This window comes from Lycium ferocissimum, chromosome 10, assembly GCF_029784015.1.
Source record: "Lycium ferocissimum isolate CSIRO_LF1 chromosome 10, AGI_CSIRO_Lferr_CH_V1, whole genome shotgun sequence".
NCBI classification, from domain to species: Eukaryota; Viridiplantae; Streptophyta; class Magnoliopsida; order Solanales; family Solanaceae; genus Lycium; species Lycium ferocissimum.
Window position 1 is genome coordinate 60,659,835 of NC_081351.1, and position 72,089 is coordinate 60,731,923.

Below are 72,089 nucleotides of genomic sequence, written 5' to 3' on the forward strand. Positions count from 1 at the left end.
AATGGATCGCGTGAGAGATGAGTCTTGATTATGAAAGCATGAAGCTCTTCGGTATTTGAGATGATAAGCTTCAGCTTTGAAAGTTGAGGAAGAAGGGAGTGGAAGGGGATATGGTGGTAGTTGAGAGGAATTTTTGAGCCCCAAGGGAATACATTCTTAATACATAGTAATACAATGGTTACATTATTATACAAAACATATACATCATTTATACATTATATATAGTGTATAAGAATGTATATGTAAAGTTACAAAAGAAGTTGAGCAACTTATATATGGCTATACAAAACAAATACATTATCTGTACATTGATGATACAGTGGGTTACGTCGGTTGCAAACTAGATGCTTGACCTGTATATATGAGTTATTTCCCCAAAATTCTACCTTGATAAACGCTAAGTAATTTTCAATTATAAACCCAAAAAGTGGCCAACCCGTGCTATTTTTACAAGGGCAATTTGCTCGATTGCCCTTATTCGGGGGTGGTCTTTAATTTTTGCCCCTTAAATTGGTGGTCTTTAATTTTTGCCCTTCGCTAAAAACCCCTTGGTTCCGAGTTCGAACCCCCATTCAGTCAAAAAATTTAAAAAAGATTTGCAAGGTTGAGTTTGGATTCGCAAGACAGAATTTTGCTACCTTCAGACAGAGTTTCAAATTCTGCTTTAAGTAGAGTTTGCAGTGAAACTCTCCCTGAAAAGATAGAGTTTGAGTGCAAACTCTACTTAAGGCAGAGTTTTGCCTTCAGGCATAAGGTAAATTTAAGGTAAAGTTTTGCCTTCAAATTTAAGACAGAGTTTTGCCTTCAGGCATAAGGTAAAGCTCTACCTTAAGGTAGAGGTTTACATAAGGTAATTTTTTTTTGTTTACTCAATTGAAATTTTGCAAAACTTTGCCTTAAGGTCTAATTTTGCTACGAAACTCTGCCTTGCGAATTTTTTTTTTTCCAAGTCGAGATTCGAACCTCAAACCTCATGGTATTAGGCTAAGGACAAAAATTAAAAACCAGGAATTTGAGGAACAAAACTTAAAGATCAGTGCCTTTGAGGGACAATCTGCACAAAAATGCAAATACCATGATTGGGCCTTGCTCAAAGCCATATCGGGCGACAGGCTTGAGTGCTTGAGGAGACCCGTCTGGCCCGTATAGATTCACACAACAGTAAAGAAAACGTAAAATAGACTTGTGAAATTTGATTAACCTCACTGAAAAGGTCAAACATTTCCGGCCACCGGAGAACACAACTCTGTGCTTTCAAATGCTACACCTTTGACAGAAATATAAAATAGAGATGATTCGAATAACAAGCTGCTGTTTGTGCATAGCAATACTAGTTGCACTACTGAGTCTGCTGTCCGAATCAGCACCACAAGGAGCGTATCGGAGAGATCCAGGTCATCAACAACAGTGGCATCATGGAGCTTTTCAAGACGTTAAAGACAACGTTCGATCCGAAGTTCGTCAAATGCTTCATTCTCGTGCCGAGGTACATCTTAACATTCCTCAATTCAATTTTAATTACATACTTCTTCTCTCCCAATTTATATGGCGCATTTTGAATTTCGAGAGTCAAACACTTTAATTTTAACCGTGAATTCGGCTATGGAATCTTTTTAAGCTTTTCAAAATAAAATTTTACATATTTGGAAACTACATAATTCAAAATATTTACAAGATAAATGAAAAAATTACAGTCAAAGAAAGACTTGTTCGAATCTCAGAATCTCAGACTTGGGACGGAGGGTGTATTTATTTTCGACTATATCATCATTTTTATTGCAAATTTCATGAAAAAGTTGTGATTTTTATCAGCTTGCTGTCTCACTGCTTAAACTAGATTGGTAATTTGGTCAAATTAGTTCCAAGTTCGTATTAAATTTGACTGGAATCCTCCCAATTTTTATTTTTTTATTTTTTATTTTTTTTATGTGTTTTGAATCTTGTAAATCCACGTTAATAATGACTGTAATTGCTTTTGTTCTATTTGGTCAATCAGTCAACTCAAAAGTCCAATATATTCAGATTTTAAATTTTTTACTAGTGTGATGTAGCTGCTAGCACTGTGACTTGGCCCGTAAATTGATCTATCTGTTCATTGACGAGAGAAATAGATACTCCCTCCGTCCCAAAATAAGTGTCGTTTTAGCTCTTTTCAGTTTTCCCGCCCATTAAGAAAAACAATAAATACAAGGTATAGTTTACTAAGTTACCCCTATTTATTATATGTTTCTTGAGAATTGAGCACTATTAAGAAGAAGTAGTTCTTCAATATAAGGGTATAGTAGGAAAAATGTACTAATCTTTGTCTTGAATTCCTAAATCGACTGTTATTTTGGGACAATTTGTTTTTTGCTAAAACGACATTTATTTTGGGACGGAGGGAGTAATAGGCTATTGGCGAACCTCGGGGCCAGAAAATTGAAAACTTGAGGTCCTAATGCAGGCTATTTACTTTTTCAAATTCTCTTCATATAAAAGCTCTGTTCAGATGCCTAATCGTGTTAGTATTGTACAGGTTCCATTTCAAGTCCCTCTTGAAGTCAACATAGTTCTTGTTGGTTTTAGTGGCGATGGAGGCTATAGGTACACATTAGATTCTCCGAAGTTGGAGGAGTTTCTGAAAGTCAGCTTCCCAACTCATAGGCCCTCGTGTTTGGAGACGGGCCAGCCACTTGATATTGAGCATCACATTGTATATAATACATTCCCGGTGAGCTTCCTTCCTTCTCTGATATATACTTGTACCATATTGCCATGGTGCTTTTAGAATCGTGGTTGTTTGCTTGTTATGGTTGGAGATCTCTTCTAATTCTGCTTAGAGCTACACTATGGTCATGATTACTGTTTTCTCACTGTTGGTTACTTTCCTATGATTCTTTTGAAGAAATGGTAGCAATATTTCTGTTGTTCCTTCAATCTTATGCGGCAAAATGATTAATTAGACAATATCGGCTTGGAGTCCGTTGTTCTTAGGGAACAAGATTCTAATACCAAGGATATTGAGGAGTCTTGTGTGAAAGATAAATTTGAAATTTCACCACTAGATAGAATTCAGATGGGCATAATTTGGTGAGGTTTTTGAACTGGGATTATGGCTTAGTCCTTGCAATAAGGTGAAAACTCTAATTTCTTTTTCGTATTCCAATAGTGATTTGTGGTAGTTTGGGGTTGCAGCATAGTAGTAGTTCACTAGATGGGGATTCGGATGAGAGAAAAGTTGTCCTTTATCAGACAAATGGAGAAGGAGTCCTCAACTGGAAATGTATATAGTCCTTGCTATTAATTATATGTTTGGTGTCCCTTAGCTAAAAAATATAATCAACAAAGAATTAGATGTTTGGAGTAATTATTGAGCCAAAAAAAAAAAAAAAGAGATGTTTGGAGTACTCTGAAAGATGTTTAGAAGATGAAAATGGAATGGTTGGTGCTAATACTTTTTGGTTACTGTTGTGATTCTCGTGTCACTTGCTGCTGCAGGCTGGGCAGCCAGAACTAATAGCCTTGGAGAAAGCACTTAAGGCAGCGATGGTGCCTGCTGGAAATGCAAGAGAGGTGACTGTACCAGAGAATCTCAACTCTGAATTTGTCTTAGATTCTCCTACTTTAAGTTTCTAGTTCATGAAATGAAAATCAAATTTCAACCCTGTTTGTGATTTGTAGACTGATTTTGGAAGGGAAGTTCCCCTTTTTGAAGTTGAGGCAACTGCTGTGGAACCAGAATTTCAGAAGCTTTACTCTTACCTGTTTGATCTTGAGAGTTGGGGACAGTCAGCTGAAGAGATGGATAGACCTTGGCCTACTGTAATCTTTATTGTTAACTTTGATAAGGTCTGTGTAGCAAACTTTACCATCAAATTCTTATTGCTCTGAATTGTTTGATTTTATTACTGAAGGATACTAAGTGTTCAGGTTTACTTTGTGTCATAATATTTGTTAAAAAGAAATTCAGTTTTCTATTTCTTAATTAACTTTGATTGCTGTTCATCCTCATCGAGAAGTCAGTTGTTGCACACTAATCCATTACATCTGACTTCAAACCTTCTTCACTCAGTTTTCTTTTTCTGAGTGTTGAATAGGGACATTGATTAACTGATTGTTGTTATCATGGAAACTTCACTGCAGGTAAGATTGGATCCGAGGAACAAGCACATTGACCTGGACAGTTTAATGTATGGCAGAATTACACAACTTAATGAGGAAGAGATGAAAAAACAAGAAGGAGATTACATATATCGATATCGTTATAATGGAGGGGGTGCTTCTCAAGTCTGGCTTGCCTCCGGCAGGTATTGTTGGTTTTATCTCCTGTGTTACATAGATACAGAAATAGTTATTTTAGTTTCTACTGAGAGCGGATAACAAACTGTGCCCTTTACACGAGATAATTACAGAGCGTCCTCTAGTTGGATAATAGTATAGCACCTTTGGTCTGCCTTCATATGCTAATTGATTTCTGACCCAAGATTGACGCCATAGTGGAATCAAATGTTTATCTTTTACCCTAGCATCCTATTTTCTTTTACATGTTATTTGTGAATTGCATAGACTTCTACAGTTTTAACTTTTAATACCTCTGCTGTGGGTTGATTATGTGGCATAAAAAGCTGATGATTAATTTCTTTCTTTGTCTTAATGTACCTCTGTACCGTCAGTCCTTCCAAGTAGCGGAGGTAAAAGGTGATGGGTTTTCTGTAACTTAGAGTTAAATGTTTAAACTCTGCGAAAAGTCGTAGCCGATCTCACTTTCTTCGTATGACTGTCTAGTGGTCTGGAAAATTTGACTTCCTTTTTGGTCTTCCTTAATTTGTTTTTAGATCTCTTATATTGTTCAAATGCCATATAGTTTATGTGGTTGAATAATATTTTTAAATATCACACCAAAGGGCAGCCCGGTGCATTAAGCTCCCGCTATACGCGGGGTCCGGGGAAGGGCCGGGCCACAAGGGTCTATTGTACGCAGCCTTACCTTGCATTTCTGCAAGAGGCTGTTTCCACGGCTTGAACCCGTGACCTTGGTCACATGGCAACAACTTTACCAGTTACGCCAAGGCTCCCCTTCTTAAATATCACACCGATTAATCAAAAAACATGTCATACAGAAGTTTGAGATTCCTGGCATTATCATTTCAGGTTTGTTGTGGTTGACCTCTCAGCAGGTCCTTGCACTTATGGAAAGATCGAAACTGAAGAAGGAAGCATTAGTTCCAGATCATTGCCTCGTTTGCGAAATGTTGTGTTTCACAAAGGATCGGGTGTAGTAACTGAGCATGCTGCTCATGATATTTTTGTTGGTCAGCTTGCCTCTCTAGTTGCAACCACCATTGAACACGTAATAGCTCCGGATGTTAGGTAAAGTCTTTTCTTTCCTCACATAAGGTAAAACTATTTTGCTTACTTTTGATGATAGTTATCATGATTTTGAAGACACTTGATAAGTGTTTAAGCATGTATTTGATTCTTGAACTCTTATCCCGAGTAGTTTATGTCTCATAGCATTTAAAAGGAAGAAAAATTGGCAATTGCAGATCTACCTGTTGCTTTGCATACTTTTGAAGATACCATCGTTAGGATTAGATCTGTTTATTTTTGTGATATGGGATAATTATGGAGAATGTTCCTGTCCCCTGCTTCCTCTGCGCTTATATTTGTAGCAGCGATAGATGAACTTTGTTCTTTCTTTGAATACAATCTTAGTGTTTTTATCATGTATTTATCAGGTTTGAAACTGTCGATATGACAACAAGGTTGCTTATCCCTATCATTGTCCTTCAAAATCATAATCGCTTCAATATCATGGCAAGGGGCAATAACTATAGTCTTGATGTTGGAGCAATAGAAGGGGAGGTAAAATTCTTACCACATTATCCTTGTATCTTGTGATGCTTTTCTGTGTACCCTGTGACTTGGGTGGTTGATAGGTCTTTTGTTTCATTTACTGAGCTGAAATATTGTTGCTTTTGCACTAAATGTTGAGGAGGCTTCAAATTCTGTTTCTTCTGTAAACTACTTGTAAAGCTTTCAGATTTTGATGAAGTGGATACTTACTTTCTTAATATACTTGGCATCACTGCTTACTGGTAGCATATGTCATTTTAAAGACTGCTACTTCGTTACTTATCAAAAGAGGGGGGGAGAGGAAAAAACCTGGTACTTTGTTCTTGAGGTATTAATCCCGTTCTTAATGATTAAATTAAGCGATATTTTTTTTTTTTTGACAAGAAGTATAAAAGGTTTCTGATAATTTTTCATTAGATTTAGATGGTACCCAACAGAACAAAATCTTAAATTTAGATGGAACCAGGGCTGGACATGAATTATGAACTTTTAGTTTTTGACCTTCAGGTGAAGAAAATGCTTCACAAAGAACAGGAAGTAATGATGATTGGAGGTTCACATGCTTTGCATCGCCATGAGAAATTGGCTATAGCAGTTTCAAAAGCCATGCGTGGTCATTCCCTTCAAGAAACAAAGAAGGATGGACGTTTCCATGTACATACAAAGACATATCTTGATGGTGCGATCCTTAGAGAGGTGGTTCCTGATTTTCCATTTCTCTTTTTCTATGTTGCTTGCCATTTGAGATAATAAATGCAATTGGATGTGAAATGCATTAGGAGTATATGTGAGAAAAGGGTCTTCAGATTGTTTCAGTAAGCAAATGGTGTATCTGTTACTGACATCTCTTTTATAATCAGTCTGTTACTGACATCTCCTTTTCCCCACATCTGCAGGGGTTGTTAGTTTGTGTTGGTTATCTGATGTCTCTATTATTTTTGTGTTCATTTACTTGTTTGTTCTGGTCTTCCGGTGTTTCTGTCAGATTGGTCATTTGGAGTTTATTATAACATAATTCTCTATGCATTGACAAATGCAGGAGATGGAACGATCTGCTGATGTGCTTGCTGCCGGTTTACTTGAGATGTCTGACCCTTCACTCTCAAGTAAATTTTTCCTCCGCCAGGTTGGTTTCTCCATTTCCTTGCATCACAAATATTCTGCAAAATACACCTATGTGGCTTGTATCAATATTTATCCGTTGCTCATACATATACCTTTTATCCCTATGCCTGATTGTTCTAGATCTGTTTTCTTCTTTCTAGCACTGGATGGATGAGAGTGATGGTACAACTGATTCTGTACTAAAACATAAACCTATCTGGGCTACTTATAACCAGAACCGAAAAAAGGAGAAGAAAAGAACAGTAGAAAAGAAGAAACAAGGAGGTCTGCACCGCACATATGGTACCAGAGTCATTCCAGTGTGAGTGCAACAACCTTTTATCTCATGCCTGTAGTGGATTGCTTAAAACTGCTGTATTGATTCCCCCCTCCTCTTCCCCCTCTCTGATGTTTGACATTGCCTTCTGATACTGAATAAGCACATCAGAAATAACCCTATAGAAATCAGTAGTGCTATTTTTTTATAACCGAGAAATTGCCAAGGACCAGTGGCGCAAGGTTAGATACTCGGTGAATAATGGGGCCACTCCTCTACCCTTCTCCACTTAAATACCAAGTTTTTTGTCTGTTCGAGGGTTCGAACCCGTGACATGCACCTAACCACTGCGCTCTTGATCATAGCCTTGGGAGCTAAATTGATAGTGCTGATTAGCAGCTTTCTTTGCTCAGTGACCAATGACTAGTTCTGCTAAAAGACTTGTCTTAGATCTTCAGGAGCTCGTGTAGTTTATGGAATGAACCTTTTTACCTTTTGCACTCAATGTTTAGATACGCTCATCAGATGCTTTTGCATTAAATTGAATTGGTCTGTGATATCGGACTTCATCGATAGCAATAATAGTATATTGTTATGCCTGTAGTATTAAGATTAATGAATGAAAACAAACTTGTACTGCATGCTGTTCCATTTTTACATAGTTGACTTATAGCAATTGGATTGCTGAATTATTGGATGATATATTTCAGAAATGCCAACAACGCATTGTCTTTGATACATCTGTCTGACTGACTCTCTTCTATTTCGCTGATCTGATTATTTCTTTTGAAGTTTGATCTTTTTCTTCTGTTTGTTTGACAATGAATGGATACAAAACCAACTAAGCCTTAATCCCAAGCTAGTTGGGCTCGGCTATATGAATCCTCACCACCCCTTCCGCTCCATCTAGACTTATCTTCATTCAATATTCAATAAATCAGGTTATCTACCCTAGAAGTTCTCTACATTTTTCACTGACATATAAATCCCCCAACAAGATGAAAAAGGACTCCAAGTTTTGCAATGAATTTATAAATATAGATCCAAGCGCAAATTCCAGCAGATTTTATCTCCTATTACTGCCATTTTGAACAAGAGTGCCTTTTTAGGAGTTGGAAGACATCCAATTTCCAATCTAGCTCTCACTCTTCTAAAAATACTTTGTGCAATAAAAGACCATTATTTTGATGCTCTAACACTCTCCTCCTTGTTTACAGGTTTGTTCTATCTTTAGCTGATGTGGATAAACATCTGATGTTGGAAGATGAAAGTCTTGTTTGGACAAGTAAAGATGTAGTTATCGTACTCCAACATCAGAATGATAAGATACCTTTGAGGTAAGTAAAGTTTTTACTCAGTTTTCATTGCCTTATTTATCTTGTTTGTTGTCATGTCCTTCAGTATGACTTTCTACTTTATACTACAATCATGGAACTTTTAATCTATCTGGGGAAGGAGATTGCTATCAGTTTCCTTTGTCGGACTCTTCAATTCCCACCGGGTGCATGTCGGATCCTCCAAAAGTAGTGCATTTTTGGAGAGTCCGAGCAACATAGACTTTAACTGCAGCAGCCTCTTCCTATGGAGGTAGCAGTAGTTCCTTGGTTCTTTCTTCCTGGCCTTAAATAAATTAGAATCTAGTAAACTAAGTTACCAGTTTCAAAAAAAATAAAAAAATAAATTAGAATCTAGTAAACTAAGTTTAGTATTTGCAATTGATGTTGCGACCATTCTTATTAGAGTATTCCAATAGAAGCTGAAAGACCCTGATAACAAATTTACTCAACAGGAGATCAATGACTTTTGATCTCCAACCAGCCCGACATTTATGCTAATTGGATTGAATAGCCTGACATTTCTGCTAATTGGATTGAATACAGAAAGCGAGTATAGAGGAAATGTCATTGATCATGTTCTCCTGTATTCGGCCTTTAGGCATCTAAAAGATTTTGCATGCATTTTCTCTTGACTATTTGTCTGTTCATCAGAGGCATTCTTATGATTGGTGTTTTAAGTCTTATTACATCTATGAGAAACACAAAGTGTGGTAAAAGAAGATAATCTCTCAAATTATTTCATTAGGTGAACTTACAAACCTTCCATTAAATGTTATCTGATGGTTATTCTCCTTGCATGCATCTGGTTCGGGGATCTTTACTTTCTCCCTGTTGGTATTTGACAGCTATGTTTCAGAAATAGAGAGAAGGCATGCTATTCCAATGCTAGCCCAACAACATATATTGGCAGGGCTGGCTTCTGTTGTGGGTGGGTTGAGTGCTCCATATGAAAAGGCTTCTCATGTGCATGAAAGGCCTGTTGTAAATTGGCTCTGGGCAACAGGTTGCCACCCATTTGGACCATTCTCTAACACTTCACAAGTCAGTCAATTGCTCAAGGATGTCGCCCTGGTCTGTCATGCTCTTCGCTATTTGCTTTACAATTTCTACACGATGTAGATTTGATTGTAACTCGTATGAACTAAACTTCCATCATTTACCATCACCTGCAGAGGAACACTATATATGCACGTGTTGATTCAGCCCTTCACCGGATCAGGGAGACATCAGAGGTACTTTTAGTTGTCATTCACTAACTTTTTTGTTCTAACCTGTATTTATCCGTCCATCTTTTTTCCCAGGCTGTACAAGCTTTTGCTGCAGAACATCTTAAGACTCCACTTGGTGAACCAGTAAAGGGTAAAAAGAACAAAACAAGCACTGAATTATGGCTGGAAAAGTTCTATAAAAAGACTACCAACTTACCTGAACCATTCCCCCATGAGTTAGTTGATCGTCTAGAAAAATACTTGGATGTAAGTAATTTCTTTTCCTCTACTTAGTAAATCTAGTTCTAGAATTTTGTAAATGGCATCTCCTGACTTCATCAAATAACAGAGCCTCGAGGAACAACTCGTAGAATTGTCTTCCCTACTATATGATCATCGCTTGCAAGAAGCACACTCGAACAGTTCAGATATCTTGCAAAGTTCCATTTTCACTCAGCAGTAAGTTACACCTGAAATTTTTATCCCTTTTTAATTAGGAATTTTGTTTTAGTTTCTTATGTTGTTGATTGTTCAATATCTATTTTTCAGGTATGTGGAACATATTTTGGCTTCTGAGAGGGAGAAAATGAAATGCTGCAGTATTGAATACAAGCTTCCTGTGCAATCTTCTCAGAATTTAGTTTATGCTGGTATTCTTTTAGCCGGATTTTTTGTGTATTTTGTTGTAATCTTCTTTTCATCCCCTGTGCGTTAATTCCAGGAATAATCCCTATTGTTAGATCACATAAATTTTGAAGGAAATAGTAAGATGAAATTTGATCAAGACTTTTTGTGTGTGAAGTCGTATTTACAGTTGAATTGTCATTCCATGTTGCGTTGTTTGCGATTGAAACTCGAGGGGTCGTTTTTGCAACAGAACATCTGAAAACTTCTCTTAACAATATAGGATCGTTTGGTTTGTGAAACAATGGATAACCATTGTGGGATAAAATATTTGATTCCAAGATTAACAATCCCAAGATTATTTATACTTTAATTGTGGTATTATTTTTATACCACTCAATGAGGGATAACACCCTTGAAATATTAATCCCGGAAAAGACCAAAATCACAGAAGTGCATCTCCAAAGCTCAATTCTTCTAAAATCTTTTTAAAAGGCTAGGTTATAATTAGAAATAAAAGTCTGTCCTACATTTTTTTTTGTTTTGGCAACTAAAGTTTGTCCTACTTTATTTAGTGTAAAATTAAACACATTATGTTATACTTTTATATTTCGTTTTAGCTCAATGAATCAAAATCTACTTATAAAAGAATATTCACTAAATTATCATTGTTTATTATATTATAATTTCGACATTATAATTGTAATATTACTTGTTTATCAACCAAACTACCCTAATAGTTCATAGCAATACTGCTCTCTGCGTTTACTCTCCGTGTGAGTGTTAAAGTAAGTTATTGAAGCATTATAAAAATAAAAAAAAATAAAAAAGGAAAATATTGTTTCCCTTCCAAAAGAGGGGTATAGTATTTAATTTTCTGTATAAGTTTGACACAACTTCATTTCTCTTAAATCTATATCTATATATAATACGGAAAAGACTCAAATATGCCATCGAACTATCGAAAATGACTCATTTATGCCACTCGTCAATAGTTTGGCTATTTATGCCATCGAACTATCGGAAATTGCTCATTTATGCTACTCATCAATAATTTGACTCATTATGCTATCGCCTGTTACCAAAATGACTCATCCATGTCATTTTTCATTAACATCGATTTTATAATACCATATATGACACGTGGCCTCCAATTAGAGGTCTATATCGTTTAATTAAACCAACCCGATTTTAAATCTCAAATTAATAAAAAAATCCGACCCGTACACCCTACCGACCCACAACCATAATCTAGTTGGAGGTCACGTGCCATAGCTGGTATTGTAAAATCGGAGTTTACTGAAAAATGGCATGGATGAGTCATTTTGGTAACAAGCGATGACATAAATGAGCCAAACTATTGATGAGTGGCATAAATGAGCCATTTCCGATAGTTCGATGGTATAAATGAGCCAAACTATTGACGAGTGACATAAATGAGCCATTTTCGATAGTTCGATGGCATATTGAAGCCTTTTCCGTATATAATATAAAGCTAGGCATAGAGAAGGTCATGTGGCACCTCTCTATGACCACCAATGATATTTATCTGTTTTCTCCTTTTTTTTTTAGCCTTTTTCCTAACTTTTGCCATTTATGTGCTATGTGAAAAAACTTAACAATTACTCATTAACACAGTTTACTATAGTAAATGTGCTTAAGTTTTTACTTCCAAAGATGAATGAAATGTTTTGCAACAACTACATGGCATATTGTGCAGTTACTTACCCATTAATTTTTGGGTATTTACTTGCCCATTAATTTTTGAGTATTTGCTTGCCCATAAAGATTCACCTTTGCTCTTATGGGTCATTTGCACGATTGACTTTCAAAGGCACTGGTCTTTAATTTTTTGCCCTCAAACTGGTGGTCTTTAATTTTTTTCTTCTAATACCATGAGGTAAAGGGTTCGAACCTGGCTCAGTCAAAAAAAAAAAAAAAAAAACCGCAAGACAGAGTTTTGTAGCAAAGGTAGGCCTCAGGCAGAGTTGGTAGAGTTTTGCATTCAAAACTCTGCCTTGCGAATTATTTTTTTTTATTTTTTTTTTTTACTGGGCTGGTATTCGAACGCAGAATCTCGGGTATTAGGTGAAGGACAAAATTAAGAACCAGTGCCTTTGAAGGGCAATCCGCACAAAAAAATGTGCTGTTGTTACTCGCATAACCGTTTGATTTTGAATAGGAAAGCCTACGCAGAAATATCAGCACAAACACATTCTTTCAATTAGTATGGAAAATGGGAAGACTCCATTCTTAAGCATGGAGTTTCAAAGGGTTTTTGTCACGACTCAACCGGAGGGCCGCGACGGGCACCCGGTGCTAACCCACCCGGGCACCTCTTAACATACTTTCACATTACATCTAGGTGAGTCACATAGCTAAATCATACTTTTCATTCATCATCATAATAATCCCATTGGGCGACAATTCATTTATATCATCATTAGCAACTATGCCCATATAAATGTACATAAGCCGGTGAGGCTAACAAGATAATATCCCAAAATATAGGCCGACAAGGCCAAACACATCTAACCATATACACATGTCTACGAGCCTCTAAGAAGAATATGTTATATCATATAGGCGGGACAGGACCCCGCCGTGCCTATAATTATGTACACAAAAGAATAAGTACCAATAGCTGTAGCTCCGAATGAAATGGAACTCCGCTATGTAGTCCCTGAGGAATATAGCTATGGATCAAGCCTGTCTCCCTGGCCACCTGTGGGCATGACGCAGCGTCCACAAACAAAAGGACGTCGGTACGAAGAATGTCGAGTATGTAAAGCATGATCAACATCAATATGAAAGCATAATAGACAACATATGAAATAGCATAGGATGGGAGATAACGATATCATCGTCATAACACTTACTTGCTTTTCATAGGGACATTCCATTTCTATTGCGTATCCGTGTACATACATTCATATCCGTATTCGTATCCGTACTCATTTACATTCCATATCCATATTCGTATTCGTAGTCGTATTTCCATTCATACTCATATTTGTATCATATACATATCACATATATTGCGTATACTTAGCATATTCGTACTCATATTGATATCATATACATAGCATTTACATAGCATACCCGACCACGAAGGTTCGGTGTTTCACATACCTGGCCCTACCAAGGCTCAGTGTCATACATACCTGGCCCTACCAAGGCTCAGGGTTGTCCGTACCCAACTGCAGTGGCGCGCGCGCATTTTATATATATATATATACATATATTCTATTTATACATTCTACCCGGCCATATAAGCTCGGGGTTTCATAGTAGCCACACATAGGCACACATACATAAAGCTCATAAGCATCTTTAGCATCATTACTATCGTCATTCATTACATCTAACCCTAGAGGGTTACTCATCATATAAGGAACTTCATACAATCGTAACATATCGAGGATCATGAGCTTAGTAGCTTTTAGAATTAGAATCATTGGAGGATATCATAGGCTCGTAGAAGAATAGATATTTGGCCAAAGAACCATGCCTTATGAAAGAAGGATTAGCCTTACATACCTTTTCGTTCAACTATTCTATCACTTGCACGTGCTTCTTCAATGCTCACGTTTCTACCTTCATTAGAGTTATACTATCATTAGGAAATCGATGACTTAGCATACATGACTAAAGCTAGAGAAAATCGGACAAAGATCTCCTTTATTTATACGACTTCCTCCATATCACATATCAACTCCCAAACATCTATAATAACATTCACAATATTGTAACAATAGCCTTTATTCACCTACATTATCCTTACTTCTCAATTCACTTCCAATTATCCATATTCGTGGTCATATCACACGATTACGTTCGTTCATATACAATGTCTATTCCATGTTCTCAATATCATTTATAACATGATTATAATCATAATGTATCAAGAATCATGACTCAATCCAAACATTTACTCAAAAGTGACATTATTCCCACATTCATGACCCATTTCTATATCCTTTTACAATCCAAGTGTTTCAACTTTCAAATACCTTAAACAACATGGAAATATCATAAAACTTACCTTAAATGGTGTAGGAATGAACCTTGGGTGCAAACACCTCACTTGAGCAAAACCCTAGTTTCACCTTCACTTGGATTCTTGTCTTGGATGAACTTTAATGGGTTTCTTATACTTGATTCACTTGGTTTGATGAAGTTGAACACTAATATCTCTTGAAATCTTGTAGGAGAAATGTAGATAGATATTCTAGAGAGAAGTGGATGAAAGGGAAATGAAATAAAATGAAACTTGGATCCCTTATTAAATAACTCAAATCTGTCCCGACTAACTTCTACGGACCAACATACGGTCCGTATGTTTTATACGGCCAATATGTTTGGCCGTATAATGCCCAGTCATTCCGAACTCGTTCTCGTCGACTCGTTTGATCTCCAATCCTTATGGAACCTTCTTGACATTGGTTTATCATCTCATTAACCATCTAAGGGACGTTATAACTCTTCTCCAAAGCATCGTTAAATCATCATTAACTTGTTACTCGTAAATCTCTTCCGATACATATCATATGCCTTGCCTTCTCTTAACAAACTTTCTCGTCTAATATCGAGTGTCTTTGAAATCTTACTTAGGGTCATCAAAAGTCATTCTTTACCTATTGAAATACCGTATACTTCGTGCTCTTCGTTAGTCTATTCACTGTGCATCAACAGAAAGTTTTCCAAGGTGTAACAGTTTTCTAGCAGTAAATCTTGAACATGCTATATATACAAACTTATCTTTCAGCTTGCTTTGATATGGGTAAGTGGATTTCATCCCTTTTTTGTTTTCAGCCTAAACTCTTATAAAGTGTAAATCTTTTTATTTGTTTCATTCTTTTTTAAAATTGTTTTTATTACATAGGGGGTAGGGGAAGGGGAAATGGGGAGGGGATTACAATGTGGGGATTCGAACCCTCACCAACAAGGTGAAAGTTCAAGTAGCCAACCAACTGAGCTACTAGATCCCTACTTATTTGTTTCATTTGAAGTTTGAACTAATGGTCATTCTATGCTTTGTTATAGGTGCAAGATATGTGTAGAGTCGTACAGGTATCTTTTAAAATTCAGCAGCTCAAGAACTCATGCGCTCCAATTGTATTTCTATCTCAGATTTCAAATGTGTTTTGAATAAGCAATAATCATTGTGGTATTGCACACTCGCTAAATACCTCGGTGTTTACACCAAATCATATAATTTACTATAGTTAGGTGATTTAACAAGCTGAGAATGCATTTTATTAATCATGTTAAACTTCTATATGTAAATACATCATGAATCTATTAACTTGGTATAACCACTGATTACTGATAAATTTTCACATTTGTACATATGGCTATTACTTGGTTCATGGATAAGTTATAAGTGAATTAGGATACTGATTTTACGGTCAAGAGCAAATATTAATGATTGGCATTTCAAAAATTGTTTTTGTCATGTTCTATTTTTTTTTTTTTTTTTTTTTTTTTTTTTTGCAACTTACGCTTACGATAGCCGTGATGAAAGATTGTCGATATTATTTCCTAAACTTAAAGGATAAAGTCAATCGTGTACCCTTTTTTTTTTCTTTAGGAAAAGAAAGGTTGAAAAGAGTAAGAACAAAGAAGCAAAAAAAGAAAGTAAAACACAGAAGAAAAATAGCAAATTTCCTAGAGTAGGAGCCTATTTATGGATGGAGAATTGAGAGGGAGATCAAGGAATACGAAAAGAATGAAAAAAGTAACAAAATATAGAGAAGGAAAAAGAATATGAAAAGAAGTGGTTTTCTTTCGCAAAGCGTATATTTTTTCGTTGCGCGGTCTATTTTACTAGCAATAATCAGCCTAATGTTTTTGTAACAAAATTATTTACAACAAGTCGTATTTATAGAACTATAAACTATTCGTATTTACTTTTCAAAAGCAATTATGCAAATAATACTCCGTCTTAGATTTCACATAAATCACTTGCCAGTTACAGTTAGTGTTAATTGTTAACATTACTGTGAATCTATCCTCCAAATTTTATTGTTCAGAAAAACTTTTGCTCTTAACATACAGGGCCAATAATGGTGGAGCAGAGGTTCTATAAATATTCACTTAACACTTTAATTTTCCTTTTGGGAAAGCAATGTCTAATTTTATAATTTGTTTATAGCATGAGTTGTTTATTTGAGCCATGAAAAGTTCATGTTTGTATTTCAATCCTAAACTTGCAATTCTTTTAAGTGATTATTTAACACTTACTTTTTGGCATATAATCTAATCTTTTGTTATTTGAAATCTTGAGTAGATAGTTTTTAATCACCTCAGAAAAAAAGTCTGAGGGGATTAAAAACTGTCTATTCAAGATTTCAAATAACAAAAGATCTCTACATTAAAGAGAAGCGCAATATTATTATCCTCAATTGAGGAGAGGTAACGGTTAATTATGGGATATCTGAACCAAAGATTTATTTAATATTTCATGTTAGAAAAAGATATTACTGAAAATAATCAATACGAATATAGCGTTTCACAAAATAAAGTTGTGCATCGTGGAAGAGGTGATCAGACGTAGCTTTCTAGGCTGCATTTGTCCATCAAAATATACAGTTTATTATCAAACTGTTCAGAGCCCAGTGCGATCATCATCTCAACAGTTTAAAACAAATTACAAAGAGTTAATTTAAAGAGAAGAAAAAAAAAAGACGATAAGAACTAATCCCTCTGTCCCAAAAAATTGTCCTTCTTTTCCTTTTAGTCTGTTTAAAAAAGATTATCTCTTTTCTATATTTTGAAACAATTTAACTTTATGAAATGATTTACCGCTACACAAATATTTAATACTTATTTTAGACCATACATTTTAAAAGTCTTCTTTTAATTCTTAAACTTTATGTCAAGACAAAAGAGGACAATCTTTTTGGGACGGAAGAAATAATATAAATAAAAGAAATCGTAAATCAATCATCTTTTTTTTTTTTTTTCAAAAAGAAGCACATAAAACTTTAAATGGAAATGGGGGAGTCCTCAGAAAAGATGCTTGTAATTGTCATCAAAATAGATAATTCAGTTCTCAAAGATTTCATGCCATCAGAGGAAGCCCCCATTCTTTTCATTGCTTTTTTCCCAAAAATAAAATAGAAATCTCTAAACAATGGATAACTACATTAAAATCTGGAACACTAAATAGATAGACACGTAACATAAAATTTCCAGAGATATGGACTCTGCCTGTCAGGAAGAAAGTAGAAGCAGAAAGTCAGGGTTTACAAGGTTTAACTCATCCATATATAATGTAGGGAAATTAGGGTTTTGGTGAAAAAGAGAGAAAATTACAAATAGGGCCTTTATGGATTTGGTGTGTGGCCCATATGTACATCAAGCCTGAAATTCAATTTTTTGTGGGCAATTTGCACGATTGTGCTTCGTTTGGGGTGGTCTTTAATTTTTGTTCCTCAAATCGCTGGTCTTTAATTTTTGTCTTTCGCCTAAAATACACCGAGGTTCTAGGTTCTAACCACTACCTTTGCAAAAAGTCTGTCGGAGACAGCTGCCTTATAAGTCAGCTTTTAGTTTTGCCTTAAGGCAAAGTCTGCAGCATAAGTCGGGTTGCTTACCGGGTAGATCGGATGATAATTACGTTTAACGATTTGGCTTATCGGTTATCGGATTAGTAATTATCAGATGAGCGGTGTATCGGTTAATCAACAAGCTAAGGTATATAGGGCTCTACCTGGAGCCTCTTCCCATATTAAGAATTAAAAAATGATCAGACTTCTTACTTCCTTAAATCCCATTGAACTTAAGCATCCAGTTAAACAACTGCTAGCAAACAAATGTATTTGTCAACCTAGCTATAGAGTATGCTTTAGAATAATAAACTGTGGTGCTAATTTAATGAACCTTCATATTCAAAAATGAATCTGCTAATGACATTGAGAAATTGGCGATTGACAGTCCACTATAGAGCTATAGCCCAGTAGAAGAAAGAAAGTAAAGAAGTCCAAGTAAAAAGTGGGAATTACTAGAAAGTCCAAATGTAATATATATACGCTCGGGTATATTTGTGAATGTAAAAATTCTTAACGGGTTAACGGCTAAACCAATAAGGAGAATGACGAAACCGCACCCCGCACCGTTAAGCCATTAGCTATAAAAGTTCAAACAGTTCCCCATCCGTTAATCCGATATCCCTATACCAATAAACCAATAAACCTATTTTGCGGTTGGGTTATAGGTTACGGTTCGGTTTTGAACAGCCCTACGCATAAGACATACTTTTTGCAAAGCCTTTCCTTGCGAATTTTTTTTTTTGACTGAGCGGGGTTTCGAACTCAGAATCTCGAGGTATTTTCGGCCACCTTTTTAAGCGAAAAGCAAAAATTAAAGACCACCCCCAAAAGCGCACAAAAAAATGATTTTATGTTTGGAGGGTCATTCGCACTTTTGTGCTGGTCTTTTAACTTTTGCCTCTGAATGCGAGCAACTTTTTCGTGGGACATAAATTTATATTTTTGCATCATAATATCCGACAAGTTATGTCCCCCATTTAAAGAGTTTATGATAAATGCGATTTTGAAGAGTAGAAATTAAAGACCAGCCCATTTGAAAGGCAAACCGTGCAATTTCGGAAGTGAGAGTATTACGATGGTATCACCTATGGAGCATGAAGTACAAAACTCAAGGGATGAGGAATTTGTGAAGGAATCTCAAGTCATGAGACGTTAAAAATAGGTTGATCACAGGAGAGACAAAAAGGCCTTTGGAGTATTAGGTGAATGGGTTACCACCGGAAGTTTAGATATAATTTTAGTAAAGCTATATTTATTGTATTATAAAAAAAAGTTATATTTATTGTGTTTCATTTTATGTGACACAATTTGAAATATGATGGTCAAAATAACTATGTAAAGGCTATTCCCTTTCTTTTCTTGGCATGATTCCAGTTTCGAAGAAGATCCGAACAAGCTTATCGAAATGAGAATTGAAATCTCTTTTCCAGCATTAGTATATCACTAATAGCTTATCATTGTGTGTCGCTTGTTGGGCGTACATTTCAGTCTATATATTATTGTGATTGGCTATTGAGATAGAGTATATATACAAATTAGAATAGTTGCCTTCGGGGCTATGTTACTCTTGCATTCGGAGCTATGATACAGTTTCCTTCGGGGCTATTATACAGTTGCCTTCTGGGCTATTACATAGTTTGCCTTCGGGGCTTTTACACCATTGCCTGCGGGGCTATTTTACAGTTTAGTTATGTACATGCCGAGACTAGATAAGGCCGGCTACTTTCATAGTGTTACATGTTATAGGAGTCACAAAAAGGTAAGTTATATTCAGATTATCCTTGACTCCTCAACTTATATTCAGTATTACGACTTTCAGTTATATTCAGTTGCCTTACATGCTCGGTACATTATTCGTACTGATGTCCCTTTGCTGGGGGAACTGTGTTTCATGCTTACGCAGTCAAAAGGCGGGGGCGAGTGAGGCCTCCGCGTGATTGTTACAAAGCTCCATGTCTTTCGGAGTTACCAGATCCAGAGTTAACATTGTTTTTAAGCAGTACAGACAGTATGGGTATGCTGGGGCTATGTCCCAACCACAGTACAGTTTTACTCTTTAGAGGCTTGTAGATAAGTCCTTATGTACAGTATGTCAGCATGGTGGCCTTGTCGGCCCTTGTATATATTGTTTTGGGTTTTGTTGTTTGCACAGGTGCATGATAGTCTTATCGGCTTGCGTATTTATACATCTCTTTTGGGATTGAGCCCTTATTAGTTGAGCGCAGACTCATTTACAGTATTTTCAGTGCGTGGCCTCAATAGCCTAAGACATGATTATATATTTCAGTTGGCCTTGATGATCTAAATTATCCAGAGTTATGAGCTATAGTGGTAAGCTCGAGGTCTGAGTATGGCATCGGGTGCCGGCCACGCCTCCCAGGTTTAGGTCATGACAAACTTGGTATCAGAGCAGATCTGTCCTAGGGAGTTTACAAGCCGTGTCTAGTAGAGTCTTGTTTATAAATGTGTTGTGCACCACGTCATATAAACAGGAAGCTACAGGGCATTTAAAAGTTGGTTGCCCTTCTTTCAGATCCGAATCGTGTTGTAAGCTGAGTCGTAGGAGTTTAAGTTTATTCTCACATATTATGTTTGTATACAGAGATGTCAGCGACTAGACAGACCCCAGTTGGTCAGAGGGCCAATATAGAGGCAGGAGAAGGTGCCAGTACAGATGTGGCCCATTTTGAGGCCCAGGGCGAGATACCCTCCCAGCCATCCTCTACTTCTCCACCTCCTGAGGAGCTGTCGAGGGCTACAGTACCTCCAGTTCCCCCTCCGGTCTCGCCTAATTAGGACCTCAAGAGTATAGTACATTTGTTAGCGTAGATAGTGGCTACTCAGGTTCATCAATAGAGAAGGGCACTAGTTAGTGCCGGATCCTCTGAAGGACCCGGTAGTTCGAGGGTTAGAGAGTTTCTTGCTTTGAGCCCTCCAGAGTTTACAGGAATAGATCGAAGAGAGGATCCACAGAATGTTGTCGATCAGCTCCACAGAATTTTCAGGGTGATATATGCTTCTGAGACAGAGGCAGTAGAGTTAGCAGTCAGGTTGCGCGATATAGTTGTCTTTTGGTATGAGGGATGGGAGAGATCCAGGGGTCAGTCCAACAGAGTGGGTAGATTTTTTAGAGGCCTTTTTGGACCATTACCTACCGCTAGAGATTTGAGAGGCTAGAGTTTAGTAGTTCTTAACCCTCAATATGAGTGTTCGAGAGTATTATCTTCGGTTTGATTCCATGGCCGAGTATGCTGCATCTATTGCTGATTCAATGAGGGATAGGAACCACCGATTGGTGGCTGGTCTTGCACCAGACTTGGTTGGGCCTTGTACTATAACCTATTACAGGAGGACATAGATATCTCCCGACTTCAGGCATTCGCTCAGAATTGGGAGGAACGTGAACGATAGAAGGGGGTTGATCAGAGGATAGAGAGGGGGTAGCACAAGAGAACTAGACCCCCTCGGTTATCTAGATGAGTCCTAGGGTGGATCCAGGCCACGGTTTTTCAGGCAGCTACCTAGGCCTTCACCAGCTTAGTCTCAGGGCTACAGAGCCGACCGTTATATTCCGTCAGGCCCTAGTGAGAGTTCCTTGGCATCCGGATCCCAGTAGCAGAGAGGCTCAGGTCAGATTAGATCAGCTTCGCCATGATGTGATATGTATGGTCGAAGACACTTTGGTAGATGCATGATGGTTTCGGTCACTTGTTATATATGTGGTCTGAAGAGTCACATGATGAGAGACTGCCTGATTAGATGTCAGGGTGGTATGGCACAGCCGATAGGTCCGGTAGCAGGGTCGTCATCTTCAGTGCGTATGGTAGGACGCCGGTCTAAGTCTTTTGGGGGCAGAGTTAGAGGCAGAGGGGGAACATCCAGTTCAGGCGGTCATCAGAACCGTATTTATACTCTAACAGGTCGTCAGGACTAAGAGTCCTCCCTAGATGTCGTGACAGGTACTTTGACAGTTTGTTCTCATAGCGTTTATGCTTTATTAGATCTTGGATCTACATTATCATATGTTACCCCATTTGTTGGGGGGGGGGGGGAGTTTGATAAAGTACCTAAGGCATTGAGTAGACCGTTTTTAGTGTCCACACCAGTGGGTGAGTCTATTGTTGCTAGAAGAATTTATCAGGGTTGTGCGGTAGAGATTCATAGCCGTCAGACCTTTATAGATCTTATAGAGTTAGAAATGGTTGGCTTTGACGTCATCATGGGCATGGATTGATTAGCGTCTTGTTATGATAATGTTCCATATTGGATAAAGATTGTCCGGTTTTGTTTCCCAGGCGAGCCAGTCCTAAAGTGGAAAGGAAATATAGCAACGCCAAGAGGTAGGATTATTTCCTATATCAAGGCAAGAAAGATGATAACTAAAGGTTGTATATATCATATAGTGCAAGTCCGAGATGAAGAAGTAGAACCACTAACCCTTCAGTTAGTTCCGGTGGTAAATGAGTACCCATATGTTTTTCCAGATGGGCTCCCAAGTCTTCCACCAGAGCGAGAGATTAACTTCAGCATAGATGTGATGCCAAATACTCAACCAATATCAATTCCTCTCTACAGAATGGCCCCAACAGAGCTAAGGGAGTTGAACGAGAAGCTGAGAGACTTGTTAGAGAAAGGCATTATTAGGCCTAGCACTTCACCATGGGGTGCCCCAATTTTGTTTGTATGGAAGAAGGACGGTTTTGTCACGACCCAAACCCGACCCTGGACGTAACATGCATCCGATGCTATGAACAACACCGAAAGCACCTTATAAATCGATAACTATCAAGTTCGTTTTTGATAATCTTTCATTAACTAATTAAAAACTGTTATAAAACAACTAAACAAACTCATGCTCTTAATTTAATAAATTAAATCAGCGGAAGTTTGTAATAAATAGACTGTCAAAGCGTAGCAATACCCATGAAAGTCGAACAATGACTCCAACCAATACCCAATAAACAACATCTATCTATGGAGCCTCTAAGAAGAATAAGAAGTAATCTACTTCAGGACACAGCCGAAAACTTAAAGCAATAAGTAAAATAGAGGATGTCCCACGAACGCAGGTGTGGGCTCACTAAAAGTCTGGAAGTAGCAAGCTCTCCTAGTCTGCACGCGTATCACGAACTTGCTCCTCAACGTTACCTAACACACTATAAAAACAACAATGGTTTGCCTGAGTACTGGGTACTTAGTGAGTGTCTAAGGGGCCATAGTTAACATGTCAAAATGATATAGTAAAATCAGTAAACCAGTATCACTGAAAACAGTTCAAAAACCCGGAGAGATAGAGTAAACGATTAAACTTAGTAAAATCACCTGTAAACGCCAAAGACAGAAGAATATATCAATTTCGACTTATCATACTGTTTACCATATCAAGTCTTTCACTTACAAACTCAAGATCACCACAACCACTTATTGGCGACCAAAAGATCAACACATGCCAACTCACAGTAACAACCATTCGATTCACCATGGCTATTATCCCACAGAGGCTAATTGTCCTCTAGACTAGCACAACAACAGATGCACAGGGCTACACGCCACGTAGGTCAATCGTCCTCTGGACTGACACAGTAATAGATACACCGGGCTACACGCCATGAAGGTCAATCGTCCTCTAGACTGACACAACAATGCTCAAAGCAATACATTAGGATTCATAACGACTAATCGTCCTCTGGACTAGCACATCTTGCCCATACATGCCCAAACATAAACAAATATAAGTCATGGCATATTGGCTGAATCATCAATCATGGCTTATAGTCGAATTCAATTCTCAAGTCATCTTCTCACAATATAGGTATTTCAAGTCTGTACTCATTTAGAAACCTTATTCAATTTCAAGTTCAAGAATACCCATTCAGAGGAAGAACACATTTAAAGCTTTAATCTTTACAAAATAAGTTCAATCATCCCATAATGGGGCAAAACACGTTCACCATAATATTATAATTCATATAAGGTTCGATGCGGGCTTGGCCCTACGCGCATGACCTTGTTCAAATATCACCTTTAATTCAAAAATAATTTCAACAAAGATCTACCACCAAACTAGGGTTTTAAATTGTACAAAAAAATCAAGTAGGATTCTCAAAGATTTTGAAAATGGCCATACATCCAAATACGTTTTCAAAAGAAAGTAGACATACTTCAAAAGAAGATTTTGAAAAATAAACATAACTCAATTCCTGCTCAAAATCTACCAAACAGGTCTTTTCGAAGTTCAACAATCACTCTACAATTATTAATAATGATAAAGTTCATAACTTTAACCAAATTCTAAGAGTTCCTACCCTCATCGAAAAATTAGGGCTTTTTGTGTCCAAAAACGTGTTCTTGAATCAGCTGTTAATCACCCATGGATTCCCATGTTTCTAATACACCACACTAGTATAAATTCTCTTAATAACATCAGTAAGAATCATAAAACATACCTTTAGGAAGTTTTCCAATGTTACTTTCAACTTATCTTTCTTTGGTTTTCAAGAATCTATGATTTTGAAGGATGAACTAGGATTAATTTGATGTTAGATTGATGTAAAACCAATGGGGTTTGAGGATTAGCTTACCTTAGAGTTTGAGAGAGGTCCTTTGTAAAACGGGCATAACTCTTAACACAAAGCTCCGTTTGAGCTCATAATATATTTTTGGAAAGGCATTTCAAATACCGATAACTTTCATGTTTTAAGGTTTCTCAAGTTATCAACAGATGTTCACGTAATTAGGCTAGAAGTCAGGACTACCCAGACTTGGATGATTTTTTTAATCAAATCTTACGCTTGATTTCAAACGACTATTTTCACCCAAATTGACCTCAATGTGACTTATTACAACTAATATGTCACACTAATACTCATTTTAACACATTCACACCTAATCCTTCTTTACGGAGTGTTACAACTTCACTTAAAATGTGTATTGATTACCGTAAGTTGAATAAGGTTACCATTAAGAACAAATATCCCCTTTAGAGAATTGATGACCTATTCGATCATTTACAGGACGCCAAATTCGTTTCTAAGATTGACTTGAGGTCTGAGTACCATAAAGTTAGAGTTCGGAAAAAAGATATCCCGAAGACAGCTTTCAGGACCAGTTATGGCTATTTTGAGTTCTTGTCATGTCCTTCGGGTTGAAAAATGTGCCAATAGTGTTTATGGATCTTATGAACAGTGTATTCAGGCCTTACCTAGATCTATTCGTGGTAATATTCACTAATGACATTCTGGTCTATTCACGTTCTGTCACGACCCAATCGGAGGGCCATGACGGGCACCCGGAGCTAACCCACTCGGGCACCTCTCGTCGTACATTCACATTCATATCTAGGGGAGCCACATGGCTTATCAACAAACTCTATACCTCAATAATACCATTTCCAACGGCTAAAACACTTTTATATCAGCGTCAACAACTACGCCCATATATATATACACAAGATAACGAGGCTAACAAAATAATATACCAAAAATATGAGCCGACAAGGCAAAATACATCTACTATCCACGACTGTCTACGAGCCTCTACGAAGAGTAGGAAACATCATCATAAGTACGGGACAGGGCCCCGCCATGCCCATACGTATATACGAGAAAAAGAATAGTACCAACGGTACAACGACTCCGGATCAAATGGAGCTCTCTAAGCAATCACCGGATATGCGACCAAGGATCAAGTCTATCTCTCGTCCACTGGGGCATGACGCGGCGTCCGCAAATAAAAGGACGTCAGTACGGATAATGTACTGAGTATGTAAGGCATAATCAATAACATAATAGAAGCATGAATGATAACATAAGAAAGAAGAGTCATGGGATGATAGAGCTATTTATACCTTTAGCGACGTTCATCGTATTTACTTACCCTTTTTCTAATGGGAACCTTCCATTTCATACATTTATACATATAGTAGCATTATACCCGACCATAGAGGTTCGGTGTCTCACATACCCGGCCATGACAAGGCTCGGTGTTATATATACCTGGCCCTACCAAGGCTCAGTATTATCCGTACCCAACTGCAGTGGTGTGTCCGCAATAGATATCATACCCGGCCATATAAGTTCGGTGTCACTTAATAGTCATACATATATATATAAGTGCATAAGTATCGTCAACATCATCATCATCATCCTCACTATCGCTATATCTTTCCTTAGAGGATCAGACATCATGGGATATAACCAATAGTACCATGAGAACATCAAGAACTATGAGCTTTGGTGATTCTAGGAATCGAAGTTGTTATATCCCGTACTTTGTTCATCGGGACAATCCGGGTTAACCACGATAAGTTAGGGACAAGACTATTCCGGGATACGAAGTCGAGACTTTTAACCACGATCTTGTTTTAAGACATAAGTTGCTTATGATTTTGTGGCATGGAATATTAAGGAAGTTTGGGGGTTAAAAGTGAATTAAAGGAAAAATTAATATTTCATGAATCAAGGGGCATGTGGCCGGCCATAAGGGGTGTGGGCCATGGCCACATGGATGTTTAATATAGGAAATAAAAGATGACTAAGTGGTCATAATTTTCATCTTCAACACTTAAGAACTTTGGAGAACCTTGGAGAAAAAAAGAGTTGAAGGCATTCGGCCATAGCTACAAAATTGGAGGTCCAAAAATCTTGAACAAAAAAATTATTTTCTTCTAGCAATTCAACCAAGTAGAAGGTCCTCTTTAACGTGGAGTTGTTGTTGGAGTCAACGAACCATTTGTTTTCATCGTTTGCAACCCTAGTCAAGTTGTGAAGTTAAGAAGAAAAGGTAAGGTTTAATCTTGTTTTTATATGTTATGGATGGTTTGTGTATGTTGTATGCATGATTGAAGTTGAGCCGTGTATATGGCTTGTAAGCCGTGTAGGTGTGTGTGTTGTGTAGGAGTGATGGATTAATTCTATTTAGCATGTTTGGTTGTTGTAGTGTGTTGAAATGGATGAGAATCATGATATATGTGTGTGGTGGTGGTGGCCGAATATGGGTCCTTTTGTATGGCAAGGAATGAACTAACTTTATTTAGTATTTTGGTTGTTGCCATTATGGATTCTATGATGAAAATGAGAGTTTAATGATTCAAGTTGATGTTGTAATTGTTGCGGGCTGATTTGGAAGTTAATGTGCTTTTAATGTAATTTTTATATTTAAGAGAATGACATTGTTAAAGTGTGGATTATTGATGTAATTCATGAATCGGGAGAGAGGAATGTGTTGTTGTGTTGTTCTCGGGTTTGGGGTGGTTTTCGGGTGAATTGGAGTGTTGGTTGGGTTGTTTGAAATATTGTGTGAATTGTTTAAAGAGTTCTTGAATATTGTTTGAATGGTTTGGATTAGTAATTGAACGTGTGAGCATTGGTGTTAGTTTGATTATATGTGGTTGGATTGATGTTGTCAAAGTATGTAGAAAAGAGTTACTAATGCTAGAATGCGTTTGAATCGATTGTTGATGTTATTAGAATGATTGTTGGTATTGTTGTTGATGATTTGGCAGAGTTGAATTCTCGGGGTTATTGAATTTACGGGGAAATCTTTAAAATTTACGTAGAATTTAGTGTTCGCTTGGAATTGAATTCCTAAGTATCTATAGCTAATGTTTGGCTTATTATGATGTTATTGTAGAGCTTGGGGAGTCCGAGACTAAGGTTTGGATTAGCTTTGAGAGCGGACGAGGTATGTAAAGCCTAACCCTTCTTTCTTTTGGCATGTCTTAGTTGTAAATAGGCTATGATACGAGCCTCGGGGTAACTCTATTCATAAGATCCGGGCATATCTACAATTCTTATTCACTCCTTGATGTTCGTAGTCTTAATATAGTCAAATTATGGTCCTTGTATCCTTTGTTTGATTGGAAACTAAATGTTGCATAAAGAATTTCGTTTTTAAAGATTAACTACGAACGACCGTAACTTTCGTAGACAGAACCGAATCGCCCCGATATGCTCGTAGGAGGTTCTGTAGCATATAATGACTCTAACCTTCGTAGGCGGGCTCGGATTGAGTTGGTGCTCGTCCGTGGGGCCCACAACTTCCCTTTGTATAGTTCTGATGACTTTTGAAAGAACTTAGTATGGCTATCACTCTAACCCCCGAGTATGGTTAGTCTACTTATCTGTTGAGTCTGTAATGATGATTTTTATGCATATGGTTACTCGCGACTGCTTGCTCGTGCATTACGTTGTATCTTTCGCGAGTCCGGGCCGGTTATGTCGTCGTGCGCACTATGTTATATTCCGGTGTTATGCTATGTTATGGTTCACCGAGTCCCTCGCTAGAGGGACGGGGACCCTATATATTTTGGTGTTATGCTGTGATTATGGCGTTATGATGTGTTATGGAGATATATCGGGTTACGGAGATATGAAACCTTCGGTGTTATCTTGTGTTATGGCGCCGATGACGGGCGAGCGACCATATTCCCACGAGCCCTATGCATGATTTGTGTTTTAAAAGTAAACGTTTTGGTATTTTGGATATTATACTTATTTTACTGTATACATTTCGATTATGATTTTGTTCTTGTATTTCTTGCTTTGCATACTCGGTACATATTCGTGCGCGACCCCGCTTTCTTCGGGGGTGCGTTTCATGCCCGCAAGTACGAACGCCCATTTCGGTGATCCGCCATCTAGGACACCTATTACCTGTGTTGGAGTGCTCCCTTTGTTCTAGAGCACATATTTTGGTATATATTCTTCCGTTGCATATGTATTTGTTTATTCGGGGGTACGGCGGGGCCACAATCCGTCATATGATTATGTTGTTGTTTAGAGGTACGTAGACATATATGTGGGTTGTGGATATTTCTGTTCGGTTGTGTTCATATGGTATATGTTTTGGGCGGTCCCATTCGCCGTGGCAGCCTTGTCGGCTTGCGTTTGTGTATATATTTTGGGACGTTGTGCCATATGATAGCCTTGCTGGCTTCTGTGATATATATTCGTGTTTGCGACAGTTTGAGACAGCGTCTGATATTTGTATATGAATAAGTTATCTGTATGCGATTCTGGTTAATGAATGTGTGTGGGTGCCCAGCTTGGGCACTAGTCACGGCCTACGGGGTTGGATCGTGACAGAAGTCATCATAGAAGACATTATCGAATTCACGTGAAGGTATGCACAATGGAATCATGCCTTAAGGAAAGAAGGGCTAGCCTTACATACCTCTTTGTCTTCTTATCTACCTAACGTTCACCGCCAAGGCTTGAGAAATCTACATTTAAAAGGATTCATACCATGGTTAAGTCTTAAAGACATTCTTGAATTCAAACTAGAACAACTCATGAGCTAACAAAAATTGGGCAACATTTCCCCTATTTCATCGACTTCCACCATATCGCAAAACAATTTCCAAAAAACCATAATAACATCCACAATACCACAATCAAGTAGTCATATTCCATTAAGTCTCAAAATTCATTCTCATATTCAACTTATATCAACAACTTCACACCAACCCCTTGCACAATTTTATACAACACTTCCTTGTCACCATTAATACCCTTCATAACAAGATTATATCCATAGCATACTAAGAATCATGACTCAAGTTAGTTTACTACTCAAAAACATCATGAAATCTACATTTAGGCCTCATCTTCTACTTTCTCCTTTCACCCAAGTTCTTCAACAACTAAGCATTCTTAATAACATGAAATAAGCATGAAAACTAACCTTTTATCTTATAAGAATGAGCTTTGGAGCAAGTTACCAACTTTTATGAAAACCTTAGCTTCAATACCCAAGAAATTCTTAAAGTCTACTAACCCTAGCAAGTCTTCCAACACATGGATATCTTGATTATTCCCTCTTGATCTTTGATTTATCTTGAGTTTGGTCCAATATATGTATGGGAGGGTTCTAGAGCTCTCAAGGGTTTGGGGGAAGTGGAAAAATGCAAAATAAGAACAAGGGTCTTCTATTTATATAAAAAGAACAAAGCTGCCCGACCGATTTATACGGTCCATATAACTTATACGATCCGTATAAATGGGCTGTATAATCCCACCAAGAAAATACCCTCCTCTGGAAGGGTTATATAGACCATTTATACGGGCCATATAACTTATACGGTCCGTATAAGTGGTCGTACAACCCACAGTTTTCCGAAACTTTCTCTCGTCGATTCGTTCGACTTCCAATCCTTGTGGAACCTTATTAACACTTATATAACACTTCATTAACCATATAAGAGGCCCTATAGTAGCTCCTCAAGACATTACTAAATATGCATCAACTAACTATTGCGAAAACCTTTCCAAACATGACTTACATTTCACTTCCTTTAACGAACTTAGTTTCACATATTCATATGACTTCAAAATCTTATGGTATGCACTTTAAGCTATCTAATACTTTCCTTAATCTCGTAAGGACTTCTTATTCACGTTAAGCTCGCATTAGTCTACTCATAAGGCAACAATCCGAAATTTTCGAGGTGTAACACGTTCAGAAGCCAAGCATGCTGAGCATTTACGAACGGCACTTCAGATGCTTCAGGGTTGTAATATTTATATTAAGTTCTCCAAGTGTGAGTTTTGGCTGAACTCAGAGGTATTCTTAGGCCATATCATTTCAGATGAGGGCATAAGAGTTGATTCACGGATGATAGAAGCTTGAAGACTTGGCCTAGACCTACGACACCGACAGAGATTCGTAATTTCTTGGGGCTAGCGGGTTACTATCGGATATTCATAGAGGGTTTCTCCACTCTCTCAACACCCTTGATCAAGCTAACCCAGATGGCAACTAAGTTTCAGTGGTCAGACGCTTGCGAGCATAGTTTTGAGAAGTTGAAAGAAAGATTGACATTAACTCCAATTCTAGCACTTCCAGATGGCCTAGAGGGCAATGCAGTTTATTGAGACGCTTCAGGCGTTAGGTTGGATGTGTTTTGATGCATCATGGCAAAGTGATTGCGTATGTGTCAAGATAGGTAAAGAAGCATAATAAGAACTATCCAACCCAGGATCTAGAATTAGCTGCGTATAATTCACACGCTTAAGATATGGCACTATTACCTTTATAGGGTTCACACTGATATCTTTACAGATCATAAGAGCCTCCAGTAGATCTTCAAATAAAAAGAGCTGAACTTATGGCAATGGTGATAGCTAGAGTTGCTGAAAGACTATGGTGTTGATATCTTATACCATCCAGGGAAGGAGAATGTTCTAGCCGATGGCCTCAACCTTAGATCCAAGATAAGAAAGATTTGACTCGTAAGTTTCATCAGCTAGCGAGCTTAGGGGTCCGGTTATTGGACTCAGAGGATGGAAGGGTTATTGTTCAGAATACGGTAGTATCATCTGTAGTGACAGAGGTGAAAGAGCTACAGTATGAAGATCCCTTATTAGTGCAGTACAAAGAGCAAGCTCAGGAAAACTAGAAGTCGTATTTCGAGGTAAAAAAAATGGGGTACTGAGATACCAAGGCCGTCTCTATGTCCTAGATGTATTGGGACTTCAAGATTAGATTATGGCGGACGTGCGTCATTCTCGCTATTCTATCCATCCAGGGTCGACGAAGATGTCCCACGATAACAAGGATGTCTATTGGTAGAACGAGCATGAAGAGAAATATTACTGAGTTTCTAGCACAGTGTCCCAACTATCATCAGGTAAAGATAGAGCACCAAAAGCCAGGTGGGCTAGCTGAGAACATTGAGATTCTAACTTGGAAATGGGAAATTAACATAGATTTTGTTACAAGGTTTCCCTGTTCCAACCAGAATTCAGATTCCATATGGGTGATTATTGATAAATTGACAAAATTAGATCATTTTATGTCAGTTAAGACTACCTATTCAGCTGATGATTTCACTAAGTTATATATCAGAGAGATAGTACGGCCCCACGGTGTACCAATGGCTATTATACCAAATAGAGGGGCCCAGTTTACAGCAAACTTCTAGAAATCCTTCCAGAAAGGTTTTGGAACTCAAGTGAACCTTAGTACGGCTATCCATCCCAGACAGATGGCCAGGCCGACCACACTATTCAAACTCTCAAGGATATGGTGAGAGCGTGCGTGCTAGACTTTAAAAGGAGACTTTAAAAGGAGTTAGGATGACCACCTGCCTCTTATAGAGTTTGCTCGCAAAAACTGCTACCATTCCAATACTAAGATGGCAGCTTATGAAGATCTTTACCAGCGCAAGTACAGATCCCCTATTAGGTGGTTCGAGGTAGGTGAAATAGAGATTTTGGGACCAGATTAGGTCCAGCAGGTACGTGGAGAAGGTGAAACTTTTTCAAGAGCGACTGCTAACAGCTCAGAGTTGCAAGAAGTCATATTCAGACATTTGTCGTCATGATTTAGAGTTTCATGTGGATGATTGGGTGTTCTTGAAAGTTTCTCCTATGAAGGGCATGATGCATTTTGGCAAGAAATGCAAGGCCCCAAGATATATAGGGCCATACAGGATCATTCACAGAATAGGCCAAGTAGCCTACGAGCTAGATCTACCCTCAGAGTTAGAGGCAGTCCACCCAGTTTTTCATATATCTATGTTGAGGAAGTGCATTGGAGACCCATCTCGAGTCGTCCCAGTAGAAGATGTTAAAGTCATGGAAAAGCCATCCTACGAGGAGATTCTAATGGCTATTTTAGATCATCCGATCCGAGAATAGATGACTTGGGAGGTAGAGAAAGAGATGAGGGAGAAGTAACCTTATTTACTTCAAGCAACAGATGATGTACAAAGTTGACATATCCCAACTTGTATGCGAGGTGAGCTCTAGTATTCCTGCATTTATATTGATGTTTGATAGCCATTAAGGCTGATATTATGTTATATCTTGTGATATGACCATGTGTGGCATATACTATGTTTCTTTGGCTGCGTGCAGATTTGAGATAGTTAGTAATATAGAGGGGACTCTGTTGAAATTTACATAAAAGTTTAGAAGAGATAGTTCCCTCATGTACACCCCTACATTTGAGTATGAATGTTCCTAAGGTGGGGAGGATGTTACATCATGTATTTTTGTATGTTAAGATGTGTCATAAGTTAGTCGATGTAAGCTCGAAAAGCAAGGTTATTCTTAAGGTTATAAGTGGTTAGAACCATTTCTAGTATGCGTTAAAAGTGGGTAGTATTTAAGTAAATTTATATATATACTACTACTCACTTACATCGATACTATATATATATATATATATATATATATATATATATATATATATATATATATATATATATATATAATGGACTGGTGACAGTTAAAATTATAAATATCCTCTAGCTAGTTTGGGCCAAGGTTAAAGTTTGATGGGCTGGTCACAATTATAAATACTGGTGGGCCAAGATTGAAGTTTGGCCCAAGTAGCCCACATGAAGAGGTTTGTATTAATCCAAAAAGTTTGATGGGCTTACTAATGAGAGTTTGGGAGGGAGAGGTTTGTATTAATCCAAATGTTTACTAATGAGAGTGGGAGGGCCTAGGTGTCTTTCCAACAGCTCATCTTTAGACCATGGCAAAAGCTCGTCTTGAAGCCCCAAAAACGTCCAACAACATATACCTTTAAGTCTCATCTTGTTTATTGAAGTACAAAAATGTCCAGAAACATATCTTAAGGAATAGTTCATCTTAAGGAAGCATCAAAGTGTTCCAGCAAGACTAAAGAGTTCATACATGACCCAAGACCAAACCCTAAGACAAGCAATGTATTAAGTGTCGGAAATCCCGTGGTACTAGGAGAAATCGGTTTCTCTTTATTGTGGTTGATTTGGAGATTTCCTCCAGTTGAAGTTAGCTCTAGTTAGGGGTTGTTCTAAGTGGAATAAGGTAAGATTACACTCCTTCTTCATATATTTGAGCTTGTAGAAGTTGTGGCTAGCTTGTACGGTTAGAAACCTGCAAAATAATGGGCAGAAATTGTAGTTATGTTATTGTTGATTGTTGAACTGTTTGGAAAGTGTTCTTGCAGCATTTTATGGCTAGAAAATTGATGGAATAACCTGAGTATATTGTCGTTGTTATTATTGACATGTTCCTGAAAAAATTAGGGGAAAAGTGTTTGAAAATATAGTTTTATTAGACATGCACCGAGCTTGCCGCTCGACGTATCCTTTGTGCTGGTTGAAAATATAGTTTTATTAGACATGAACCGAACTTGCCGCTCTATGTATCGTTTGTGCTGGTTGTATTCTGTGAAGCTACTAGTTTTTGTTTGGGGTGTTGCTGAATTATTAGATGTGGGAAATGTAACAAAAAACTGGAGAGATTCAACCTGTTTGTTATAAAATAAGCTTATCGTTCGTTGTATGTTAGTTGTATCTTTTGTAGCTTAATGATAGCGTCAATATCGTTGTTGTGCGACGAGTTGAGTTCAACGTGGTTATTGGAAAGATTGTTATAAGGTATGTAAAGGCTATTCCCTTTCTTTTCTTGGCATGATTCTAGTTTCGAAGAGGATCCGAACAAGCTTATTGAAATAAGAATTGAAATCTCTTTTCCATTATTAGTATATCACTAATAGCATATAATTGTGTTTCCCTTGTCGGGAGTACATTTCAGTCTATATACATTTCAGTCTATATATCGTTGTGATTGGCTACTGAGATAGAGAGTATATACAGATTAAAATAGTTGCCTTCGGGGCTATGTTACACTTGCCTTCGGGGTATGATACAGTTGCCTTCAGGGCTATTATATAGTTGCCTTCGGGGCTATTACACAGTTTCCCTTCGGGGCTATTACATAATTGCCTGCGGGGCTATTTTACAGTTTAGTTATGTACATGCTGAGTCTAGATAAGGCCGGCTACTTTCATAGTGTTGTTCATGTTATAGAAGTCATAGAAAGGTAAGTTATATTCAGATTATTCTTGACTCCTCAACTTACATTCAGTATTACAACTTGCAGTTATATTCAATTGTCTTACATACTCGGTACATTATTCATACTGACGTCCCTTTGCCGGAGGCGCTGTGTTTCAGGCCTGCAAGTCCTGAGAGGTAGTCGGGTAGACCTCCGCAGTAGCTGTTACCGAGGATCAGTGTTGTTGGTAAGCTCCATGTCTTCCAGAGTTACCAGATCCAGAGTTAACATTGTTTTTTAGCAGTACGAGCAGTTTGGGTAGGCTGGGGCCCTGTCTCAACCACAGTACAGTTTAACTCTTTAGAGGCTTGTAGATAGGTCCTTATGTACAATATGTCAGCAAGGTGGCCTTGTCGGCCCTTATATATATTGTTTTGGGTTTTGTTGTTTGCATAGGCTCATGATAGTCTTATCGGCTTGCGTATTTATACATCTCTTTTGGGATTGAGCCCTTATCAGTTAAGCGCAGGCTCATTTACAATATTTTCAGTGTGTGGTTTCAATGGCCTAAAACATGATTATATGTTTCAGTTGGCCTTGACGGCCTAAATTATTCATAGTTATGAGCTGTAGTGGTACGCTCGGGGTCTGAGTATGGCACCGGGTGCCGACCATGCTTCCCCAGGTTTGGGGTGTGACATACACTATCAACTAGTGAAATAAATAAATGAATCTTGGGGGAACTACATGTTTCTGATCTATTTTCTAGCATTGGTATCATAGCTACATTTATTTGTTTCTTAGTTTTGATTCTTATTTTCTTTAAAAAAACTACCCGAAGTGTTGTTACAATCCCTTTTCATGCTTGGTGTGGAAATCCAAGTTCTGAACGGTGTAAAAGCCAAAAATAATCTCTTTCAGATTAAAGGGAAAACAACCATATTAGCATACGCTTATCAAGCTTCAATTTTTCATTCCAATTAAAATGTTGTGTCCATCTTACCTAAAAACATAGAAATATGTATAAAGATTGAGAAGAAGAAACAGAGGGAGAAAAAACATGGGAGAAAAAACATCTTTTTTAGTGTATCAGTTTACAAGTTCCTACTTCAGTGTATGAAGAGTAATTTTTTTTACTATTCATGGGCTTGAAACCAAAAGTAAAAGGTAGAACTAAGAATTTCTCTTGATTTTGGGTCCAGAAAGCCCTTGTTGCAGCACCTCTATGGCTTTGGACTGCAAAGACTTGATACTTTTTTTTTCTATCAATGTTGAGGAGTATTGATAGAACAATTACGTTTTGTATTGTGACAATTCTTTGCAAGTTAAAACAATACATGTGAGAAAGATTTAAGTGCTTTTGGTCAGAATGATCTGTGGCATTTTGATATGGCCAAATCCCTAGTAAGGCTTGGATTGAATTTTGTCATTGATTCTCCTTTTATATCGATGCATGGATAAAACAACCCTGACAACCTTTACTTAGAAATATTTAAGGGGAAGTTATCCAGTTGACCACTCGGCCAAAAATATTAACAGACCCTAGCCGATATACAAATATTATAACAGATAACTAATGCCCGTGCTAAGCACGGGCCCAATATTATGCATATAAGGAAGAGTGCTTTTTTTCTTTCTTCCTTTGGATCAAATGCTACTAATATTCAATCTTTAATGGACAAAATTGAGAGGAGTTTTGGTACATGACTCGACATATAATGCAAATATTTTGTACTATTTTGTCTTGCTGGAGTCGAAAGTGTCGATACTACATGTCCTCTGGTTTTTCCGAACTTGTGCTCACAAGCTTCATAATATATGTATTGCATAATATCTCCGATCACAAGAGCTCCTCTTTTCACATCACAAAAGTTGGAGGGGGACTCTGAAAACAACATATTCTACTACCACAGTGGCCTAGAAAACCATAGAATACATGGTTAAAACACCATAAATTTAAAAGTAATTGAAAGAGAGACGTAAAATTCATAATCATGAGGCACCATAAATGACCTTCTAGAAGCTTTAGTGGACTCGAACAAAATAAGTGTCATTAGGTAAGAAATCAAGTATGAGTAAAACAATTCCATTAACCCAAGAACCATAAGGCATGATGAGAGAGATTTTCTCTTTTATATCTCAATCACCTTGAGAAAGTTGTCCAATTAAGTCCGACATATTGTGTAAATAAAGTAGATCGAATCCTTGTTCCTAGATATTCAACTAAATAACAACAAATGCATAGATTGGTTTTCTCATCATATCTAGAGCGAGGACCATTTGACAGAATAATGGAAGTGAAACCAGTCGATAAGTCAAAAGAAAGAAGAAAAGTGTGGGAAATAGAAGCGAAAATAAAATACAAATAGAAGTGCTAAACACGTGTCACCAAGAATTACAGGTGTTGGGGGTGTAGACCAATTTGTAACAAAGAGAAATCACAATCTTGTAGAATACAAGTCCAACAACGTCTTATACAACAACCTATAACTATGTCCGTCCCTCTTTCTCGCTTATATATAATAGAACTACGTATACATATATATACACGCATATACACACACATATATACACGCACACACAGTAGGGCCAAAACCCTAGTATTTGTGTGACATACAAAACCCTAAACCCCAGTGGCCAAAACCTACAGTCAACTACATTTCATGCCTCTGATGGCCGCCATGACCAACGGACATGCTCCACCAGAGGCTTCTCAACCACTACCAACACTCAAGAAACCCTCCATATTACCTATACAAACTGATCAACCTTTGAGTTTAACATCTGCATATGCAGGACTACTAAAATCATGAACAGGTCACCTGTATCTTGTACCTACGAAACATGTAACCTACATCAATAGTGATTCCCATGTAATATGGAAATCATCAAAGGTTAAATAAGTTATCGTGCAATAGAACTTACAATATGAAGTCTTGGACAAATATTCATATGGAGAACCTGACGTAAATGAGCTACGAAAGGTTTTGCCTAGTCAATGCGAGATAAAGGGAGAATGTAGTGTTGGTTTTGATTAGAATAGATTAACACATCTTGAAGATTTTGAAGGTTGGGGAGCAGGTTTTGATGAAGGTTCACCCTTGAAGAGTGTGATGAGGTTTGGAAAGAAGGGCAAGTTGAGCCCAAGGTTTATTGGGTCTTTTGATATTGTTCAGCATATTAGTGAGGTAGCCCATGAGTTGGCTTTGCCTCCTGATCTGTTGGGTGTTCACCCTGTGTTTCATACTTTGATGTTGAAGAAGTACCATTCAGAGGGTTCTCATGTGATTCGGTGTTACTTGACCACAATACGGTATTTGAGGAGGAGCCTGTAGCCATTTTAGATAGGTAGGTTCAGAAGTTGAGATTAAAGGAAATAGCTTCGGTGAAAGTTCAATGGAGGCATATTCCGGTCGAAGATGCTACTTGGGAGAGACCGAGCAGGATATTCGGAGTAGATACCCTCAACTTTTCAACAGTTCAGGTACTTTCCATTCTTTAACGTTCGAGGACGAATGTTTGTTGAAGTGGTACATGATGTAAGGACCTGCTTAGTTGTTTTATACTTTTTGACCTTTTCCCCCCCAAATATCCTTCTCATAACTTCATAATAATATTTATGACTTGCTAGGATGGGTGGAGCGTATCTTGAGGTAGCTCAGATCAAATTTAGCAAAATTGAAGTTCTTAAGTTAAGAAAATGAGAAAGTTTGACTAAAGCCAACATCGGGGGATAAATGAGTCCATATCAGAGTTTTGTCGATTTCATTAGATCCAAAATGTGATTTATGACTTAGTCGAGTAGTTGGTTTGGATTCCGAGTGGCTCGGGTGCGTGTTGGACCTTGAGTAAAAAACTAGATAAGTTTTAAGGTTAGAGTTGACCATGGTCGACATCGGGTCTTGACGAACCTATTTCAATATTTTGAGACCGCGAACTTCTAGAGTGTTTTATAAATGAAATGCATATTAGGTTTGTGTCCGAGAGATTTCGGATGAGTTTTGGGTGTCAAAAGAGGGTTTGGGGCTTAGCTGTTTTTTTTGGTTTGTTGGTGCAGAGATCTTCTTTCAAGAACACAAGAGGAAGATTGCGATCACGGGAGGATGAGGGGCTTGCCTTCGCAATCGCGAGGGGTCCGTCGCGAACGCAAAAAAAAAAAAAAAAATCCGGGTCCGACAATGCGTCCCAGACACGGAGGGGTCCCATGATCTCGATGAAGAAACTGTAGTTGTACAATGATTTTATTCCCAACTTCAAAAACATTTACCCCAAGCCTAAACGAGCCAAATGCCTTTAAAATCACCTCAAATCAAGCATCAATCATCATTGTTCGCATGATCACTGCAGAGATGAAGTATGACGTGGATCACTATCTAAATATAGCTTTGACTGGGAAGCGACTTGATAAAAAACTGGAGCATATCCAGTGTTAAAGATGTCATCATCATCTTCTTGCATGAAGAGGTTCTTAGACTTGCAATGACGTCCAGTGGTAGATTACAATGAGCCAAAAAAAAAAAAAAAATCGACTGCCTCTGTAATATTATTCATTTCCTCTAGAATGCGGGAAGAGGATACTACTCCTTTTGGAGAAGAGAGCCAGAAACATCAGTTGACTTGGATGGTACTTGAAATACTTGCTATCCTAGTGTTTTGATTTTGCTCCTTTTGATATGGTCAACAATCTCCACGATAACATTCAATCGACTTTTAGAGTTAGCAGTCCTAATAGTATCAAATTGGGGTTGATTTTCATTTGAATAATTTTGGTGTTTCATGAACTTTTAAGGGAAGAGATGAGAGGTAGAGATTATCCCGTCGGGCGTGCCAAATTTGTAGAAAATAAATTTCGCGTTGAAAAATAGTAATCAAGACAGAAGAATATCACAACATTCATAGTATTTTTATTTCAAATATGATGATTGTTACAATCTCTATGAATCATTTGATTCTTCTTTTCGAAAATATAGTCAAGGGCTTTTGAGCTTGATCTTGAATTTTATGGATTTGATCTCGACTACCTAAAATCAATGGCCTGAAGCTTAATCTTGAAGCTGGTGGTCTTGATCTCAATTTGTATTTGATTCAAGGGCTTGAAGCTTGATCATAAATTTGGTGGACTTAGTCTTGACTTGTATTTGAACTCAAGAACTTGAAGCTTGATCTTGAATTTGGTGGACTTAATCTTGACTTGTACTTGGAAGGGCTTGAAGCTTGATCTTGAATTGTAATTTTGAACTTGCTTATGGATTTGATTTGTCGTCACGAACGCTTTGATGGCCAGTACGAACAATGATTATCTCAAGAACATGTAATTTTATCTTTAACGCCTTCATATTTAATTTGTCTTTATTCTTGATCTTCGTGTACTTGAAAGGGAAAAGGCATAAAAACACCCTCAAACTTGTCCTAAATTTCCAGTGACACACTTATACTTTGCTAGGGTTCTATTAGCCCCTTAAACTATTTTGAAATGTAATAAACATCACCCTACGTCCTGATTTATCCATAAAAGTGAATGCACATTCTCTAGGCGCATGAATCTAAATTAAAATGCCCAAAATTTATGTCTGTCAGCCACGTGCAGTCTCAAAATTTTTCTCTTTTTTAAATGTACCTAATTAGAAAGTTCTTCTTCCCCACAGAGGCAAGCCCCATCTGTCACGACCCAACCGGAGGGCCATGATGGTGCCGGAGCTAACCTGCCGAGCACCTCTTAGCGTACTTCCCATAATCATATCTAGGTGGACCACAAAAGACAACTTATAATTATCATAATCTGTAGGGGCATGAGTCCAAAAGATAAATACATATCTATATAAACGTCATCAACTATGCCCGTATGTACAAGCCGACAAGGCTGCCAAAAATGATATACAAAATATAAATCGATGAGGCTACAGAACATCTAACTATATACATACATCTCGAGCCTCACGCGGGGTGCAAAATATCATAAGGAAGGACGGGACCCATGCCCATATATATATATATATATATATATACACACAAAGAATAGTACCGACCGAATCGTAGTTTAGAATTAATGGAGCACTCTCGTATAGTCGGCGATGAAGCGGCCCTAGGGATCTCGTCCATCTCCCCTGTCTACCTAACGAGGCATAAATGCAGCGTCCATAAACGAAAGGACGTCAGTACGAATAATGTACTGAATATGTAAGGCATGAATAACAACATAATGAAAATGTGGAAGGAACATGAGATAGGAGAAATAACCTGTACATCTGATTGCCTCTTAAAGCGGATATCATGCATGCTTAGCTTTTAAAAAAAAACTTTTTCATATACATATAATATAAGTGTTAGTGCTGCGGAACGTGCAGCCCGATCCATAAATGTTAGTGCTGCGGAAGGTGCAACCCGATCCATATATCATATCATCTCGCGTCCGGGGCATCCCGTGTCTAGGGTAACATCATAACGTACCCACTGCAGTGGCATGCACATCTACGTGCCGTACCCGGCCGACTATAGCGCGGCTCGGTGTGAGAAAATACATACATATATATAAAGCATGCATGAGAGCCCAAATAAAAGCTATAAATCTATCGGAGTGACGTAAGGTCGGTAAACCTCCGATTTCTATTATGGAATCACCATTATCACTATATCTCACCTTAAAAGAACAACTACCATAAGGTGGGATCAACAGCAATGAATAAAATCAATAATCATGGAACAAACTCAATAATATCATAAAAATATCAAGAACTATAAGCTTTGGTATCTCTAGAAATGAATTCATCATCATCATGGATAAAACATTTATCAGTAATATCATATGAACCTTGAGAATCATGAGCTTCTAGCATTTTTAGGAATAAGGATATTATGGATATCGTGTGTAGGTTCACAACAAAGGAATCATGCCTTAAGAAAGAAAGGGTTATCCTTAACATACCTCGTTGTCTCCTTAACTACTTAACGTTTCTCTCCTAAGCTCACAAATCTACATTCAAGAGGATTCACACTAATGTTAAGTCTTGAAGACACTCATAAGTTCAAACTAGAGTAATTTGTGAGTTATCGAAAATTGGGCAGCATTTCCCCTATTCCATATACTTCCACCAAATTCCAAATCAACTCCCAACCAACAATAACAACATCAACAATTCCATATTTAAGAAATTATATACAATTTACACCTAAAACAACCCAAAACTTCCTCCATTCATAAACAATAACTACAACACAATATCTAATAACTTTTCCTACCACAATTTCCTTCACCTTTATGACTTCCTAATCTCCAAATCTACTCAATATAAGAAGTAAAGAGAGAACATACCTTAATCTTGAAGAACCCTAACTCACCCAACCTTGCTTGCAACCAAAAACTATCACAACTTTAACTAAAAACAAGGACCATCATCATCCATGAGTTAGCTTATTGTTTTTAAAGCTTGATTCTCACTTAATTTGGCTTAGGATGTGTATGGATAGTTAGAGAGAGTAGAGAGAGCTTGAAGCATCTAGAAAATTTTGATTCTTGGTGAAAATAATATTCTAAGTCGTGGCCCTTTTAATTTATAGGAGAGAGAAAATTTCCACGCCTGCAATTCGACGGCAAGGTCGACAGTCCGTCGACTTGCAACCGTCGAATGGAAGCAGCCTCTGATTCATAGAGAGCTATTTGACGGTGCATGTTGACGGTCCGTCGACCATTCGACAGTCCTTCGACTTGCAACCATCGAGTTGCTCAGCCGTCATACTCAGTTTTTCTAGTTCATTCCGCCTCTAATCTTCTCGATACTTGTTGTGCATAACTTAAACCCCCACATACGTGGAATAATCATGCAGAATCTCTTATAACCTTGACAAAAACTTCACTTACTAACTTCACGTCGGCTATCTTACGGTGAAACTCAGTGTATTAAATATGGGGTATAACGTTCTCCCCCCCCCCCCCCCCACCAAGAACATTCGTCCCCAAAAATTAAACTCTTAGAGATTCTACAAAAATTTTGCCAGAGTTTCGCCTGTAACTATACCACTGCCATTCTGTCACAACAACCCAGAATATACAATGCCTCACAGGGCTACAACAACAACAATAATAATGGCCCCACACGACCAAGAAAGCATTACGCACCTGAAGACAATGGTGTCTCTGTCTGAACATCCTCTGGCAGTGGAAACAAGTGTGGATACTTGGACCTCATATCTTCTTTAGCTTCCCAAGTCATTTCTTCCTTATTCCTGTTTCTCCATAAAACTTTAACTGAAGCTACATCTTTAGTCCTTAATCTCCGAACTTGTCTATCTAGGATAGCAATGGGAACCTCTTCATAATATAATTGCTCGGTAACCTGAACATCATCTGCAGGTACAACTCTGGAACGATCTCCAATACACTTGCGAAGCATTGATACATGAAAAACTAGACTCTAAATCTGAAGGTAGATCTAACTCATAGGCCACCTGACCTACTTTGCGTACTATCCTGTAAGGCCCAATATACCGAGGACTAAGCTTACCCTTCTTACCAAATCTCATAACACCTTTCATAGGTGACACCTTCAAGAATACCCAATTATCAACTTGGCACTCTAAGTCTCGTCAGCGATTACACCATAAGACTTCTGATGACTTTGGGCTGTCAATAATCGGTCCTGAATAAACTTGACCTTCTCCAGTGCTTGTTGGATCAAATCTGGCCCTAGTAATTTAGTCTCCCCCACTTCGAACCAGTCGGTGATCTACATTTTCGCCTATATAAAGCTTCATACGGGGCCATCTGAATACTGGAATGATAACTATTGTTGTATGCAAACTCAATAAGCAGCAAGTGATCATCCCAACTACCTCCAAAGTCTAGCACACATGCACGTAGGATATCTTCGAGAGTCTGGATGATGCACTCAGCTTGTCCATCGGTCTGGGGATGAAATGTTGTACTAAGACTCACCTGAGTTCCCAAATTATTTTGGGATGACTTCCAGAAATCAGCTGTAAATTGCGCTCCTCTATCAGAGATAATAGATACTGGAATACCAGGAAGTTGTACTATTTCCTTGATATAGAGCTTTGCATAATCTTCAGCTGAGTACATAGTTCTAACAGGCAGAAAATGAGCTGACTTTGTGAGTCTATCCATAACTACCCATATAGAATCATACTTACGCTGAGAATGAGGTAAGCCTGTGATGAAATCCATATTAATTACTAGCCACTTCCAAGTCGGAATCTCCATAGCTTGTAGTAATCCTCCAGGCTTCTGATGCTCGATCTTTACCTACTGACAGTTAGGACATTGAGCTATAAATCCTGCTATGTCTTTCTTCATTCCATCCCACTAATGAATTGACTTAATATCATGATACATCTTTGTCGCTCCCAGATGAACAGAATAACGGTAACAATGGGCTTCCCCTAAAATGCGCGACGTAACCCTGCAATATCAGGAACACATAATCTTCCTCAATATCTGAGGACTCCATCTACAAAAATCTCAAATGGCGACTTTTTCTTCTAAGGGAATGTATCTCTATAATGAGTCAACATGGGATCCTTATACTGGCGCTCTTTCACCTCAACTACTAAAGACGAGACAACTGAATCCTAGATAGTGACTCATGTATCGCCCGAATCCACTAATCGGACTCCTAGGCTAGCTAGCTACTGGAGCTCACGAGCTAGCTCCCTTTTCTCTGGCTGGACATTCCTTAAACTACCCATGGATTTACGACTAAGAGCATCAGCTACCACGTTCGCCTTTCCATGATGATATAAGATACTAACATCATAATCTTTCAATAGCTCCAACCATCGCCTTTGCCACAAATTCAACTCCTTTTGCTTAAAAATATACTGGAGGCTCTTATGGTCTGTATAGATATCAACATGAACACTATACAAATAATGCCTCCACATCTTCAATGCATGAATCACCGCACCCAACTCTAGATCATGGGTAGGGTAGTTTTTCTCATGTTTCCATAACTGTCTTGAAGCATAAGCAATATCTTTACCATGTTGCATCAATACATAACCTAGTCCAATGCCTGAGGCATCACAATAAACAACATAGCCCTCCAATCCTTCTGGAAATGTCAGAATCGGGGCTGAAGTCAATCTATTCTTCAACTCTCGGAAACTGCGCTAACAAGCGTCCATCCATTGAAACTTAGCTGCTTTCTGAGTCAGCTTCATCAGTGGTGCAGAAATGGAAGACAAACCTTCTACAAATCTTCTGTAATAACCTACCAAACCCAGAAAACTACAAACTTCTTTAGGTGTTGTAGGTCTTGGCCAAGTCTTCATTGCTTCAATCTTCTGGGTGTCCACCCGAATACCATCAGCTGGACTAATGTGTCCTAGAAAAGTCACAGAATTTTACTAGAACTCCCATTTTGAGAACTTTGCATATAACTTCCGATCTTGGAGAACTTTAAGAACAACACGTAAATGGTCTGCATGCTCTACCTCGGATCGAGAATATACCTGGATATCATCGATGAATACAATCACGAACAAATCTAGGAAAGGCCTGAATACACTATTCATCAATTCCATGAATACCGCCGGTGCATTAGTCAAACCCGAACGATATTTCCCGAAACTCAAAATGACCATATCTAGTTCTGAAGGCCGTCTTCCAAATGTCCTTCTCTCTGAATCTTACCTGGTGATACCCGGATCTCAAAAATATCTTTGAGAATCATTTGGCACCCTGCAGCTGATCAAATAAATCATCGATTCTTGGAAGTAGATATTTATTCTTTATTGTCACCTTATTCAGTTGCTTGTAGTCGATACACATCTGTAATGAGCCATCTTTCTTTCTTACAAACAACATAAGTGCTCCCCACAACGAAGAACTAGGTCTGATAAAGCCTTTCTTAAGCAAATCCTTCAACTGCTCCTTTAACTCCCTCAATTCTGCAGGAGCCATTCTATAAGGAGGAATAGATATTGGATTAGTATCCGGCAACACATCAATGGCAAAATCAATCTCCCGTTCTGGTGGAAGGCACAAAGCTCGTCCGAAAACACATCTAGAAACTCGCTCACTACTGGAACAGATTGAAGAGTTGGTGGCTTTGCTTCCGTATCCTGAACCCAGAATAGATGATAAATACACCCCTTAGCAATCATCTTTCTTGCCTTGAGATAGGAAATAAACCTACCCCTCGGAGATGCTGTATTACCCTTCCAATCTAGAGCTGGTTCTCCTGAAAATTGGAAATAAACCATTTTTATCCTACAATCAACATTGGCATAACAGGAAGCTAAACAATCCATACCCATGATGACATCAAAATCTACCATATTCAGCTCAATCAGATCTGCCATGGTATGACGATTACAAACTATAACCATATTATTTTTATATACCCGACTAGCTATAACAGAGTCACTGACGGGCGTAGACATCTCAAAAGGTTTAATCGACTCAGGTTTCACCCAAATCCGACTGGCAATATAAGGAGTAAGATACGACAATGCAGACCCTGGATCAATCAATGTGTATATGTCATGAGAAAATACTGATAATATACTTGTAACTACATCAGGTGAAGACTCGAGATCCTGTCGCCCAGCTAGTGCATAGATACGGTTCTGAGGACCGCTCAAACTAGATGCTCCCCCTCTGCCTCTACCATGGCCTGCCGGTATCTGTGAACTCTGCCCCAGAGGGCGTACCGATGATGAAGAACTAGCTTCTGATCCTGTGGGCTGAACCATACCTCTACCACCTCTCGATGGACAGTCGCACATGATATGGCCTGGCTGACCACAGGCATAACAAGCATCCATACCTAATCGACACTGTCCAGTATGCAACTTACGCTACTAAGTGCATCGTGGTAAAGATGGTCTCATATGACTGGAATCACCCCTATACCGAGAACCCGAAGCTTTGGAACTCTGACCTGGTCCGGAATAAATAGGGCGATCGAATCTCTTGCCGGCAAATTGAGGAGGCGCACTAGCTGCTGAAGGGCCTGAGTGCCTGGAATACTGCTGCCTCTGACCTCGTCTGAACTCACTAACAACACCTGAGGATCTCACTCCTCCGCTGCTGTTGTCGCTTCTCAAGATTCTGGGCATGGGCCTGAATGTGAGAACTATCCATACCTTCCTGAAGCGAGATCGTCAAACAATCATCGATCAAATATGGCCCTAAATCATTCACAAATCGGTGGACGCGATCTCCCATATCAGCTATCATGGCTGGAGCATACCTGGCCAAGGAATTAAAATGAAGGCTATACTCCCGGGAACTCATGTTCCCCTATCTGAGGTTTAGGAATCTATCAGCTCTAGCCCGTCGAACCTCTGGCGGAAAAGTGTGTCAAAGAATGGCGTCTACACACTCTTTCCATACCGGTGGAGGTGCATTTACCCCTCTAGAAGACACCCAGGTTCTATACCAATGAACAACTACATCTCACAATCTATAAGAGGCCAACTCTGCCGACTCCACATCTGAAGCATGCATTACCCGCAATGTTCTCAACATTTCATCGATGAAGTTCTGCGGGTCCTCGTCTAGTTTTGACCCAAAGAATTCTGGAGCGTCCAAATTAATGAAATCGCTGATTCTGGCACTGACATGTCACGCCCCAATTTCTGAGGGACGTGATGGGCACCCGACCTCATACCCGGAGCCGAGCGAACCCACAGACTCCTATCGCACACATAAATTTTTTTCGTAAATCTATAAATCGAATAATCATGAAATACATATTAAAGCTTCCAAACTTTACAAAATCTGTGATTACACAAAATTAACTACATAACACAAATCGACATATCGATGGAGCGACGATCGACATACCATACCCACAACGCCGTTCGCAAAGTCTCTAACACGGATCCGTAAAATCAAATCGGACGACTCGACTCGGCGTGCTCGGGAAGATGGAGCTTGCCACCTCTCACGGAACGTCTTGTATAATCACATCGGCTGTGCGGGAGTACTGCGCGCGCGAAAAACGCGACCCCGAAGACGGGGGTCGACACGGAAAATGTGCGAGTACGTAAGACATGCGTACGGAGAAACGGACCTATATTGAAACGAACAAAACTATCAAGTACATACATGCTCGAGAATAGCGATGCATACATGCGACACAATCCACACACATACATTTCTTATGTCAAAAGTATACGAAGAAAATAAATGGGTCAAACGAGTATCAAAATGCTCATTTTGTGTTCACAGACCGCATGTCCAAAGAGGTGTAAATCGTACAGAATGTTCAGACCAGATCATGTATCGAGCGGAATACAGAACGTACAAAATGCTCAGACGATATCGTATATCAGACGCAGATGTACAGAGGTATATCGAGCAGATCCGTGTTCAGAGTCAGACGTGCAGAGATATGTCGGACAGATTCGTATTCAGAGTCAGACGTACAGAGATGTGTCAGAGTAACATGTCCCGGCCCTCCCCGCGGGGACTCGGTGGATAGACTCATAGATGTATGTCAAAGTCATGGATCACGGATGCATATAACGTGTCCGGCCCTGCGAGGAGGGACTCGGTAAATAGGATCATATATCGGATTCATAAGTCATATATGCAAATAACGTGTCCCGGCCCTTTGTTAAGGGACTCGGTGAAGTAGAATCATGCATATCAGAATCATGTGCCAAGTATACATAACGTGTCCCGGCCTCTACTGCGGGTCTCGGTGAATAATCATAATTTGCCATCCGGCCACCATCCCCGTACCATCAAATCATAAATACATACGGATAACGTGTCCGGCCCGCGCGTACGAGGGACTCGGTGAATAATGCGGAAAGTGCACGATAACATGTCCTGGCCCGGGACTCAGTGAATCAGAATCGTATCGTAACGTACACACGAGATCATAACATGCCCTGGCCCGGGACTCAGTGAAAGATACATTGAGTCGCGCACGAGCAGAATAGTGCAGAAACATATGCATATGAAATCAGACTCGGGTTTTTCCGGGTTAGCATCGGAGAGTTATAGCATTTAACATACCGAAACCTCTTCGGACTTTCAAGCGATCCGAGATCGTGCATAACGGACATTGAGGCTTACAGAGGATTCTCATATCAGATTGCTCAGATCAGATGACTCATATCAAAACACTTGTACCAGCTATTCATACCAGAATGCTTACGCTGAAATTCTCATATCGTAATAATTTATATCAGAATGCTTATATCGGAGTGTTCATATCAGATCATTCGTATCGGAGTGTCGATATCAGAATAATCAAATCAGAATACTCATATACGTTACCGGATTCTATAGCAAACACGAACATTAGTGAGTTTCCATTAATTATCGCACGAGTTAAAGCAAATAGTACCATACATTTAAGTCTCGGGGATTGTGGGCCCACATCGAATCAAGCCGGGTAACTAACATAAAAACATGGTCATTATGTTTCATTGGTTCATCCTCAAAGGTTTCAAGACATTCCGGTTCCATTTTTAAGAGTTACAAACATTTAAACATTTACTTACAAAAAGCGCACTCATTTAGTTCAATTTCTTTTGAATAAATAGTAACTAAATTCAAACTCGGATTTCTAGAGTTAGAGTAGCCCCGAGGCACACATTCAAGCCTATCACATCTATGACATGCCAAAGAAGGAAGGGGTAAGCCTTACGTACCTTTTACGCTTACGCTATTCCAAATCCTTGTCCAAAGTTCGCCAAAACACGTGATTTGGTCATGCTTGCCAGTTACTATTCATGAAGCTTTAGAATTCCAATCTTGAGTTTGTTCTCGTCTGCCGGAATTTCGGCAGCACCTCCCCTGTAAACACACCATCCCGAGAATATGGCTCGGCCCAAATCAACATCAATAGCAATCCGGGAATTCAACCCGGCCAAACTTTCAATCATAATGGCAATATTCAACCCAAAATACATTCTAACATTCTCAATCTTTTTCTTACAATTCCATGACATACTATTTACATTCAATCTAATTCCAATGCTCATATATTCATTACTAATCCGCAACCATTTACACATGATTTAAAACATTCCGAGCAATCCACAAAATATTCAAAACAACTCCAACAATATACTACTTCACCCGAAACCTTTCCAAACTTAGCAAGAGCAACACAATGCATTCTTTTTCCTTCAAATTCATACACTATCCCCAACAATTTCATATTATTCACAAAACATACAAACTTTCCACCGAAACCATAATTTATCCAATCCTTCTAATTTTTCAACATACATATGCATAACATGTTTCCATCTTCCAAGTTCATCAAAATCACCATAATTCACACCTTAACAACTTGATTATCATAAGGTCATAAAATCATACTTAAGACGACATAAGCTTCTACATCCCATTTCAATGCTAACTTTCATCGTTTTTGCCTCCATATGCGTTACAAGGATCACAACAACACAACCAACATATTAAACAAAATTAATTCATTTCCATTCCAACCTCGACATACCACACGGCTATACCCTACTTTTCCAAATTCCATCAAATTCACTCAACTTCCATTTCCAACATAAATTCCATAATATTTATAACTAAAATACAACAAAGATTCAACATAACTATACTACTACTATTCGGCCACATGCATGCCTCCACACTTACCATGCAAACTTCCATATTTTCATATTTTCTACTCATTCACATATACTACAACACAAAAACCAACCTTCACAACATAATTAAAAGAATGAATTCTTACCTTTTCTTCCATCTCCTTTACTCCTTCACGTTGCTCAAACAACAAGACTAACGGATTATCTTCCGAAATAATTGCACCACGTTGTAGAGGACCTTGAATTGGTAGGAACATAACAAGAAAATAATTTTTGGAACAAAAATTCCCATAGCCACATTCCTATGGGGTTGGCCGAATGGCCTCCCCCTTGCTTTCTCTTTTCTTTTGTTCTTTCTTTCTTCTTTTCTCCCATTAAAAGATGACTCATATATATATATATAAGCCTCCCACCATTTTTCCATATTTATGCTTAGCCCCTCAATTTAAGAAAATTTTAATACATGGCCCCTCTCTCTATTTCTCTAGAATATTCATCTTCTTTTTTCTTGAAATTTCTCTTAAATACAAAAGATGACTTAGTTTGTCATCTTATTCCCTTATTTAATTTCCTTCTTTCTCTTTTTGTCACATGGCCAATATGGCCTCTTTGGAACTTTCATGAAACTTGGGTGAAATTACCATTTTGCCCTCGACTTTTCTCAATATTACCATTTTGTCCCTAATCTTCCACATTATTTTCATTGGCCATTTTGCAAATTCCTCTTTTTACCCTTGGCCTTTCTTAATATTTCCCATGCAATAATAGTCATAGATTGTATTTATAACAACTCGTACACCAAAATGATTTTTGAAAATGGTCTCGTCCTTAGCTTCCCACGACGACTTTGAAATATCCAAACGTACAAAATGCGGGCTATAACATCCTTCCCCCCTTTAGAACATTCGTCCTCGAATGTTCAACTGACCTTATGGGGTCTTGTAGCACTTCGGGAGGGGGGTTCCTTTTGCACCAACGGTTCTTCTTTCCAATTCCGCGTACAACATAGCACGACTTATCTTATCATAAGTCTTCTTTTTACTTTCCGTCGATACCCTTACATATAAGATATCATACATGTTCATATACATATACACATATAATTAGTATAAACTAACCCACAAAACACTTCCAGACACTATTCAAGCCTATCCAAATTTCAGAACCGTAACGTACTTTCTGTCTCTTCTCTAATCTGACCTGTCGCGTGCTTCGCGGCCTTCTTATGGTCTCCAAATATCTTGTACTTTCAATTTCTCATTTGCCTCTTGGATACCGCATTTATGAAATTTTTAGTAACTTCCCAGGGGGTCACCCATTCAGGATTGCTCCCACCTGAGCACGCTTAACTCCAAAACTTTGGTGGATTTCGGGGTCTTAATGCCGATATATTCACGTCCACTTGCTCGTATAACCTTTATTACATGTCCGGGGCTAGTCAAGGCCTTACGATTCCGGGATACCCCGTAACACATCTTTTCTTGTACAATTACTATTTTACCCTTTTCGGCCTCCATATCACCTTTACAAACTCTTATTGTTCGAAATCTGTACGTTGCAAATGCCAACAATACCTTTACAATACATACGGCCATATATCACATCCGAACCACCCAGAACTTTTTGTCTCCAACACCAAAACAAATATTTCCAAACTTACCCTTTTAACCTTCCCGTATCGTTACTTACCTCCTTCCGTCGTACGTAAGGCTTACGTGTGGAATTTCGTTTTCCTATGACTTGGCTCTATCGCACGATCTTATAACGAAAGAAGGTCAACGGTCCTAGATGCCCCGTAGTCTCTTGTTTATAAATGTGGCCGGCTTCACACTATAAACGGGACCCTACCGGACACGACTCCGCGAGCGGCCCTTAGACCGACCTCGCTCTGATACCACTCTGTCACGCCCCAATTTCCGAGGGACGTGATGGGCACCCGACCCCATACCCGGAGCCGAGCGAACCCACAGACTCCTATCGCACACATAAATTTTTTTTCGTAAATCTATAAATCGAATAATCATGAAATACATATTAAAGCTTCCAAACTTTACAAAATGCGACGATTACACAAAATTAACTACATAACACAAATCGACATATCGGTGATGGAGCGGCCGACGGGCCCGACATACCATACCCACCGCGGCCAGCGTCGCAAAGTCTCTAACACGGATCCGAAAAAATCAAATCGGACGAGACTCGACTCGGCGGTACTCGGGAAGATGGAGCTTGCCACCTCTGTGGAACGTCTTCTATAATCACATCGGTCGTACGGGAGTACTGCGCGGCATGAAACGCGACCCCGAAGACGGGGGTCGATGCGGAAAAATGTGCGAAAACGTAAGACATGCAATACGGAGAAACGACCTATCTTTGAAACAGACAAAACTATCAAGTACATACATGCTCGAAATAGCGAGATGCATACACATCGGACACAATCCACACATACATTTTCTTATGTCGAAAGTATACAGAAAATAAATGGGTCAAACAGAGTATCAAATGCTCATTTTGTGTTCACAGACCGCATGTCCAAAGAGGTGTAAATCGTACAGAATGTTCAGACCAGATCATGTATCGAGCGGAATACAGAACGTACAAAATGCTCAGACGATATCGTATATCAGACGCAGATGTACAGAGGTATATCGAGCGGTCCGTGTTCGCAGTCGGACGTGCGAGAGATATGTCGGACGGATTCGTATTCGGTCGGACGTACGAGAGATGTGTCGAGTAACATGTCCCGCCCTCGCCGCGGGGACTCGGTGGATAGACTCATAGATGTATGTCAAAGTCATGGATCACAGATGCATATAACGTGTCCCGGCCCTCTGAGGAGGGACTCGGTAAATAGGATCATATATCAGATTCATAAGTCATATATGCAAATAACGTGTCCCCCTTTTGTTAAGGGACTCGGTGAAGTAGAATCATGCGTATCGAATCATGTGCCAAGTATACATAACGTGTCCCGGCCCTCACTCTCACGGGTCTCGGTGAATAATCATAATTTGCCATCCGGCCACCATCCCCGTACCATCAAATCATAAATACATACGGATAACGTGTCCGGCCCGCAGTACGAGGGACTCGGTGAATAATGCGAAAGTGCACGATAACATGTCACGGCCGGGACTCGGTGAATCGAAATCGTATCGTAACGTACACACGAGATCATAACATGCCCTGGCCGGGACTCGATGAAAGATACATTGAGTCGCGCGCGAGCGAATAGTGCGAAACATATGCATATGAAATCGGACTCGGGTTTTTCGGGTTAGCATCGGAGAGTTATAGCATTTAACATACCGAAACCTCTTCGGACTTTCAAAGCGATCCGAGATCGTGCATAACGGACATTGAGGCTTACGAGAGGATTCTCATATCGTTGCTCGGATCGGATGACTCGTATCAAAACACTTGTACCCAGCCTATTCATACCGAATGCTTCTGTTGAAATTCTCGTATCGTAATAATTTATATCGGAATGCTTATATCGGAGTGTTCATATCGGATCATTCGTATCGGAGTGTCGATATCGGAATAATCAAATCGAATACTCATATCTGCATTACGGATTCTATAGCAAACACAGAACATTAGCCAACAGTTTCCATTAATTATCGCACAGAGTTAAAGCAAATAGTACCATACATTTAAGTCTCGGGGATTGTGGGCCCACATCAGATCAAGCCGGGTAACTAACATAAAAACATGGTCATTATGTTTCATTGGTTCATCCTCAAAGGTTTCAAGACATTCCGGTTCCATTTTTAAGAGTTACAAACATTTAAACATTTACTTACAAAAAGCGCACTCATTTAGTTCAATTTCTTGAATAAATAGTAACTAAATTCAAACTCGGATTTCTAGAGTTAGAGTAGCCCCCGAGGCACACATTCAAGCCTATCACATCTATGACATGCCAAAGAAGGAAGGGGTAAGCCTTACGTACCTTTTACCCGCTTACGCTATTCCAAATCCTTGTCCAAAGTTCGCAAAACACTTTGTGATTTGGTCATGCTTGCCGATTACTATTCATGAAGCTTTAGAATTCCAATCTTGAGTTTGTTCTCGTCTGGGAATTTCGGCGAAGCCTCCCCTGTAAACACACACCATCCAGAGAATATGGCTCGGCCCAAATCAACATCAATAGCAATCAGGAATTCAACCCGGCCAAACTTTCAATCATAATGGCAATATTCAACCCAAAATACATTCTAACATTCTCAATCTTTTTCTTACAATTCCATGACATACTATTTACATTCAATCTAATTCCAATGCTCATATATTCATTACTAATCCGCAACCATTTACACATGATTTAAAACATTCCGAGCAATCCACAAAATATTCAAAACAACTCCAACAATATACTACTTCACCCGAAACCTTTCCAAACTTAGCAAGAGCAACACAATGCATTCTTTTTCCTTCAAATTCATACACTATCCCCAACAATTTCATATTATTCACAAAACATACAAACTTTCCACCGAAACCATAATTTATCCAATCCTTCTAATTTTTCAACATACATATGCATAACATGTTTTCCATCTTCCAAGTTCATCAAAATCACCATAATTCACACCTTAACAACTTGATTATCATAAGGTCATAAAATCATACTTAAGACGACATAAGCTTCTACATCCCATTTCAATGCTAACTTTCATCGTTTTGCCTCCATATGCGTTACAAGGATCACAACAACACAACCAACATATTAAACAAAATTAATTCATTTCCATTCCAACCTCAACATACCACACGGCTATACCCTACTTTTCCAAATTCCATCAAATTCACTCAACTTCCATTTCCAACATAAATTCCATAATATTTATAACTAAAATACAACAAAGATTCAACATAACTATACTACTACTATTCGGCCACATGCGTACCTCCACTTACCATGCAAACTTCCATATTTTCATATTTTCTACTCATTCACATATACTACAACACAAACCAACCTTCACAACATAATTAAAAGAATGAATTCTTACCTTTTTCTTCCATCTCCTTTACTCCTTCACGTTGCTCAAACAACAAGACTAACGGATTATCTTCCGAAATAATTGCACCACGTTGTAGAGGGACCTTGAATTGGTAGGAACATAACAAGAAAATAATTTTTTTGGAACAAAAATTCCCATAGCCACATTCCTATGGGGTTGGCCGAATAATATCCCCTTACTTTCTCTTTTCTTTTGTTCTTTCTTTCTTCTTTTCTCCCGTTAAAAGATGACTCATATATATATATATAAGCCTCCCACCATTTTTCCATATTTATGCTTAGCCCCTCAATTTAAGAAAATTTTAATACATGGCCCCTCTCTATTTCTCTAGAATATTCATCTTCTTTTCTTGAAATTTCTCTTAAATACAAAAGATGACTTAGTTTGTCATCTTATTCCCTTATTTAATTTCCTTCTTTCTCTTTTTGTCACATAGGCCAATATGGCCTCTTTGGAACTTTCATGAAACTTGGGTGAAATTACCATTTTGCCCCTCGACTTTTCTCAATATTACCATTTTGTCCTAATCTTCCACATTATTTTCATTGGCCATTTTGCAAATTCCTCTTTTTACCCTTGGCCTTTCTTAATATTTTCCATGCAATAATAGTCATAGATTGTATTTATAACAACTCGTACACCAAAATGATTTTTGAAAATGGTCTCGTCCTTAGCTTCCCACGACGACTTTGAAATATCCAAACGTACAAAATGCGGGCTATAACATGACAGCTCTATCACCATGACCCGTACCTTGCCGCTAAGCCTGAGCGGCTACTAATTGGGTTAGCTGTTACGGTTCGCTTTTACGCGGGTTAGGGCATAAAAGTAATCCGAGGTTGTTGGTGCTCTAAATTGGATTTTATATTTTTAGCGTCGCCACCTAATTTATTCAAAAGGGTAATTAGGAAATCCGGATTTAAAGAGTTTTTCAGACCGAGAAAAAGTCTTTTGGACCAGAGTTCAAAGTAAGGGTTCTGGTGATCCCCCAGGGAAGGTTTTAAGCACCCTGGTATTAAGGATCTGTATAATACGGTTAACCTACGAGCTTCACTGTAAGGTTTATTTATTTTCTTATGTGTTAAAGTGTTTCCGCAAAAGTATAGCATTTTTATGTTTACATCATCATCTCCCTTTTTTAAAAAAAAAATCGGCAAAAAGTCCCCTTATAAATAAGGGGTTTTGGTTTTGAAAAAATCCGCGTAAATGTTCAACCCACTTCGTTTCCGGACAAGGACACACCCGGGATCGCTCCTGAGTAGAGTCGCTACTATTCTAGTCATAACGAAATGTGTTTAGTACCTATGGGTTTTATACTTATACGAATATATGGGATATATTCCTGTTTTAATATATATATATATGTCCATTCTATTAGGCCCATTTTTAGTGAAGCCCAATATGTCCAAATCATATTCCACATAACCAGATCCGCCCAGCCTCAAACCAGGCCCAAAGTCAAATTCAGTCCAAGCCATTTAGTCCATAAATGTTGCAACATTTAGACCAAGGGGGCGACCTCAAAAATGTCATTTTTTATCCGTGCAAAGTCCAATTTCCAGTTTCAGCCCAAAGGTAAAATCCAGTTGTTAACCCAAGTTCATTAAGTCTAAAGGTTCAAAGATGTGACCAATTTTTCCCAAAGAAAACGTTGCCCAGAAAAAGTGTCCCTTCAAATAAAAATAAAAAAGGATCGATTTTGGTCTAGATTTTTGGTGGACTTCCAGGCCCAATACTTAATTATGCAACTACTCTTTTATCTCAAAGATTTTTTTACAAACATGTCATTGTTTTTTTCTAAAAAAAGAACTTGGATCCATTTTAGTTCTCAGGTGATTTTATTCATACAAAATTTATACACGACTCCAACATTTTATAAGCAGTTCCACTTTAGAAAAAATCAGCTCGTTGTCCTCGCTTCAAACTCGTGATATTTAGTAAAAAGTATTCATTTTAGACATCAATTATTTAAAACCAAGGTTTGCAGCGATTTGAATTTATTTTATCTCGATTACCTAACTCAAACTAAGCGATAATCCTAGTTCTATATCCACCAGGATTTCCACTAATAATAAGGTTCACATTTTTTACAAATCATACAAATGAATCAGATAAAGGGGAGGAGAAGGATTATTTTTACTAATGGGTTACCCGCCCCATTTTCACCCATAGCTGGGTCTTCAAATAATATTTTCTTCCCTTTCCAAACACGAACTGGACTCGATCAGAAAGTTGGGTTGGGCCGAGTATTGGCGATGCAATGGACCAGAAATGTAAGAGAGTTTCCCACATAGAGAAGATAAAAATTAATGCCATGTATACATATTAGGCAGGCAAGGAACAATGAATTGGTCAATCAAAACCATTCTTAAAATAAAAATTAGTCCAACAGATTGAGCTATTTACTTATATATTAAATGAAGACTCAAGCATACATATGTATACTTTTTTGATATACCTGAGTATATGCACCTTTGAGGATTCCCAAATGGCTAAAGAAGGAAAGCTTTTACCTCTTTGTGCCCAGTACCGCACAAGATCCAAAGGGTTTCATGAACCTAGGCATGACAGACATTGGGAGAGGCTCAAGCTTGATCCCTTTTGACCAATTGGACCTCTCCACTAGTGTATTAACTAATAGGTATATCAGCAGACATATACATATATATGCTATACTATGTTTAGGCATAAACAACATTAAGACAAGCCAACTCAATCAAATGATCAAAGATCCAAAGCACAAGGTAGACAGAGAAGAGAATTAAGGAAGCAAATAGGGAGCAAGCATACACTTTGGGCAAGTTTAGACTACCTCTGCCCATACATATGATCCTCCTAAGTATGCTTGCTCGTACTAAGTCCTTTGCATGAAAATGTCCACAGGCAGGATGATATATAAATGAATCCAGACAATCAAATGGGCCAAAAAGGCCAGTTTGAACATAATGCTATTAGATAGGCTATTAAGACCATATATCATTCCCTCCACAACACTCAAACTTCATGTCATTTTTAGTGTAGGTTTTACATCCTAGGGATAGATTAGTATACATGTTTCATCTTAGTCAAGGAGGATCAAATTCAAATCACCTAATAACACTCAACACACTAAGTGAAGCATTAATCACATAATATACTAGTTAGGACAAAGAAGAGTATCACAATCACTTCCCTCCTTTTTTAGCAGATAAGGCATTAGATAATAGGGATTTCGATTAAATAGTAGGATTAAGATTAAAACCAACCGTATGCCTGATTCCTTCAAACACTGAGCATGGAATGAGACAAATAGACATGTTGCACACAAATCAGGTTAATATAATGAATGACATACACCTATTGATCTCCAACCAACATACCAAGTTTCTGTCAAAACTCTTGACCTCATTGGATTTTTTAAGCAGTTCAAAAAATAGTTTTTAGTGCTACACCATCAGCATTTAAGCTCACACTGATTTATTAGCCATGTTTGATAGACTTAACTCAGGGTGAAGGATCATATTAGTCACTTTAAAAGCATTTACATGTTCAGATAGACATAGTTAATTTATAAGCATTACAAGAACTCAGAGCAAACTGTCTAGACTTAGCATTAAGTTCAAACAGGCTAACAGGTCAAATAAATAGAATAAACTTACTACAGGTTTGTCAAACTTAGGGATATAGACAGACAAGGCAGCTGTATACAGCCTATACACCATTTTAGATCAACTTCAAGTAGGATTGTACCTTATTCAAGAATATCAAAACAATGTGCCTATACTAGTATAGATTAACCAAACTGAACATTAACAACCTGCTTAAAAAGGGTCAATAATTATCATGTTGGATTCCACACATAATGACTTATGTAACTAAATTGACACCTCTTTAACTAATAGACTAGGTTTCGTGTTCAAGACTTAAATCATCCAACCATAACACACTAATCACCTAAGATGACCAGGAAATAACAATACCATCTAACTGCACATAAATGATTAAGTTATATTCTATGAGCAGCCAACAAACAAACTATAAGATCAACTCAAAACAATTTAATGAAGTAAGACAGAACACTATCTACTTAAGCACATTCAAACAAACATATTACATTATATCACAACTAATTGAACCTACAAAATATAAAAAATTGCAAAGACCAACGAAAAAACAGGGAAATTACCTCCTAAGAGTGCAGCCTTTGATGGAGAATTAGACTTGGAATCTCAAATTGATCCCCCAAAAGCTCAAACTCACCCGACCACACCAAGAAAACAAGTAAACAAAAATTCTTTTTTAAAATTTAAACTTCACCGAAAATTAAAGGTTATAAGCAATGAAGCTAGAATCCCTACATATTCAGTGTTAAGATGTTCAACCTCTGCTATTTCTGAGAATTAGGAGTTCTATTTATAACCCCCAAATTGATGTAAAAACCCAAATTTCAACCGATGTGGGACTTTCCAAAATTTTTGAAAATTTTCTTCTCAAACCCCATCTAACGGCTAATCAAACACCGAATAATGTAAATGGAAGGTCGGATCTGACCTTAAAAAGGTTGATCCATGTGACTGGGTATGAACCAATGAAAAACCAAAGTTCAAATGGGATGCAAACAAAAATCATTAAGAGATTTTAGAGTTCTTACCGTTAAATATGTAAAAATAAAGAAATAATAACGTGTTTGGGCTGCATTAGGTGAAAACGAGTGAGAGCATATAATGCTTTGCTCGTTTTGGCCATGCCAGACCTGGGCAAGTCTTCCTTTTCCTACCATTTTACTATAAACAGCCATGGTAACGAGGAGAGAGAAGATCGCTCGGAGACGGCTAGGGTTTTTGGAGAGAAAGGGGAAAGGGTAAGGGGAGGCTGCGTTTGGTTGACCGAAAATGGCAAATGGGGACTTGGCCCCTTTCCTTATTTCACGAATTAGGCCGGGTCTGGCCCTTGTTGGGTTGGACTCGGTCCCTTTGAAAATGGGCAGCCCAAATTACTATATATATATATATATATATATATATATATATATACACACACACACGCACACTAATGCAACTAAACAAAAAAGAAAGAATTAATGGGTACATAAAAAAAAAAATTAAGAGATTGATTTGCTATTAAATCTAAACTAAACAACCAATTAATTTAAAAACAAGACTAATTTTCACAAAAATATTAAATTTACAGGGATGGCCTTAATTGAATTAAAGCATGAATTTGCTATTTTCAATTGTAGCCCCATTTGGCTAACTAATTGATTATTTCAATTGTAGCCGTAATTAAACAAATAATAGGCAATTTACAAATATAATCATAATTAATTTATCTAAATCAATTATAATTAGTTTGAGAATTGTCCAAATAAATTGATTATGCAGAGAATTAATATTTTGGGGTAAAAATAATTATTTATTTTAATTACTAAATTTCCTTGAATTAAAATAGGGGGTAGATATTTGTTGATTTAAATAATGATATTTGCATAATTAAATAAATAGCTACTTCACACTATTTTATGGTTGAAGTTAGTAAAATGCCTTATTAATTACTGTGAAATAATTTTCAAATGATTTATTATAGAAATTATTTTACCAAGCAATAAAGGTAAAATATTTTCTGCATAGTCTATAAAATCATCCTGGTTTTCTAAAGGAAAACATATGTTACCCCATTTAATATTCAAGTATTTTGAGCAATCAAAATAATTTATGGGAGGTCAAAAATTAGGTGTCAACATCAGCAACTGGATGGCCTCTCTCATCTCCTGGCCTGAGGCATCCGGTAGAGGAACTGGGGGTGCTGGAGCTGGAGCCGAGGCTCCTCTATGCTCCTCTAGAGTAGGCGGAGTGTGAGAGGACCGAGATGGAACCCCATTCTGGGACTCGCCCTCCTCTATATCTGTAGGCGGTACCCGCTCAGTCCTCCTACCTACCGTTGACTTGCCCTTTTGGGCTGCTGTACCTTTTCTCTTCACAGGCATCGCTGAAATCATAACACACGGTTAGGAAAAAGGGAATCCAGATAACATAGCTCTATCACACAATCTAAGATGAGAAAGAAAGGTCAATTATTACTAAATGCCCCGCAGCCTCCTGTTTATAAGTGTGGCACACTTCACACCGATAAACAAGACTCTACTGGACACGGCTCGTAAACACACCCTAGGACGAAATGGTCTGATACCACTTTTGTCACGACCCAACCGGAGGGTCATGACGGGTAACCGGAGCTAACCTGCCGAGCACCTCTTAGCATCCTTCCCATAATCCTATCTAAGTGGATCACAAAAGATTACTCATAATTGTCATAATTTGTAGAGGCATGAGTCCAAAAGATAAATGCATATCTATATAAACGTCATCAACTATGCCCATATGTACAATCCGATAAGGCTGCCAAAAATGATATAGAAAATGTAAACCGATGAGGCTACAGAACATCTAACTATATACATCTGTCTACGAGCCTCTACAAGGAGTGCAAAACATCATAAGGACGGGACAGGACCCCGCCATGCCCATATATATATATATACACACACAAAAAAAAGAATAGTACCACCTGAACTGTAGCTCCAGAACAAATGGAGCACTCCTATATAGTCACTGATGAACCGGCGTAGGGGTCTGGTCCATCTCCCTGTCTACCTGCAGGCATGAATGCAGCGTACACAAACAAAAGGACGTCAGTACGAATAATGTACTGAATATGTAAGGCATGAATAACAACATAATGAAAATGTGGAAGAAACATGAGATAAGAGAAATAACCTGTACATCTGATTGCCTCTTAAGGCGGATATCATGTATGCTTAGCTTTTTAAAAAAACATTTTCATACACATATAATATAAGTGTTAGTAAATTCAAAAAAAAAATCGTTAACTAGCTTTGTTCTCTCTCTAAGAGTTCTCTCTCAGCGCACGTTAACGACTAACTTGCGCCTAGGATGGCTCGTGGCAAAGGGAGAGGGAGGAAGGCAGTAACTAAACTGGATCTGGGTGAAGCTATTGCGGCGGTGATAGCCAAAACTCAGGCGAGTGCACAACGTGAAGCTACCACCCCGGATAATCGGGTGGTAGTGAAAGTTCAAAGCAGGGGAATTCGCAGTCGAATGGACAGGTGGTATCTCCGGTGGATCTGGGGGTAAACAACCCAGGTATCACTAACCCTAGTCCCACAGCTGTGACTAAGACCCCAGTGGTGGCGGGTGAGAAGGGGGCTTCGAGTTCAGGGGTGACAACACCGCAGGGAAATCTAATAGCGGTGGGGCCTCCTAAAGCTCCGATCACGATTCCACTTGCCGGCGAAGCCCGGTGGAGTCGAGGGCGGAAAAAAAGCGAGGGCAAGTCAAGGGTGTTCAACTCAAACAAATTAGCAGCTAAGGGCATGAACCTATGCTATGTACCCCCAGTAATAATGGGGGAAAAGTAGCCCAACTGGTGAAGGAGGAGGTGGAATTTGAAACTGCAAAATGGAGTAACTCAGTAATATTGTATGTGGTTGAAGAGTCTCCAACTATTGGTATGATCCAGAGGTTTATTGTGATGCAATGGACTGGTGTGGCTAAGCCAGAGATATATTACCACAATGACGGATACTTCTTAGTGCGATTTGCTACCAGCGAAGACCGAGACATGGTGCTATACTCTGGTCCGTATATGTTAAACAACTGCCCGGTGATTGTGAAAGGGTGGAGTCCTGGTTTGAACTTCAATGATGAAGTGCTGCGCACCATTCCTCTATGGGTTCGTTTTCCCAATTTTCCTCTAAGTTGTTGGGGAAAAGACTCACTGAGTCGAATTGGCAGTACGATAGGAAGACCAATCTTTGCAGATGAGTGTACAACGGCTGCAAATCGTATCTCATATGCCAGGCTGCTTGTGGAGGTGGATGTAACCCATAAGCTACCTAAGCAGATTAAGGTTGAGGACCCCAGATGGCACAATCTTTTATCAAGCGATGGAGTTTGACCGGCAACCCCATTACTCGCACCAAATGCTTACTAATTGGGCATATTTGTCCTGAGGAACCAGCCCCAAAAAGGGTGGCACCAAGGAAACCAATTAAACCAGTTAAACAAGCATGGAAACAACCTGAAGGGACTAAAGATACTCAAATCGTGGAGAAGGGAGTCAAAGGCGATGGGAGGGCAGCCAGAACTTCAGATGTTGTAGCAACGACACAGACACAAGTTGGTAATGCAAAAACTCAGTCCCATGTCTAGCAGCCAGGAGAACCTTGGCAAAAAGCAAAAGGGGGGATCACTTATCAAGCTAAATGATCAGAACCACAATGTATCCACTACTAATGTGTTCAACCCACTGGTAGCGGACCCTGGCCAAGGTGAAATTGCTTCAGTCCAACAAAATATGAGGGGTAATAGTAGTACAACAGGCGCTGGTTGCCTAAGTAAAACCATTCATAATCAATGAGAGTGGTTGCTTGGAATGTTAGCGGTCTCAACCAGGCCTATAAGCAGAATGAACTGCAGGTTTTTGTACAGAAAAATAAAGTGGGGCTGTTAGGTATTGTGGAGAATAGAGTACAACAAAAGAATGCTACTAGGATAATAAACAGGGTGGTTCCCAGATAGCAAGGGATACATAACTATCAGGCAGGTGGCAAAGGCAGAATCTGGGTGTTATGGGATGCAAGACAGTGTGATTTTGTTGTCATTCAAACGAATCCACAGTTTATTCATGGTTACTTGAGGGTACACGTAAGCAATATGGCCTTCCATCTCACTGTCGTATATGGACTACATAATATACAAGATAGGAAACTACTATGGAAGGACTTACTGGATGTAGCAGGACAGATGACAACACCTTGGTTAGTAATGGGAGACTTTAATGCTATAATGCATGTCGATGATAGAACACACGGTGCCCCTGTTCAAGATCCAGAGATCAAAGACTTCTGCAACTTCATGACTGACTCTGGGATGGAAGAAATGAGAAATGTTGGCAGGTGCTTTACGTGGACTAACCATCATGCTTATAGTAGAATTGATAGAACTCTGGTGAATGCATCGTGGATTCAAAACTGGCCTCACCTAGAAACACATGTGTTGGATCCAAGCTTCTCAGACCACTCTTCATTGAGTGTGCAGATAGAAGGTGGTACTCATAAAGGAGGAAAACCATTCAGGGTTTTTGATTGTATGATGGAACACCCCCAATTTATGGAGTTGGTGAAGGGAGCATGGACTATCAATGCTACAGGGGACTCAATGCAACGACTATGCAAGAAAATAAAAAATGTGCAGACTATTCTTAAGGATTTAAACAAGAAGGAATATCGTAACTATGAACAGAAAATCCGGATACTAGAGAGGCCTTGGGCGATTTGCGAGTCGAGATGAGACAATAGGCTAGTTCCCCATCTTTATTTGATGAGGAGCTAAGATTGAAGAAAGAACTGGAGAAATGGCATTCGGTGGAGGAGAGTATTCTGCGACAAAAATCCAGAGTGCATTGGCTCAAAGATGGGGATGGCAACTCAGCATATTTCTTCGCTTGTATGAAGAACAGAACAGCTCAGAATAAGATTAGGAGCTTGACTACAAAGAACATGCAATATTGTGGAATTAGAAGGTGAGGTAGAGGAAGAAATATTGAAGTTCTACAAAACACTTCTTGGTACTTCAGCAGAATCCTTACCTTGTATCGATGAGGAAGTAATGAGAACAGGGTACACACTATCCAAGCAGCAGCAATGACAACTCGTTGCTCCCATAACTAGAGAGGAAGTTATTGATGCACTGAAGTCAATAGATGACCTGAAGGCCCCAGGTATAGATGGATTCAATGCCAAATTTTTCAAACACACTTGGCAAGTTGTAGGAGAGGACATTATAGTAGCAGTGCTGGACTTCTTCAACCATGCCACTCTACACCCACCTATCAACTATACCACTGTCACCCTGATCCCTAAAGTCAAGCACCCCTCTACAATTAAGGAATTCAGACCTATTTCTTGCTGCACAGTGGTTTACAAAATAATTTCAAAGATTATCACAACCAGAATGCATCCCGTAATGAATGCATTGATAGACCACTCTCAAGCTACATTTGTTCCAGGATGGCTTATTTCCGACAACATAGTGCTCAGCCATGAGCTTGTGAAGGGATATGGGAGGAAAAGAATTTCTCCAAAATGTATGTTGAAGGTAGATATGATGAAGGCATATGATTCCATTGAGTGGAACTATATAGAACAGATCCTAGTGTACTTGGACTTCCTACTAATATTCATTAACTGGATAATGCAGTGCCTTAAATCTGTAGCTTACTCAATCACCATTAATGGGAAACCACTGTCCCATTCCCGGCAAAGAAAGGACTTAGGCAAGGTGACCCCATGTCACCTTACCTATTTGTCCTAGCTATGGAGTATTTGTGCAGGCTATTGAAATAGCTGAAACAAGACAAAGCTTTCAAGTTCCACCCGAAATGTGATAAACTTCAAATCATCTAGCTTGGATTTGTTGATGACTTGCTACTGTTGTCGGTAGAGGATGCATCTTCGATGATCTTGAAATTGTATGCTCATTTCCATAGATTTTCCTGTGCCTCAGGGCTGCAAACAAACCTGCAGAAATCTTCCATTTATTTTGGAGGTGTAAAGGATGAAGTCCAACAAAGAAATCTTAGAGGCCACGGAATGACAAAAGGGTCGCTACCTTTCGTGTACCTAGGTGTTCCATTAAGTACCAAGAGGCTATCCTTGGTACAATGCCAACCTCTCGTTAGACAAAATGCTAGGAAGAGTTACCTCCTGGACTGCAAACCTCTTACTTATGCAGGTCGAGTGCAGCTACTGCAAAGTGTATTATTTTCCATTCAAACTTATTGGTCCCAAATTTTCCTATTGCCCAAGAAAATAGTTGAGGAAATAATTAGGATATGTAGGACATTTCTCTAGACTGGTAATGTAGAAGTATCAAAAAAAGCATTGATAGCTTGGGATAAATTGTGTTTGCCCAAAAGTGCAGGTGGACTAAACTTACTAAATATTGGAACTTGGAACAAAGCTGCATTGTGTAAACTGCTGTGGAATTTGAGTAATAAGAAAGATAAATTATGGGTGAGGTGGGTCCATTTATATTACATCAAAGGGGGAACAATAGGTGAAGCAAATACCACTCAGGCCTCCTGGATTATAAAGAAAGTATTTAAAGCTGCAGAATACATGAACGGTGCTGGATTTAACAGTGCAGAGGAGCTTAAGGTTGAAGCCCTATCCACCAGGCAGATGTATCTAAAGCTTATGGGACCACTGCCAAGAGTAAGATGGAGAAAACTAATGCGTAACCCCTGTCCTCCAAGATGGCTGTTTATGGGGTACTTAGTGGTGAATGGCAGAGTTTATAGCAAAGACAAGCTGATCAAATGGGGTCTGGATGTTGATCCAAAATGTCAGTTCTGTAATGGAGCTGATGAATCTATCGAGCACCTGTTTTTCATATACCCAGTAGTTGTAGGAGTATGGGGTAAATTGCTAAGATGGCAAGGCATATCAAGATCATGTAAGGACTGGCCAGAGGAATGCACATGGATGGAGAATCACCACAGTACTAATACGCCAAGATCTGTCATATATAGAATGACCATCACTGGATGCATTTACTAGATATGGCATGAAAGGAACTAAGTGGTCTTCCAAGGGAAGAGAAGAAGTATAGAGACTATTGTGAGAATTGTGGTGCAAGAAGTTTATTTTAGAGAAAGATTGAAGGCTAAACTAGCAAAGGTGTTAGACTCTCTTAATTATTATCCTAGCTAGGTTCATGATATAGTCTCATGTTTAAGATGCCGTAAGCGAGACTGCGGGACCGTGTCCGGAGTTCTTCTATTTTTTTCTTTTTTCTAAGTTTTGTAATACTTTCACTTGGTAATAAAATCACATAATGACCAAAAAAAATATAAGTGTTAGTGTTGCGAAACGTGCAGCCCGATCCATAAATGTTAGTGCTGTGGAAGGTGCAGCCCAATCCATATATCATATCATCCCACGTCCGGGGCATCCCTCGTCTGGGGTAACATCATAACGTACCCACTGCAGTGGTGTACACATCTATATGTCGTACCCGGCCGACTATAGCGCGGCTCGATGTGAGAAAATACATACATATATATAAAGCATGCATGAGAGCCCAAATAAAAGCTATAAATCTATCGGAGTGACGTAAGGTCAGTAAACCTCCGCTTTCTATTATGGAATCACCGTCATCACTATATCTCACCTTGAAAGAATAACTACCATAAGGTGAGTTCAACAGTAATGAATAAAATCAATAATCATGAAACAAACTCAATAATATCATAAGAATATCAAGAACTATAAGCTTGGGTATCTCTCTAGAAATGAATTCAACATCATCATCATGAAAAAACGTTTATCAGTAATCTCATATGAACCTTGAGAATCATAAGCTTCTAGCATTTTTAGGAATAAGGATCTTATGGATATCGTGTGTAGGTTCACAACAAAGGAATCATGCCTTAAGAAAGAAAGGGTTAGCCTTAACATACCTCATTGTATCCTTGCAACCGTCGAATTGCTCAGCTGTTATACTCAGTTTTTCTGGTTCATTCCGCCTCTAATCTTCCCGATACTTGCTGTACATAACTTAAACTCCCGCATATGTGGAATAATCATGTAGAATCTCTTATAACCTTGACAACAACCTCACTTACTAACTTCACGTCGGCTATCTTACGGCGACACTCGGCGTATTAAATACGGGGTATAACACCATCTCCTTCTTCAAAGACCACCAAAACCACTCTTTCTATATTCACCAAATAACACATTTAATGATTTTCCACTCTCATGTGAAGTGGTCGAAATATGGGGGAAAAATATCATACTGCTTTATGTATTTTCTGCATATATTAGGAGCAAGATGATGGGTGAATTCGATAAGATTTGCTTAACGTTTGTACAGGCAGAAGGTTTCATAATGTAGTGATACAATGATTGCAAATAAATCACATAACTTCCAAGTTGATCATAAACTTTTTTACAGAGTCATTTTTGTCCAAATAGATTGTATTGGAAGACCATTCAGAACTTTGATTTTCACACAGATGATTAAGTATTGAAACTAAATTTGAACTCTGAAATGAGCATCTCTCTCCCAGATGGCCTTTAATTAAATTAGAGGTACTGGGAAAATTGGGGATGAGATTATCTCGTGTAAGAACTTGACCCAAAAAGAAAGCGCTTTTCTAGTAAAAAAAATAGAAGACCAATGAAAGCTAATGGCAACTACACGTGGCAAATGTAAGTCATAAAGAAAGAAACAATTAATGCTAAAATATAGGTGAAAGCGCGTGCAATGCACTATCAGGTTCTCAGTTGGTTATTTATGCCACGTCAGCATATAAGGTGATATTTATTCCATTTCATAATAGTTTGAGAAGGTAATAGGACACCCACAAAGTATATGCGTGTCACTAGAAATTCAGGACATGTTTGAGGGTATTTTTATGCCTTTTCCCTACTTGAAACATGTAGAGAAGTGCTTGATTGCTTGAATCTTGTAGCTTGTAGAGAAGTCTGAGACATTTGCTCCACAAGCTCCCTGAAGTTTCTTGTAAGAATTTCTCCTCCTTTTGTGAGTTATAAGGACCCCTATTTATAGTTGTAGGGAGTGGTGTAGTTGTGTGATTTAATTTTTCGGTTTGAACTGACCAGTCACATTCATCTGGTGACAAGCTCCAAATTGATTGGCCAGAACATGTTATACACATGCTTGACATGATTTCATTGGCTCACAAATTTGACTTGGACTGCCATATAATTTGGCACATGACATAATTTCATTGGTTGATCATTAATTTCACATGACGTACCACATCATTTGACCTGTGGCATCAAACTAATAAGATGACATCTTAGGCTTAGCATAATGGGTTCATCATTTGTTGTCTAATTGAATGAATTGGCCCAACTAGATTGAACCTTTTAATAAACCAAAATTAGACTTGTATAATTAATCGGCCGAAGTGCATAAATACCTGCTTTCAGGGTCGCCATTTAACTTGTGTCCGCTTTATAATTTTTTCGTAAGTTTACCCCCCTTGGCCACAAATTCATAAAGACGTGTCTTAAGCTTGACAACTTTAGACTTTCGCGTCTGAATGTATGGCATTGTGAGGGCGAAACATCAATATTTTGGTATGACTTGTCAAGGTAAAGCTTGGATGTTTTTTAATGAGGTGCGTGTAGAAATTGTTTAAAATTTCAGTTTTGTATGTCTGAATTTTTCATCTATGCCTGAATTTTAGTCGTACATGACTGAAGTACATGTAAAAATAGGTTAATATTTCAGTCATGCGTCTGAATTTTATTGTCAAACATAATTTTTTTCATGTATATTTGCACCTCAGTCATACATAACTGAAATGCATGTCAAAACGGGCTGAAATTTCAAATATGTGTGTCTGAACAAAAAATATTAATTCTTCGAAATTCAACAATCCAACACACGATTCAATACCCAAATCTAATCTAAATAATCTCAAATTTGAAACATAGGTTCCAAATATGATAAATAACAAATCTCAATAATCAATTTGTCAAAAACACAACAAATCTAACAAACCCATTTAGCACCCTTTTAATTTTTCAAGTATGTCTGCGCTTCAGTCACTGCATACATGACTGAATTCCATGTAAAAATGGGCTGAAATTTTAGACAGGTGCATCTGAACAAGAAGAAATGAGAAGAAGCAGTCACTTTTGACTGAAGTTATCTAATGAGTGGATATTCGTGCAAAAAAAAAAAAACACAAGGCGGGTACTAGTTAAATGAAGCAACCAAATAGCATCTTCCATGAATTATTTACTAATTAATAATTTTTTTTTGCACAGACAGCCCTTCAAAGGCGTTGGTCTTTAATTTTTGCCCCTCAAATTGTTGGTCTTTAATTTTTGCCTTCGCTTAAAAAAGTGTCCGAAAATACACGGAAGTTTTGGCCCGCTCAGTTAAAAAAAAAATGGTAAGGCAAGGCTTCGCTAAAAATTATGCCTTAAGAAAAAAGTTAGTCTACTCTGCTGGAATTCTACAAAAGTTAGAACTAATGGGCCTAATTTTGCTACGAAATTTTGTCTTACCAATGTTTTTTTGACTGAGCCGGAGTTCAAACCCAGAACATTGAGGTATATTAGGCGAAGGGTAAAAACTAAAGACCACCCCCGAGCAAGAGCAATCGTGCAAATTTCCCCTAATTAATCCAATTATATTAGCCCACAATATTTGTTATATCCCGTATTTTGTACATTGGGACAATCCGAGCTAACCATGATAAGTTAAGGACAAGACTATTTCGGGATACAAGGTAGAGACTTTTAACCACGATTTTGTTTTAAGGCATAAGTTGCTTATGATTTTATTGGTATGGAATATTAAGGAAAATTTGGGGTTGAAAGTGAATTAAAGGAAGTTATTAATTCATGAAATAAAAGGGCCAAGTGGCCGTGCATATGGGGTGTGGGCCATGGGCCACATGGATGCATAATATAAGCATACAAAAGATGACTAATTAATCACCTTCATCATCTTCACCCTTAGAAGTTTATAGAACCTTGGAGAAAAAAAGAGAAGCCATATTCGGCCAAGCTATAGCCGAACAAGGTCCAAGAAAAGTTGATCAAAAAAATATTTTCTTCAAGCATTTCAACTCCTTAAAAGGTGTATAACAACGTGGAGTAGTCGTTGGAGTAGCAAGAACAAGTAGTAATTCAAGGCACAAAGTCTAGCCAAGTTGAGAAGACAAGTGCTAAGGTAAGGTTCAATCTTCTTTTTCATGTGTTATGGGTGGTTTGTGCATGTTGTGATATGTGGAAATAAATGAAATTCATGAAATTATGGTGTTGATGTTGTGGCCGAATATGGGCTGTTTGGTATGGCAAGGAATGAACCAATTTTATTTAGTATTTTGGTTGTTGTTGTTGCGGATTCTATGTTGATAATGAGAGTTTAATGATTCAAGTTGAAGTGGTAATTGTTGTGGGCTGTTTTAGAAGCCAATGTGATCTTAATATAGTTTCTTGTATTTATGAGAATAATGTTGTTAACGTGTGAATTGTTGGTGTAGTTGATGAATTTGGAAGAAAGAAATGTGTTGTTGTTGTTTCTCTTGAAGTTGGGAGGTTTCGGGTGAAGTAGTATAGTGGTTGGGGTTGTTTTGAATATTTTGCGGATTGTTTGAAATGTTCTTGAATCTTGTTTGAATGATCTCGGATTAGTACTTAAATATGTGAGCGTTGATGTTGGCTTGAATGTATGTAGTTGAATTGAATGTAAATGGAATGTTGTCGAATTATGTAGAAAGGAGTTACTAATGTTAGAATGCGTTTTGAATTGATTGTTGATGTTGCTAATATGATTGTTGGTATTGTTGTTGATGATTTGGCCGAGTTGAATTCTCGGGGTTGTTGAATTTATAGGGGAAATGCTGCCCAAATTTCTGTAGATAAAGTGCTAGTTTGGGATGGAATCCCTAAGTATCTATAGCTAATGTTAGTATCTAATGACGTTATTGTAGATTTTGGGAAGCCCGAGACTTAAGTTTGGATTAGCTTAGGAAGCGGACGAGGTATGTAAAGCCTAACCTTTCTTTCTTTTGGCATGTCTTAGTTGTAAGTAGGCTATGATACGAGCCTCGGGGTAACTCTATTCTTACGATCCGAGCATGACTACGATTTTTATTCACCTCTTAATGTTGGCATTCTTAATGTAGTAGAATTATGGTCCTTATGTCGTTGGCATGATTGGATTTCAAATGTTGCATAAAGAA

The 72,089-nt window shown here is 38.4% G+C and overlaps 1 protein-coding gene, 1 long non-coding RNA gene and 2 other non-coding genes across 6 annotated transcripts; 1 reads left to right on the forward strand and 3 right to left on the reverse strand.

The window, feature by feature from the left end:
* Positions 1 to 1,104: 1,104 nt before the first annotated feature.
* Positions 1,105 to 10,545, forward strand: LOC132034449 (uncharacterized). Of its 3 annotated transcripts, XM_059424804.1 has the most exons (17): positions 1,106 to 1,486; positions 2,516 to 2,710; positions 3,478 to 3,552; positions 3,661 to 3,828; positions 4,123 to 4,286; positions 5,131 to 5,349; positions 5,718 to 5,844; positions 6,343 to 6,531; positions 6,875 to 6,961; positions 7,101 to 7,261; positions 8,434 to 8,553; positions 8,675 to 8,803; positions 9,399 to 9,624; positions 9,726 to 9,785; positions 9,855 to 10,028; positions 10,111 to 10,220; positions 10,311 to 10,545. In XM_059424804.1, the coding sequence occupies exons 1-17, from the start codon at positions 1,292 to 1,294 to the stop codon at positions 10,474 to 10,476; spliced, it is 2,565 nt and encodes an 854-aa protein (XP_059280787.1). In that variant the 5' UTR covers positions 1,106 to 1,291; the 3' UTR covers positions 10,477 to 10,545. The 3 variants fall into 3 exon arrangements, with proteins under 3 accessions (XP_059280789.1, XP_059280787.1, XP_059280788.1); XM_059424806.1 differs by lacking the exon at positions 6,343 to 6,531 and having other exon boundaries at positions 1,105 to 1,486; XM_059424805.1 differs by lacking the exon at positions 8,675 to 8,803 and having other exon boundaries at positions 1,108 to 1,486.
* Positions 10,546 to 16,821: 6,276 nt separating this feature from the next.
* LOC132034451 (uncharacterized) lies at positions 16,822 to 60,236 on the reverse strand. Its single transcript, XR_009409102.1, has 2 exons — positions 59,926 to 60,236; positions 16,822 to 17,600 (listed from the first exon to the last, which is right to left on the reverse strand). It is a non-coding gene; the product is annotated as an uncharacterized LOC132034451 (long non-coding RNA).
* Positions 16,932 to 17,022, reverse strand: LOC132035712 (small nucleolar RNA snoR118). The gene has a single exon (XR_009409428.1). It is a non-coding gene; the product is annotated as a small nucleolar RNA snoR118 (small nucleolar RNA).
* LOC132035679 (small nucleolar RNA R66) lies at positions 17,393 to 17,467 on the reverse strand. The gene has a single exon (XR_009409399.1). It is a non-coding gene; the product is annotated as a small nucleolar RNA R66 (small nucleolar RNA).
* Positions 60,237 to 72,089: the final 11,853 nt, after the last annotated feature.

Bases quoted from the DNA above. Each gene is read 5' to 3' on its own strand.
- LOC132034449 (XM_059424804.1), top strand. From the start codon at position 1,292: ATGATTCGAATAACAAGCTGCTGTTTGTGCATAGCAATACTAGTTGCA. The intron at 9,625-9,725 runs GTCTGTCATGCT...CATCACCTGCAG, and splicing joins TGCTCAAGGATGTCGCCCTG to AGGAACACTATATATGCACG. The intron at 10,221-10,310 runs GTAAGTTACACC...TCTATTTTTCAG, and splicing joins AGTTCCATTTTCACTCAGCA to GTATGTGGAACATATTTTGG.